Here is a 72,089-nt window from a genome sequence, read left to right as displayed (position 1 = left end):
CAGCAAGTACATTGCATATTAGGAGGATCGCTCAAAACAAAGATAGAGGAAGTTCTGTGTCTTCTACAGGAAGTCTACAAACAAGCCAAAATCGATCTCTGAGGAGGACCAGAAGGCTAGGAATATGTCCATGAGGCCTACAAGCATCCATGTTTCTATCCCTCACCCTTCTCCATCATTTTTTCCATCTCATTGTGCTTCTTTCTTAAAAACTGCGTGTTCTACAGGAAGTCCCTGTAGAAATTAGAGGATTTCTATAGGAAGCTAGAAATGGATTTCAAAAAGGCAGTTTGGCGAACATGATAGCTTCCTCATAGGTTCATAAGTCCTCCTACAATCGTTAAAGCTCTCTCCCATCAATTCTATGCCTGCATCACAGCCCAAGCTCATTTTTCTTACCATGCAAAAAACTGCAGAATGCTTGGAAGCAAAAATACATAGTGCTAAAATTTGTTTTTTCTCTCACATGAAAACCGTGCATCCATTTACAAAACCACTTTACAGGGAGTTGTATAAGGATGATGGCAATATGCCCGAGTAATTTCAGCCAATTCCGGGGCACTGTTTCCAAGAAATCAACCTCCATCACCTTCAGCCATTTTTTCATTTTCTCCATATTCGTGCATCTGTTTCAAAATTTATTTCATGGGGAGATGCGCATGGGTGATAGTAACCTACCCGAGCAGTTTCAACCGATTCTAATGCACGGTTTCCGAGAAATGGATCTCTGTAATCTTCAGCCATTTGCCATTTTTCTCGAAATCTGTGCATCCATTGATCGCAATTTTGCTATGGGAGGTACATAATAATGATAGGAACATGCTTAGAAAGTTTCAGATCGATCCGGTCTATCGTTCGGGAGCAATGGAGAAAACAAGTTTCTATCTTGTGAGAATTCAGCATCAACAGCATGAGGGTGCAAATCTGAACGTTGAAGCCAGCTCCTGCAGTGTCGATCTAGCCAGAGGGTACCTGCACAAGAAAAACGGCCATGAATCAGCAACCAAGCCATCATGCAACCACAGAAACAAATGCAACAGCAAAAAGCACCTCACAGCGGCCACATTCGACTTCCAGGTACGTGACTAAACTCGTTCCTTTGATTGCATGAATGTAATTTGAAAACTGCGTCAACAATGAGATGGTTGTGGTTAAAAAAAATCAGTGGCCAGCCAACTGGCCACCCTCATCCAGTTCAACAGCACTCGGTGGATGAATACGACATGTGTGCTCAGCCATCTCAGGAGGAAATATGGAAACAGGTAGTAGTGACCGTTTAAACTTCAATGTAATTGATGGAAGTGATCACAGGTATAAAACATGAAGTTTCGGGACAACACTACTGTCTGCATGGAGCGAACGCACATTTTTCCACCTCATCCCCTCACCACGAATCACACCGCGATTAAAAAAATTCTCGGCTGAAACCCCCTGCTGTTCATTTGCACTTGCAACTGAAGTATGCGTCCTTTGCTTCCACAAAATGATTAACTAGTCATCCTCCACTGGTTTTTCTACCTGTCTTCGAGATTCTGTTGCGTATCGGGCTCGCTCAGAGGCATAGTAGCGTTCTACAGGAACCGGAGGGGTCTTCCACAGGAAGTACGGCACAACTTTCCGGAGCAGAGAAGCCTGGACTTTTCTTCGTCGAATTTGGAGTTCCGAGAGAGGTAGGCTCAAAAACAGTCTTTCATGCATGGTATATTTCAAAAAAGTGGTGAATTGAACTGTCTTGAATTGGAGGGTTAGAGACAAGTCTACCTGTGAGTCGAAAATAGAAATTTGCCTGTGTGTTGCACAAAATTTCTCAGTTGGTTCTGCGTCAAAATTCTCCTCCACCGTTCCTGTTAAGAAAATTCCTCCTGTAGAAAAGCTAAAGCACTGTGAGGGCTAACCTGTGTATGAAGAATGTGAATTTTACATGGTTGTATGTATGCTGGGGATGAAAATTGAGCTCTCCACTCTGTCTGTGGAAACCTAATTCTTCCTTATATACACGGACAACCGAGTTTTGGGCAGCAAAAGCATTAGAACTAGAGAATTGGTGCAAGTTAAAATATAAACACCTGAGAGATACTGTCTTGAGGTTCAAAGGAGGAAACCATAAAACAGTAGTCCCTCTTTGCTCAGAGCCTAAAAAAAAGCACTCTCACCATGCCAGGGGGGTCTATCAGGAAGGAACCCTTGGATTCCAGGAAATTGCGTGAACATCTTGAGGTGGTGAACCTCTTCACCTATGCCAATTGGATGACCTTTTGTGACAAAATCCAGGGTCATGACGATGAGATAACGGAGGAATTCTTAATGTCCCTGCAACCTAAATCAAAGACACAGATAGAGCAGAGAGGACTGAAAAAGTTCAAACGAAGGAGGGCACAACTAAGGCAACCACACAAAAATTAAATGGAAAGACACATCCAGCCAAGCAGACCGAAACAGTTGAAAACAGTTTCTACAGGAAGCATGAGAACAGTCGACATAGGGCTTTCTACAGGAAGCATGGAAATAGAGCAGCAAAATGAGAAATCACCCGAGATATTGGCTAGAGAGGTAGCATCTATGCTTGTTGCCTTAAGCACATCTCCCAAGCAAAAAGGGAAGCGAAAAAGGGAGACCCCCATGTACTTTAAGGCAAGAAGGAGCACACGGATAAAAGTGGGCAGACCCAAACCATAGTCAAAAGGGCCAATTACTATTGAGGACACCACAACTAAACAAAAGGAGGATTCTCATTCAAATATAACCATCACCTATGAATGAGGAAGCCAAAAACCTTCACTTGGAGAGAGAGAATTCAGATGATGGACTCAAAGACAGCTCTATAGAAAGCTAAGACAGTTCTACAGGAAACTCGAGCTAAGTTAAGAGAGACCGAGCAATTGGAGGAAAAGGTGGCCAAACAATCACAGGAAGAAGGAAAGACAAGGAAACATCTCATGAACAACAAAGAGAGGACAAGCTGCAGGCTGAGGTTGAGGTGCTAACAAAATTGCTGCAAGAAAAGGAGCATAGGCAGTGGGAAGAAGTAGAGAGAAATGCATGGTTTCATGACCGAGAAGAGGACATCACTTCAGAAGCTTGGCATGACAGGGAGGCCACCAGGGCCATCAAAGATGAGGAGATAGATTAGTTTCTCAGAGGATGAGCAACACTTTCAGTAGGGGGTGATGATGAGCCCCAAAAATGGATAATTATATGGGCTCATTCAGCCTCCTAATTCGACTTAATCCACCATTCTCATTAGTTTATTGCATGTTTTTTATTATATTTATGCTAATAGAGTGAATTGGGTTAGTCATTATGCCAACAAGTCTAATGGGTGTTTTGTGCAGTTTTTTGGTCAATTTTGAGACAAAATTAAAGGTTTTAATGAGCACTTGGCAGCCAAATTCGTGGAAGAACAAGGGAGAGGATTTGTAGGAAGGTGTCCCCTTCATTTATGGGCCCTTACCTTAAATTTTCCACAATCAGCTCAGAATTCAAGGGCCACCACATCAATTATCACAAGGGCAGCCGAGCAAGGGCTAGTAAAGGTGCTGTTAACTACAAGTTTTGGCAGCCGAGTTCCTAAAGTTTAGGAGGGCTATTGGGGTCCTCAATTTGTATAAATAAGAGGGCTTAGGGCCTCATTTCAGTTAGTCACTTTTAGGAAAAAGTTAGCTAGTTGGCAGTTCGATTTTAGTCATTTTTTAGTCATTTTTAGGCAGTAGGTTAGCTATGCATTTCAGCACATTTTCAAGCTTTTTCTTGTAGACAGTTTTTGATGTAAGTATTATTTCTTGAGAAATAAAGATGAATCCAGCATTGCAACGGATCTAAACTTTCTCAGGAGGCTGTAGCTCTTGGGGTTTGGGCCCAACCCAAGTGCCCAGTACCTCCTTTGTTTACTTTTATGTGTTTTTGCTGCATTCTTAGAATAAAATCTGCTATTTAGATTTAAATCTTGTTTTGTCATTTAGGTTGCTTTTGATGATTAAAAAGGATTTTCATGTTCAGATTGATTTGATAGGTTAATAACAGAGAAGATCTTCAGAAAAAGGCTATCAAGCACCTCTGATCTCACCTCTCTCTCAGTGGGACCATGAGCTGGGACCAAGGTGTCCTTGCTGCCACCAAAAAAACACTGTCTTTGCTTCATCATGCAGTTATTAGTGTTAGATTCTCATTTGCAGAAGTTGATACCAGTTGTGGTTACATTCTCAAGTTCATGATTGCTTAGTTTGCATAGCTATTTCACATGATTCCGTTGCAAATAAACTGATGTTCATTTTCTTTGCTGTTATTTAGGTCAGATTCGGTTAAAACAACTAGATCTTTGGTTTTCTTAGTCTTTGTTGGTTAGTTTTGAAAAATCACGTGCAGAGCGCCTGTGAAACCTCCTCTCCTACCCTTACCCCATCAATGCAACCTTCTTTATCCTTCAACATAGATTCTTGCCTTACATTTGCCACATTCTCTCGCTTTGCCCTAATTTCTACATTCACGTGCATCATTTCTCCCTCCATCCTCGAACGAATCCAATCGCTCCTTAGCCTCATTCACCAGGTCCTAGACCCCTTAACATCCTTATCCAACCTCCATTTCCACTTTCCCACCGTTTTTCCTCCATCAACCCTCCAAAATCCTCTTTTCGGAACATTCTGTAGAAAATTACAGAACATCCTGTAGAAATTTCAGAACATCCTGTAGAACTCCTGCAGACTTCCTGTATAAGCTCACGAAAGCAGTTTCTTGAGATCTGATCACTGTGAAACTCTCTGGAAGGGTGATAGGGACCCCTTAAGCCCTCTTCTAACCTTCCCAACCTCCTGCAAGCATTTCCTCTCGCCAATCCACCTCTGCACAGTAAAAAATAGTTAAAGCACATGCACAATAATTTTCCCAACTTACTCAAAAATACAAAAAGATGTTTCTTTTCATATTTCACTTCAAAACTAGCTTAGTCACATGCATTTTACCTTTCTAAGAGTCAATGGCATTCCTTTCAGTAGCTTTCATCCTCTTTCTTGCATTAGTAGGGCTAACTGGTAAAATTAGGGTTTGCTAAGGTTTGCATTTCCTTTCAGCTTTTCAGTTTCTTTCTACAAGTAGATTAGCCTCTTTTGAGTTAGCTTCCGTCCATCAGTTAGAAAGCTTCTTCTCAAAGCTCATAGAAGTTGGCTTAAGCTCCTAGCGGATTTGTGCCAGCTGACCAAGTGATAGCTGCGACAAAAGCTAGTACTTGTGCATACAGCACCGTCGCTTCCAAGTTTATTACGAACTACCGAGTTGATAAAAGTACAGAAGGGAGTCCCAGGAGTTGCATCATTATTGCTGCAATACTGGAGCCCACCATATGAGTACGAGTAGTTGTATGTTTTTCTCTTAGTTAGGTGAAAGTCCTTCTCAAGTTCCATGTAAAAGACAAAATCTACACCATCCCATCTAATTTACTTGACTAGTAGACGATGTCATGTATGGGTATGAGTAGTAGTATGTTTTTCTTGTGGTTTTGTGAAAGTCATTCTCAACTTCCATGCAAAAGAAAAAAACCACACTTCCACAACACTTCTTTTTGTCTTTTCTTTTAGTGTTGTATTGTCTTTATGTTATCAACTATGTACGAACTATACCAACTCTTTCGTCTTTCGTTTTAGTGTTGTATTGTCTTTATGTTATCAACTATGTACGAACTATACGAACTCTTTGGTACCTTGATGGTCATTTCGAGCTGGTTGCACAACATTGTGGCCATGTGTAGCAACCCAAAAGAGCATGCTACCATAGAGTTCTCTCGGTGTTAGGTGAACGGTTTGAATCCATAGTGAAATTGACAGTGTTCGGTGAAGGGTTTGAATCCATAGAGAAATTGACGGATTTGGAACCGTCCAACGATGCAAATGCAGAATGTGTAAAAACGGAACAATGGAATGTGTAAAAGAGCAACAAATGATATTTGAAGCATTTGAACACTGTTTTCGAAACCCTCCAAATGGTCAAAATGTGATGTATTAAAAAAATTAGATATATCCTTCAAATGGTGAAGATGTGATGAAATGTAACTTAGATGTGATGCATTAAAAAATGTAGTATATTTTTATGTATAATATGTTAATTTAACTTATCTCAATTCAACTTTTTTATCATAATGGAGTAGTTTTAATCTTCGTACAATTTTTATAAATTAAAGATGATATAAGATTTTTCTAAGCTAGTAACTAAATTTTATTTTCTCTTTTATATGATAAGTTATTAAAAATATTTTGTCTTTCTCAAATTAATAAATTTATAGTTTTTTCTAAGATTATTCACATCATATAGCAAATCAACGTTATTGGTATCTATTCACTTCCTCTTAAATTGTCTCTATGAATGCATGCTCAGATGCCATGCATTAAAAGAATGTAATGTAATACATATATCTATATATATAACTAACTTATCTTAATTTAACTTTTCTATAATATTGGAGAGGTTTTAATCTTTGTAAATTTTTTATAAATGGAAAATGATATAGGATTTTTTTAAGTTATTGGCTAAATTTTATTTTCTATTCCATATCATAAGTTATTAAAAAAATTATTCTTTGTCAAATTAATAGATTTATAATTTTCTCAAGATTATTCACATTACATTTTAAACCGACATTCTTTGTATCTATTCACTTCCTCTTGAATGGTCTCTATGAATGTAAAAAGGCCATCCATATTTTATTGATTATACTAAGTATTTGTCTTTACCATTTTAGCAACATACTTATTTTTTTCCCAATAATAGTAATATCTTCATTTCTACTATTAAAACTAGGTAAATAAACAATATGAAATACAAATCAAAAATAAATATTTGATACCAATGCTCCACCATGAAGGTGACTTATTGTCTCCTCTAGTATCTACTATTCCTTGAATTTCTATTATTCCATTTAATTAAATATTGAAACTGATTTTGACTTTATTTAATTAAATATTCAATTTAATCTTAACCTTGATTATTTTGGGTTTTTTTTCAACATTTTTCAATATTTTTAGTATTTTTGACTTGCAACTGTCCTTCCCTTTCTTGCATGGTTCGAGCTTCACCATCCTTTTCCTCCTCATGAAACTAAAATAAGTGATAAATATTCAATAAATGTCAAGGGCCTCAACTTGTAGGAGTTATTACATATTTTTCTCAAAATCACACATGGACCAATTTTCTTATACTTAGAGTTTTTTTGTGTGTTCCTCTAGTAAACCTGTCGCTCCTAAAATGTTGCATCAATACATCACCTTCTGATAAAACCATTAACTTTTTATACAAATCAACCTTCTCCTTATAGCTAGAATTACTATGTTGTAAGTTTGTAACTTTTCATTGACTCGGTCATGAATGTCATAGATGATTTTTACAAAATTATCTACATCAATGCTCCTCCTATCTTGAATTTTTGTCAACCCAACCAAGTCTTCTTATCATAAACTACTAAAATAGAATTTTACAGTTGGATCTATTCACACAGTTGTTGTACAATTTTCCTAAAATGTAGTTAACTACCTCTACTTGATTATTAATTTGTGGATGATATGTTTGAACTATAGTACAACTTGGAAAACATCTTATTGCAAAGACCCTCCTAAAATGTCCGACAAATGAAGTCTATCCCCTTGAAGTTAAACTCCTAGTAAGCTCATGCAAACTTATAAATTCCTACAAAAACAACAAGCATCACTAAACTTTTCACACAATATGGAATGTCATATTAAAAAATCTATCTAGAACCACTAACACTAAATCATGACCTCTATGTGTCATAAACAACCCAAAAATGATATCTATGCTTATGCCTTCCCATGGATTTTTAGGTATAGGTAAATGAGTATATAACTTATTGTTTTGGCTTCTTCCCTTAGCTAATTAACAAATTATATAGAACTAAAATAAAATTCCTCGCATCTTTGTTGATAATAGGAAAAATTCACCTTTATCCATCGATTCCTCCATTTTATCCACTCCAAAATGTCCCCCTAAACCTACACCATGTAACTCTTGAATGAGGTTTAGTCTCAATTAACTCTGTAGAATACACAATTTTTTTATGCTCGAACAAAAATCCAAATATAGTTTCCTATTCATAGTTCATGGTTCTTTACATGCTTTCCATGACTCTACAAAATTTATGTCATGAAAATACAATCCCTTCGTGTTTTCCAATTTATTAATTTCAACATGCATGATATTTAAAAGAATTACCCTCTAGCTTATTGTATTAGTGGTGTTATTAGTTTTTTTAAACCTGTGTTTTAAAGGAAATGAGTACCTCTTAAATGCTCCACCCATTACAAATTATTATGATTCAACTTACATCGATTTTATATGTATTATGATGTCTAATTATTGGTCAATAAAACAAATTCCTTCTACAAAAAATATTTTCTCCATTTCTTCAAGGATCGAAAAATGACATAGAATTATTGATCATAAACATAATCATTTTTCTTTATATCATTTAACTTCTTAGTAAATGATGTTATTTGACTAGCATCTTGATTCAAGGTTTCCACAATTACTAAACCACTTACATTACAATCTACTTGAAATACATCCCTAAAATGTGGATGTATTAACATTGGCTATTAAATTACCTTCTTCTTCAAAGTTTTAAAAGATATTGATACTGACACTATCCATTGGCAAGCTTAAGGAATGGTGCACAAAACCAACAAAAGTAAAATTTTGTTCAAAACTTGTCAAACCATGGAAAATTCTTACCTCAAATGTGCATCTAGGAATTGGCCAATCCTCAATGGTTTTCTCCTTTTTAGGATCCAACTACAAACCTTCCTTGAAATTATAGAAAATAAGAAGAACACCTCTTCTTGAAAGAAAGTACACTTCTTTAAGTTAATTTTTATTTTGTTTATGTTAAGCCATTCCAACACTTGATTCACATGACCCAAGTATTCTTCCTTAGATTGGCTAAAAATTAAAGTTTTATTAAGATATACAATTGTAAAAATTCTTATAAATGGATTCATGACCTCATTCATCAATATAGTAAAATTATCGTGTGTTATCAATGCATGTGGCTAACCAATGGAGAAAGAGTCCATCATTTGTGTTGATCTTTATCTTCCACTCATCAACTTCCGTTATCTAAATATGATTGTTTTCACTCCTCAAGTCTATGTTTCAAAAGGACGTTTCCCACCTGAAGTAATCCATGAGGTCTTCTATTCTTGATACGTGAAACTGAAACTTGATATAATATTGATAATGGCTCGTGAATTGGTGTAGAATTCATTTACCACTCTCCTTTTTTTCAAAATAACTAGGACAACGTAGAGACTCAAACTTTCTAATATCAACCTGTTGTAGTGGCTACAACCACCCTCCAAAATTTTGGCTCACATGCAAATTTTGGAGCCTACTTTGGATCTTGTGATCGAACATCCTTGGTCGCTTGTTGGTAAGTTGACGATTTTAAGATCCCCTCCTTGATCCTAAGAGTTTTCTACATTCTCTCTTTATGAAACATGTGTCATTTTAGAGCATAGGGTTTGTTGTTTATCATGCAAAGGGAATGTTATCTTGTTTCAAGGGAATTGTGTGCATATGAGTGGTCGTCATCACATAGACATGTTTCACACTCACCTCACGCACTCTTGTCACGAAGGTTGTTGCATCAATAAAAGTATGTCTTATGCATTCTAGATTGTCTACATTGTGTCACTAAGTGTCCATGTGCGATCACAGTCAAGTCCTATCATGTTTACATATGTTTCACTGATCTCACACTTGGCCATTTTCCCGAGAAACATAGCCTCATCCAGCTTCCCTAAACTGTGCGCTTTTCTTCTGAAACCATCAAGATTCCTCCCTTGCTTGCTAAAATCCTACAGTGCGTAGAGACAACAACCTCACTTCCCTGCTGAAACCCTGCAGCCCACAGAGACCCTAGCCAACAGTGCTCTCCAAAAATGCGCATAGCAGTCATGCAGCCAGCACTGCTCTCCATAAATGCATAGAGTAGTCCAGCTGCACTACACTTAGAAATTGCACAGAGGTGTCCTCCGAGGACCCCTGTTCCATAGCAGTGCTTTGAGCATCAAAACTGCGCAGGGTTCTTTTTCACTTATTCGACCAACTGTCGCCATCCGCATCTTGATTTCCATGCCATGCTTCCGACCTCATTCTGGTGATGTTGAAGGTTGTGTTTGAGTTGTGTTCATCATGTATGCATCTATCACACACTCACACGATGTTGTATGCACTGTCACACAAGCGTCATCGCAGTCCTTCAACGATCTATCCCAACTGTCATGCTTGTCGCTCACACCATCAGTCAGTCACACTGAGTATATGTTGTCCTGATGGTTTGAGGTGTCTTGTCGTCGAGTCATGTTGAGTGTGTGTTCCCAAGGCTGTGTATACACAATTTTAGTTTCCCACACACTTAGTGATTTTACTGAAATTTTGATGATCGGATCACCCTCGAACAGCCAGACCTTCACTGAGATGCGTTGTATAGTTTCGTCCCTCAGTGATCATGTACTTCTGCCTAGAATTGCGTAGTGCTTGAGGTTGTTTCCCAGGTAGCCTGCACTGCGTAATGCTAGAATCGACTAGATTGATTGTCACATAAAACAACGCAGAAGTTTCTTAGCAATCCATTTCAATTTGCATTGCCCGCAAGCACATCAACCAAGCCTCTAGTTGGTCAACTAGAGATTTTGACTGGGCAGTGACCTTGGGACTTACTCCCCAAAAAATTTGTGCAAAAGCTGTAAATCTTGCCCGCTCTGCTGACTGAAGAAACTACACAGACATGGTGGACAGACACCCTGTGTCCGTCACTATCTCCCTCAAAAAATTGCACAGTTTTTCCAGCCAGTCACCCAGTCAGACGGCCTATTGCTCACCAAGAAAACTGAGTATTTTTCATGAGCAGTCACCCAGCTGCTCAACATCCCGCTTAGCTCAAAAACTGCACAAAGATGTTCACCAAGCCAACTTACGAGCAATGGTGTAGTTTTTTCCAACAGACTCCCCCAACCCATTGCCACCTCCCCAAAAAAATTGTGTAATTTTTCCAAGGAAGCCTTCTGCAACCCACTGCTAGCTCCTTGGAGAAATTGTAGTTTTGTTGCCAATCCCCCTCTGCTGCCTGCACTACCGCCCTGAAAAAAATTGTGCAGATTTTCCCTCCATCTAAGCCATATCCCACAAAAAATCACTGCAAATCCAGATTGTCCATCTCAGTCTCCTAGTGAGCTCTATGTAATTTTCACCGGAAATTCTTGGAGTCCACATCTCAGCTTGAAATATTCCTTGCATAGTTTCATACCCTTGTCCTCTCTCCCAGTCACCTGCATCCAAAAGTGAACAATAATGCATCATGATAGACTAGGAGATTTATGGATTTGATGTCATCTCGTAATGAGTGATTGCAGATACATGTAAATGGATGAGACATGACGTAATGACGAACGAGATGAACAAGGAGAGAATGTGAGGAGATTCGTTGACGAACAGATGAATGAGGAATGCATGCAAGGAGATTTTTTCACGAATGAACAAACAAGGAATGCATGCAAGGAGATTGTTTCGCGAATGGACGAACAAGGAATGCATGCAAGGATATTTGTTCGCGAATGGACAAACACATGAAGCATGTCAAAGTACAAACGAAGGAGGAACATTTACGTGCAAACATCGAGAAAACACCAAGACCATCGAAGACTTCGCACACCTTGCCATGCAGAGATGAAGCTATGATACACCAAGAGCACATCCATCACTCAGTAGCAATGTAGCTCGCCATGGACACCAACAACAACATGAACATGCTAGCACTGTCATGTCGAGTCGTGTCATGAATCATCTCACCCACATCACTATTGTGGGCCATATTGTTGTAATCAATGTAATGTAACGTGGAAGTCCAAGAGACAGACATGTAAAAATGAAGATTCATGTAAAGTTGAAGAGTCATGTAAGTCAAACAATCATGGGGGAAGTTGAACAACCACAAGGGTAAGTTTCACCCTTGGCTATAAATACCCCTCATTTGTACATGCAAAATACTTTTCACCTTGGCTCCTCCCACAGAGCCTTGAGTGTCTGTAATCTTTTATTTGAGGAGTGAGCAGTGGCTCCAATGCCCCACTTACGGGGTTAGTGATATATGGTGTACCAATTTTTCTTGGAACTTTCGTTTAATTCCGAAGGCTTTTAATAGGCTAGCACGTTTTCACACATGTATTGTAATTTTTTGTAAGACTATTCTTTGGACACTTGTCATGCATGTTGCTTGAACATGTGTTAAGACAGTTGAACTATTTCAATTGTTCTAATACATATGTTTATTAAAATGTGTTGTATAAGTTGTTAACATTGTCTTTCATGTGTGTGATGCCTCGCCGAACACTAGATAGAACCATTCTGATAAACTTGCTATAACGACCGTCTCAATCGCATGGACTACTCCGCTAGGTGTTGTACGTGCTATCCACTCATTGTTTTTTTGTGACTGCCACATTCGTGTGGACTACTCTCACGAAAGCTACACATTTCCTATTGTGTTGTGTGTCTCTGACAGAATTGGGACTCTTCCCTTTCGACTAGACACTCACTTCCACCCTCTCCCTTTGCAGTGAAAGAACCTTGACACAAGTAACACTAAGCACTCACCAGGCATTTGAACCTCACTATTTGGTGGAAAAGAAAACCACTCTCACGTGCTAACAAGCAAGAGCTAAGGAATATCTTTAAGATAATGGCAACCGGGTCATCGTACCGGATGGGACTCCTACACCAAATAATGTGAGGTCTAGTTGGGACTTCATACTGGGGAGATCCCTTGAATGTTGGTGGGTTGAGCACCATCAACACAACCCCTTATTAAGTAATATGTAAAATTGCATATTTCCTTCTTCACTTTTTGCGAGAGTCAAGAATTAAATCAATATAATGTGAAATACTTCTCATGAGAAATATTCCCTTTGGCATATCATAAAAATAATCTTTCAAAATGCATCCAACCATTTTTGAATATCTATTTGCATCTAACTCTTTTACTTATCTTCCTGTACCTTCTTTGGAATTATGTCCAAACAAAATTTATCCTTTCTTTATTCTTCCATAGCTTAATTTATTGAGCACAAGATAACATGATCATTGTTGCTATGATTACGCCTAACATCACTATTTTCCATTGCCATTGTGTCCTCTTCCGCCATTCGCTCCAAGTTACAAATTTTTCCATCATTATTGAATTCATATGTAATTTTGATACCATCATGGCCATCAAATAGCCATAGTCTTCCTAATGATAAATGACATGTTCCCATCTCCACTACATCACATAATACTTTGTCACAAAAATTATTGATCTTGAAACTCAATAAGCATTGCTCTGTTACATGTCGGCTCCTTTGTATCCTTGAAACCAAATATGTGTTTCACAAGGTATGAATTTTAATTTTATCTTACAGATCACCTCCATGGGCACCAAATTTTATGCACCCCCACAATTTATGACCAAATTACAATGTTTGCCTTGAACCTTACTTTAATTTTAAAAGTCATCTTCCTCTATCCATTTTATTTTGTAGCCTATTTTCATTCTTTAATAACACCCTCCTAGACATAAGGTTATCACCCTCTTCATGTTGAAGTACTACAACAATGTTTCCCATAACTCATGCCTCACTTAAATGTATGAAATGAGTCTTAGGCCTCATTCCTTCTTCGTATATTGTGCTTCCCTATGCATTCATATGACTTCTATCATTATACTCCACATTTGTGCCAAGTAATGACATACTTACCCTTTCATGTTCGATATACTCCATGTATGCTAGCCTCTTTGTCTTATTTGGAAATTTGACTACTAGATGATTTAACTCATCTCCCTTCACTAGAATGTCTATTTGTAGCCTTTACTTTCCCTCTACATCTAAGATTCTAATATTCTTTCCTTTAAAATATTGTTCCTTTCCTATTTAATGTTTTCTCTACCTTTAAATAAATATGGTATGCTTCATCCATAGTTCATAAATAATGTGTACTCATCACATATTTAATCGGGAATATCAATACATTCACATGCCTTGGTAATATTTGATACTTTTTTTCATTAACCCTTGATTTAAATGATAGTTTGAAGAAGTATTCGATATACTCCCATACATATGTCGTTTTTTTTCTTCAAATATTATGTTTTTTTGCCCAATTTTATTGGTAGTCAATAGGAGGGAATAATACGTGATTTTAAACACCATTTTATTTTAGGTATTTAACTTCCCCTAGTGCTTTGCCACTTTATATTTATGTACAACATCCCACCAAGGGATCTAAACCTAAATTTTATTAGTTGTTGCAATGAGTTGCACACGAAATATAGTATGCATGATCTAAATGAATTGGAACATGTATGCTTAAATTCTTAGTATGGGGAATTAATGTCATTTGTATCATCAGGGGATGACCTAAAAGGAAAATTGACATCATTGAATTTTAAGTCAAGGGATGCATAATCGAAGGTGAAATGATAAGACTAGAATTGTTGTTAAATGTAAATGACATCATCTAGTTTTAATGATAGAAGGGCCATATCATAGGAATTTCCAACTCAAAACCATGACACTCCAAATAAAAGAATAATATTGAGAATGTGGTATTCCATATTCTAATGGATCCCATTACCAAGTATAGTTGGAGGTTTGATACTCAGGAATATTGTTGTTGTGCTTGTGGAGTCTAGCATTAGATATTATTGATGTATACATAATGCTTGTGAAAAGAACCCTATAAAATCTCTTTATTGTTATTATACTTGTTTCTATTGATGGGGTTACTACAATGTTAATGTTTGGAGTTGCTTTTGCCTCAACCTATGTTATTGTTCTCATTGGAAATGTTATTGTAGTTTTGAAAAATAATATTTGTGTAAGTTATGAAGCACATGGAGGAGAATATTAATAATATAGGAATACTGAAATACCATTTGGAAAGAATTATGCATTCAAGAACTGTAAAATGTGGATCCCAATGCAATAGCCAAGGGATTTGAGCCTCAATATTATTAGTTTCTACAATGAGCTCAACATTGACTATGTACATGGAATTTAGATGTGTGGGGACCTACATGGTTACATTCTAAGCCTAGGTCTCAAAGTCATTTGTACCATTTGGGGAGATGACCTAAACAAATGATTGAAGCCTCATTTAACATGTCATGAGTTTCTAGTTCAAAACCACAACATCAAAAATTAGAGAATACTAGTAAGAATAGATTATTGAGTATTCTAAGAGATCTCGTTACCTAGTATGATTGGAGGTATGATTCTCATAATTAGTGTTGCAATTATTGTGTAGTCTAGCATTTACTTTCACTGATGTACACACATTGCTTGTGAGATTGAGTCTAAAAATCCCTTCTTTGTTAGTATATATGTTGTTGGTGATGAAGTTGTTACAACATTAACCTTTTGAGTTTTTTTCTTTTCCTTAGTGGGAATTATGGTTATCACTAGAAATGGTATTATGCTCTGTAAAAATAACCCTTGTGCTAGTTGTAAATCATATGGAGAAGAATATAAATAGCCTAGGAGCAATGGAACACTAGTTGGAAGGAATTGTGTAGTCATGACAAAGAGAATGGGGGGGCAAACAGAAACATATATGAGATGGAAATGGTGATTTGGAGTGTTACATATAAAATAATTTTTATCATTAGAATAAAGAGGAGGAGTTCGTTGCGGATGTTGATAAATGAGCTAATATGTCGAGATTACAAGGAAACTAAACAAGTTTTTGTATATTGTGGATGAGACAAAACCCATTTGCAAATGTCCCTAAGGAGTGAGATAAAAAAGGAAAGAGAAATCCTTCACTCACCATAAGTGAAAAAGGCAAAGGAATACATTTTAATGATGAAGTATGACAAAAAAGGAAAGATCTAGATAAAGAAATAGAGCATAAATGATACGTGGTGATGAGATGAAATTGTGATTATATTTTGGAAATATCGATGCTAATGAGTGATTATAATGTTTGTGTTGTTATAAATAATATTATATATTTGTTTTCCCTAAGTTTAAGTGTTATAATTGAGCATGTGTTGTAAAGGGTGCATGATCAATTTTACTTGACACCTCAAAGTTTTGGTCCAAGCTAAAAAAATAAATTTATAGGAAAGCTAATTTCCACAGGTGTTTTGCAGGCCCAATTGATTTAATATTACACTCAATAATGTCGTAGCATATGTAATTGTGTAGCATATATCCCTCCTTTTCATAGAGGGGACATGACACCAAGTTATCGAATGAACCACTGGGTAGATATGAGGGTGATATGTGTACTCATATGCTAGCTTGATGCGGAACTGGAAAAATTGAGTCTTTGACTAAGCGTAAAATGTGACACGGATTAATATCAAAACATGAGAAACTGAAGACCAAGTTATGATTAAAACAATGTTGAATTGCACATTACAACCCCAAAGTGGGGATATATTGGGTTAAATATATATGATATGACCCAAGAAGTGGCATATATAGGGTTATATGTACATGTACCTGTAAATGTAAATGTGAATGTAATAGGGTCATCCAAAAATTAAAGAGACCACATGTGTAATGTGTGGATAGGAATATATAGAGATCATATATTCATTATGCAGGGGAGAGATATGATTGGGAGGTAAGAATGTTTTTGGATCTCAAGTTACTCCTATTATTATTTGTATTGGAGTTGTGCTCCATGCTCAAGTTTTTTATCTCTTTGGACCATAACACCTCATCTCTACTAAAAGGTAATGTATTTTCGTAGTATTGAGAAGGCTGTTAAATCTAGCTGATTTGAGAGATGTTATCCAACTAATTAGGGTTGATTTGAGATATATTATCCAACTAATTGGCTCCATATATTAGTGTTTGAATGCTCAATTGGATAATTGTATGATCAATATAGTTTGTCTATCTTGAAAAGATGTTGCTCAAATAACTCATGGTCAACAAAAAAAAGTTTGATGGACCCAAGGAGAATTGAACCTGAAGTGTCAAAACCTTGGTAGAGGGGCTTCAACCACTTGAGCTACCCATCAAAACTAACCTACTTAAGTTCATTATTAATAATAATCCTTGTTTCTCCTATATATGAAATTCAAATTAAAAACAAATACTTGATTTGATACTCATTGTAAGAACCCAAAAACTGTCTCATTCAACTACGTATGAATAAGCATATATTTCCATTGATAGTGCTTAGAGGGATGAATATTATTTACTCAAGGATCTCGTTAAAAACCATGAAAATAAATAAGTTAAAATCTTCAACACTCATGATCCCGAGCTACTTCAACCAGTACTAATAGATCCCACCGGACCTTATGAAAGTGCAATGTTCCGGGAAAATCTCTTCCTTTGTAATGCATGCTATAAATTATATGAACCTGGAAATGATGATCCTGTGTTAATTTTTTTTTTTTTAAATTGGAAGGACTACAATTTTTTGGCAAAAGTATAAAAGAAAAATATGTAAAAATAAATATTCTAATGTCCTTATATGCTCATTTTAAATACATCTACCCATGTAATCTGATATTTAATCGTTCTATATATGTTGCGTCGAGGTGCCAAAGAATCATGGATTACAATGAGTTTAATATGGAAGTCTTTCTTGTGATGTAATAGTGAGATAGAGAGCCCACTAATGCATGCAACGATGGAGGTCATACCCTAGAGAGTATGAGCGGGCTGCCACATACGAAATTAATCGGCCAAATCACGAGATGGAAGACACACTGTACCCTTCTGCCTAGTCGTTAACTTTTAACCACTAGCTTATCCACTGGAACATAAAAATCTGAGGTAAAACTGTGGATGGGATTATGGAAATTGGAAGTGCTTTAAAGACTTGCCTGAGGTTTTATGCTTTGAAGTTATAGGTTCTGTTGAGGATAATGCTTAAACTAAGTTATGTAATTGCTGAAAAATTAGCCAACAAATTTTGTGTTCTGAGTTATTAGAATTAGGGCAACAAAATAATAGATGTAGTCAGTTATCATTCAACAAATTATTAGGGGAAGTAGATTAGTCACATAATGGATAATCAAATTAGAAATATGTAGGTTATATAATAATGTATTCATTGCTCCTATCAAGATATGAGATTCCAATGAGAGTTCAACTCATGGACTGATAATCAGACTTCTCTTGTTTTTGTTCATTAGTTTTGTTTATGTTTTCATATGTATGCTCTTAATAGATTTAACATGTGGTATCAAACCTAGCTTAAGAGAGTTGATTTATATCTAAAGTGTCTGTTGTTGGAAGGAGGTTTCAAAAGTTTGTGAAAGCCATTGGCAAGAGTTTTTCGTAATTTTGTGAAGCCTATGGAGATTCAAGTTATTGGATAGAGTGCTCAGGCGTTAGAAGCAATGGCCAACAATATGAATATTTCTCAGCCACAAATACGAGTGTTTAAAGGTGAGAACTTTGGTTTCTGGAGCATTAAGATGAAAACATTGTTTCTCTCACAAGATTTGTGGGATTTTGTAGAGAATGGATATACAGAACTAGATGCTCAAACACTTGCCTGCTGGACTCAAGACCAAAGAACCCAGGTAAAGGAAAATCGTAAGAAAGATTCAAAGGCTCTCTTCCTAATCCAACAAGCAATGCATGATTCTATTTTTCCAATACTAGTTGGATTAACAAAATCAAAGGAGGCATCGAATGATTTACAGCAAGCATATCAAGGAACTGATAAGGTAAAAATTGTTAAGTTGCAGTACTTAAGAAGATAATTTGAAACTTTTTGCATGCAAAACTCTGAATGTATTCAAGATTTTCTCACTAGAGTTATGGGTATAGTGAATGAAATTAGGTATTATGGAGAATATTGAATAGATCAAAAAATTGTTGCGAATATTTTAAGAAGTTTGCCTGCAAAATTTGATGGGGTTGTTGTTGCTATTGAGGAGTCTAAGGATCTAACTCAGTTGTCTATGAATGATCTAATGGGGTCTCTTCAATCTCATGACCAAAGAATCAATAGATCTTCTAAAAAATCTATTGAGCAAGCTTTTCAAGCAAGAGGAAATATTTTCAAAGGCAAAAGTGGTTACTCTCATGAGGAAAGCTAGAACACTAATGGAAGATGAAGAGGAAGAGGACAAACATACAAAGGAGGCAGAGGTAGAGGAAGATTTTTTTTCTGCATACAACAAAGGAAGAGGTAATGATGGTAGTGATGAAGGTAAAATATTTAATAAATCCCGAGTTAATTGTTGTTATGGTAAAAGATTTGGCAATTATGAAAGAAATTGTTGGAAAAAACAAAAACAACAAGCTAATTTTTCTGTAGAAAAAGAAGAGGTTGGCACTTTATTCTTGGCTTGTGATTCAACTAATAATATCTCCAAAGTTGTGTGGCTTATGGACAGTGGTTGCAGCAATCACATAACAGGAAACAAAGATGGCTTTGTGCAGATAGATGAATCTACAAAATCTGATGTACTATTGGGATATGACAAGCCAGTTGAAGCTAAAGGTAAGGGAACAATTTCTATGAAGACAAAACAAGGAAAAACAAAGCACATTAATGATGTTTTATATGTTCCTAGTCTAGCACATAATTTGTTGAGTGTGGGGCAAATCCTTGAAAAGGGATATTTAATATTTTTCAAGGACAAGCAATGCATAATCTATGATAAATATGAGCACATTAAAATTATTGATAAGACAAATATGCTGCAAAACAAAAATTTTGCTTTCAATCTCCCTTGTGAAGCAAATACAATATTGAATGTTGCTTATGATTATAGTTCCTGGCTATGGCACATAAGGTATGGGCATTTGAATATGAAAGGCTTGAAATTGTTATATAACAAGCAAATGGTCAAAGTGTTACCACTTATTGGTTCTATTTATAAAGTCCGTGAAGGGTGTATTCTTGGTAAGCAACATAGAGATTCATTTCCAGTAGGAAAGTCATGGAGAGAAAGTAAACCATTGGAACTAGTGCATGCACACATATGTGGTCCTATGAAAACTCTCTCTCTCAACAAAAATAAGTATTTCTTTATTTTTGTGGATGATCTTAGTAGAAGAACGTGGGCATATTTCATTAAAGAAAAATCTTATGCATTTGTCATATTTTAACAATTTAAAGCTTTTGTGGAAAAGAAAAGTGGTTATTGTCTAAAAACATTACGCACAGATAGAGGGGGAGAATTCACTTCTAATAAGTTTGATTCTTATTGTAAAATGAATGGAATTCAAAGGTAATTGATAGCTAATTATACTCCCCAATAGAATGGCATCGTTGAACGTAAGAATAGAACAATTGTTGAGATGGCTAGGAGCATGATGAAAGGTAAAAACCTTCCAAACATTTTTTGGGCTGAATCTGTAGCTACATCTGTTTATTTGCTTAATATATGCCCAACAATAAGTGTGCAAAATATTACCCCTTACGAAACATGGTGTGGAAGAAAAACCAATATTTCTCATTTAAGAGTCTTTGGCTGCATTGCCTATGCTCATGTTCCTACTGAAAAGAGAAGACAACTTGATGAAAAAAGTGTGAAATGCATTTTTATTGGATATTATAAGGAAACCAAAGGTTATAGATTGTACAATTCACAAACTGAAAAATTAATTATTAGTCATGATGTGTTATTTTATGAGAAAGAAGAATGGCAGTGGAATCATGATGTGCAACAACAAACTCCAAGTATTGTTGTACAAGAAGATGAATCTTTTGTTTCTACAAATCCATCAAGTAATCAAAATACTTCAGGGGCCACATCCACTCCATCATCTTCTACTACTTCAAGTCATGTTTCAAGTCCAAGTCCTCCTTCGAAAAAGATAAAATATTGAAATGAAATTTATGGTTATACTAATTTTTCTTTGATATATCAGATTGAAACAAAGCCAAGATGTTTTGAAGATGCAGTAAAAGAGTTAGTTTGGTGCAAAGAAATGGATGAAGAGATGATAGCGATTAAAAAGAATGAAACATGGGAGCTTGTGGATCCACCAACTGAAAAGGAATTAATTGGGGTGAAATGGTTGTATAAAACCAAGTATGCAGCTGATGGATCAATACAAAGGCACAAAGCAAGGTTAGTAGCAAAGGGATATGCTCAACAACCACGTATTGACTACAATGAAACATATGTTCATGTTGCAAGATTTGATACAATCAAAACTGTTTTGGCATTGGTAGCACAATATATATGGTTAGATTATCAATTTGATGTTAAATCAGCCTTGCTAAATGGTGGGTTGAAAGAAGATATATATATGTTCACCAGCCTGAAGGATATGAAGAAGCAGGAAATGAACATAAAGCCTACAAACTGAAAAAGGCTCTTTATGGGCTTAAACAAGGTCCAAGAGCATGGTATGGTAGAATTGACACTTGTTTTTTGAAAAAGGGGTTTAATAGAAGTGAAAATGAACACACATTATATATCAAGTCAAATGGTAATGATATAATAATTGTGTGCTTATATGTAGATGACTAGATATACACATCTTCAAGTGATTTGTTAGTGGAAGAGTTTAGGCAGACTGTGATGACTAAATTTGAAATCACTAATTGGGTTTGCTCCATTATTTTCTTGGCATAGAAGTGACACAAATGAATGATGAAATTTTTATTTCAAAAGAAAAATATGTTTCAAATCTTCTTAAAAAATGGAAAATGGGAAATTGTAAACCCATGAACACACCCATGAATACAAATGAAAACTTTTCTGTAGAATATGGAGCTGAAAAGGTAGATGTTCAATCTTATAGGAGTCTGGTAGGAGGTCTTTTGTATTTTACTACCACTAGGCTTGATATTATGCATGTAGTAGGTTTGATTTCCAGATTCATGCAAAGTCCAAGTAAGATTCATTTTGGAGCAGCGAAAATAATTTTGAGGTATCTCCATAGAACAAAAACTTATGGAATTTGGTATACTTCATCAAATTATTTTGGGTTGGTTGGTTATAAAGATAGTGATTGGGCTAGATCTTTTGATCATAGAAAAAGCACTTTAGGTTATGTATTCAGCCTTGGATATTATGGTGTTCAAACAAGCAACCAACTATTTCATTGTCCTTTACAGAGGCAGAGTATATTGCAGCAACAATAACAACATGTGAAGCAATTTGATTGAAGAAAGTATTGTTAGATCTAAAACAAGAACGCAAATATGCCATGACTATTTACTGTGATAACTTGTCTACCATTTCCATAACTAAAAATCTAGTGTTTCATAATTGCACCAAACACATTGATATAAAGTATCATTTCATAAGAGACTATGTGGCAAAAGTAGAAATTCATGAAATAAAGTTTTGTACAACCAATCATCAGCTTGCAGATATATTTACCAAATCACTACTTAAAGGAAAGGTTGAATACATGAGGGATATGCTTGGAATCATCTCATTAAGCATTAAGGGGGAGTGTTGAGGATAATGCTTAAATTAAGTTATGTAATTTATGACAAATTAACCAGCAAATTTTGTGTTCTCAGTTATCAGAATTAGGGCAGCAAATTAATAGATGTAGTCAGTTATCTTTCAACAAATTATTAGGGGCATTTAATAAATAATCAAATTAAAAATATGTAGGCTATATAATAATGTATTCATTTCTCCTATGAAAATAAGAGATTCCAATGAGAGTTCAGCTCATGGATTGATAATCCAGACTTCTCTTGTTTTTGTTCATTAGTTTTATTTATGCTTTCATATATATGTAAATTTAACAAGTTCTAAATTGAAATTTTGCACATTTGTACTCATTCCTTCCATTCTTGATAGCAAGATTTTCCAAAAAAATTACTTCAATTGTCAAAATTACTATGGAGGGTCGGCATAAGTGACGACATACACACAAACACTTTCCATAATTTCCCTTTTTTGACTGCCTAACCGAGCACAAGAGAGTCGAGACTCATCAAAACTTGCAACCAACGCAACATAAAAAAACAACATATATACACGTTTTCCATAATTTCTTCATTTTTTTTTATAGCCTAAACAGGTGAGATGTCAACATCATCACTCGGATTATTCCACCAGGTGCCATGGAAATTCTTATGTAAATTACATCTTATGGGATTTTTCCACCAGGTGCCATGGAAATTCTTATGTAAATTACATCTTATCGATTCGATCATAATATGTTACGTGGGATTATCCCTCCAACTGTCCTTGGAATGCTCATGTAATTATATCTTATCGATTTCAGTTGTAACATATTTTGTGTAATACAACTTCCTTGGCATTATATTCCGCTATTGCTCTGGAACTTATCGAGAGGGAAAGCTTCTAAAATGTTCCTGGGATTATCCGACCATTTTTGAATGAATGAAGGGGAACTTCGGAACAAGAAATTAGCTAATACATCGAACATATCATTTGCGTTACGTTTTCAATTTTCTATAAACCACGTTTTCAATTTTCTATTCACGTGGTATTGCATTTAAAATGTCGCTCGGAATATCCAACAAACCACGCTGGAATTTGTGAGGAAAACCTCCTCGTAGAACACCAATGCGAGAATAACCTTGTCATGTGTACTACCACATTTCAATAATTATGTTTGGAGGGAAGTGAAAGTTCCACATTTTATATTCAATAATTATGTCTGGAGATGGGAAGTGAAAGTTCCACGTTTTATATTTACTTTCACTTTTCATATTGTATATTTGTTATTTAATATAAATGTCTGAATACAAATTTTTATCCATCATCAATAATTATTTTTGAAGATGAGGAGCGAAAGCTTCACATATAATTATTATATATTTATTTATTTATTTTTTACCATTCACAAAGTTTATTTGTTACTTAATATAAATCTCTAAATATTTTTTATTTATTTATTCACATGTATTATAACATTGGAATAATTATCTCTGAAAATAGAGAGTGAAAATTCTACATATAATTATCATACATTTTCTAGTTATTTTTACTTTTCACATTATCTTTTTACTATTCAATATAATTTTCCAAATACATAACATCTGAATAATTATGTTTAAAAATGGAGAGTGAAAATTCCACATATAATTATTATACATTTTCTATCTTTATACTATTCAATGTAAATTTCCAAATAAATATTTTTATCCACCATCAAAATTGAATCTTTTAATTTTTAATTTTATTTAATTTTAGAAGCTTAAAGACATTGTGTTTGTGAATACTTTTTTGAAGATATATATTACGAGTATTCTCAATTCTTATCTATAATAAAATTAGCATTCGATTTATGTTTATTTTATATATTTATATTTTCAAATCTCAAAGTATTTGTTTTGTTATCTTTAAACTTCAAAATCATTATGATATTTACATATTTTATATTTTCAAATTTCAAGTTTATAATAATGATATTTTTTTTGGTATCTTTTTTCTTCCTACTTATTTTCATATCATTTTATATGATTGATATCTATATATATCAGATTAAATATTTATTTAAGATTTAAATATTTTGATGAATGTTAATTTTGAAGAGTAAGCAATCTCATAAATTAGGTTATTTCTCTTTTTTCATGTTCATATATTCCATGTCACTAATAATATCTAACAGATTGGTATATAGTTATTTTATTTCATTGATAATGGTATATGTTTAGCAATTAAAATTTAGTATATGGTTACATGTTTGGTATCTAATATAATTATCATTTATGCATATTAATATGTAATTCGTGTGGTCCAATTACTATAATAGATCATGAAAATAAAACACAATTAGGAATTTAATATAATATTATAACAATTCGCCAATATTGAAAAAGTTTGGTAAATCTCATCATAAAAATAATGCATAGTTTTTCTTTATTTCAAATAAAACTATTTAATGATTATGTTTGAGCTTAACAATTCTATTAACTTTGATGAAATTTTATAACACTGTGTTCTTGATTAAATTTAGATATAAACTTACACAAAACTAACATTGTCAACATGACAAGGCCTAAAATTAGAATTACAATGATGAAAATTATGATTATATTCATTCAATTAATAGCATTATCAAATCCTCATTCTTTTATTCTCTAAAATGATCGTTTTTTTTTTTCTTAATTATATATTTATTTGTTACACTTTACCTTTTGTAAATATATGGAAAATGCTTCTTTTTTTTCCCTTGCCTCATTCCTAACCTAAGGTAAAGGAGACATAGATTTTGTATTTTTAATGCCTGAAACAACATTTATGAAGCTGGGTGAGATTCTTTAAAAAAGTCGGGGAGAAAGAAACATAATTTTTATTATTTTCAAACTTATGCATTAGGGATTATACTCTATATACATGATTTTCATATTTAAGTGAGATTGGAAAATGCTCAAAATGCATCTATAGATTATGTTCATGAAAATATTTGATTTTATGATTATCTAAAATTTTATATTAATTTCTAACATTTCAAAATTTCACATATATATAAATAAAAAATTATCTTTGAAATTATAAAATATGTTTATTAGTATTCTTTATAATAATAATAATAATTTTTTTAGTTCTTATTTGAGGAAAGAAATCAACTTTTTTCTTAGTTTGAGAACTAAAACAAAATTGTCAGTACCATGTTAGTTGACCTGCCTACCTACCCAAGTGTTTATAATATTTATGAAAGCATTAAAGTCTATTATGTTACTGCCCAAGGTTTAAATTTAGATTGGAAAGATAATAACCATTCTGCTCAACCAACTAATAATCTAAATTTATTTATTTAATCATTTCTTAAATTTAGCCAATAATATTTTATTTAAAATATATATTTTTAACTCTTCCAATAAAATTCCAAAGTTCGTTATTACTCATTTATTTTATGGCTTTAAAGTCCCAATAAACTATCTAATAAGCTTTGTTTACTTTTATTTCAATTGATAGAGAAGATAAAATCTCAGGATCAATGACTCTTTCCATTTAACTGTTTTGCCAACTTTTCATAATGAATGAGATAAATGAAAATATACCTTAACCTTACACACGAGATTAAATAAAATCTCAGCATCAGTCACTCTTTTCAATTGACTGTTTTGCTTAACTTTTCATAAAGAATGAGTTAAATGAAAATGTACCCTAAACTTACACGCGAGATTAAAAGTGATTTGTCAAATCAAAATGAATTGTCCCGCAACAAATTTTTTCTTTTATTTTATTTTAATCGATAACGTGGACACGATCTAAATATTAATCATGGCTAAGTGTCACTCATCATCGCTTGTGGAACTCTATAAATTCTGTCAGTGCTCTTCTCCACCCAAAAATATTGCATTTTAATTCGTTGATTCACTCGATAAACATATTTCTGAATCATCATCTAGCATCACCCATGGCTATTACCTGCGGGAATCTGCCACCAACGTTTGAATATAAGATAACCATTCTGAGTATTGATGGAGGAGGCGTCATTGGGATTATCCCTGCAACTATCCTACAATTCCTCGAGGAAACACTTCAGGTATTGTTTATTCTAATCTATTACACCACTAATAACAAAGGATATTGTATATTAATTGTGCAAAACTGAGTTATGGCCAATTTATTACAGGAGCTTGACCCTATACTAGCAGTACTCTTCCAACCACACTATAGCGAGGTGCAGCACTACCAACCATTTTCTTTTCACTAATGCTTACAATTGTAGAGTACGCATAACATTCCATACTTAGTTTATTTTTTGTTACCAAGTATTATCTTTGTCCTTTATACAGTGAAAGCCCATAAAATTCACATAAACAACATTATACAAGAGAAATGCACAACAGTATAAAGGGAGGGGCAACTCCCTGCAATATGAGTTTGCCCAAATCAATATATATAATCTTTTTTTATAAGTACAAGTTAAATCTTGGGAAACCCCAAATTTACTCTTAGCCAATTTTCCAATTTTTAGCAAACTCGGTTGCCTAGCTCATCAGCACCTCTGCACAGTCGCCACACGACTCAGAAACCCTTCGTTCACCTCGTCGCACGATCATGTTGTTTTCCCAACCTGGGTGTGCTTCGTTGTAACCAAGTCGCCACACACGGGCGCCTCCACACGAGTCACACCTCTGTTTACAACTCCAACACTTCACCGTTTCCACCATTTCGTCGTGCACGGCGTGCCCTCGCCCGGCCGCCTGTCCACACGTCGACCCGTTCACCCAAACTCGTTCAGCCGAACAACTTCACCCGGGTCACCACACGACTTCACCCGGGTTGCTTGACGACCTCACCTGGTTCGCTTGAATGACTTCACCCGGGTCGCCCAACGACCTCACCCGGCTCGCCCGAACGACCTCACCCGGGTCGCCCGACGGCCTCGCCGGGTTCACCCGAACGACCTCACCCAAGTTTTCTACGCAACGACCTTGCACGAGTTTTCTGCATGAGTTTCCTGCACGAGTTTTCTGCACGAGTTTCCTGCATGAGTTTCCTGCACGAGTTTCTAGTTTGCCCGAAGTGCGGGGACATCTCCCTGCACCCTTCGCACTTCTCAACCTGCTCCTAACTCGCACTTCAACCTCAGCTCGTTGTCCGAATGATCGAATGATCGAATGATGGTTTGCCTCCATAAACCGTCCACTAATATATATGAGTGGGTGGCAGGTTGTGTCACCTAGCCGACCCATGCCCAACGCCCAAGCCAACTCGTTCACAATGTGTTGTCTCGCCTAGGAGGAGGGTCGGCCCGCCCAACTCGTGGGACCGCCCCCTCAACTCGCCCAACACCTTATAAACTCATCCTTGGCTCGTTCACTTCGCATTTTTCACATGCTCCTCGCACGCACTTCGCACGGTGAAGGTGACCCAGACCACAGGTCCTTACATCCTCCCCCACTTGAAGTCATTGTCGTCCTCGACAATATCTCATCCCAACAACCATCTATTACCAAGATATCCATACCAAGGCATATACTCCATCGGTATGTCATACATCGGAAATCATCTCAATCCATGATCATCAACCACCCTATCACAATCTCCACATGTTGCTCCCCCTCGTGGAAGGCTGACCCCTCCATCTCAAGCTACATGCTTTCTGCAACATATCGTGTCGACCTCATCATGTGTCGTCCTCATGTGAACTACTGCCATGATACTCCAACACAATGCTAACACATCTTTGTACACGCTGCAGCCTCCCCATGTTTGAACTAGTCGGGTGATCAGTCCAATTGTCATGCTCAAACCATGAGAATGTACGTCCTCATGCCACCATCGGTCGTTTCTCAGAACATCCTGTCACATCATCAACTCGATCAAGAATCCATCCCCATACAAGTAAGCCATGCTCAGGTCCATGAAGTAGTCCTCATCTCATCTGCAACGTGCTGTCCATGATGTTTGGTGTCAATGTGCTGCATGAAATCAGTGGCATCCATCCAAACATCATCATCCATCTACAAAACATCCATCTCCTCAAGATGAAGAGAACATCTCCTGACTCCCGATGTGCCACATCCAGGTCCATGAAGAAACCTCCATCATATCTGTGTGTGCCATCCCTCAAGTCTTCTATAGAAACAAGTATACACCTGTCTCATCTATCCATGTGCTGCCCATGATCATAGATCAATCAGCTCCCATGTGTCAAAAGTGGTTAAATCTCGGCTCAACCCATGCGCAAGTGTTGCCACCAAGGCTTCATCATCGTTGCAACTTCATCACCCCAAAGTGTCTCATATCAATCCTCTACATCAAGTCACTCTTCCAAGCTACACCCATACATGTACTCAAAAGTATGCCTCTCATCTTGCATCAAAGTCTCTGACTTCAGCTCCTCAATGCATCAAATCCTCCAAGTCCACCATATATGAAGTCTCCAAAAGTCACAACAATCTCATGTCATTATGAGCTCCATGTCTCCAACCTGATGTCCATGACTAAGTTGCCCATGTGTCCAACTAAGTAGACCCATCACAACAATCGGTCATCCCCATCCAAGTCTACAATCTTTGGTCTAGTGAACTCAGTCACCCAATCATATCATTATCACATGAGTCTCTCCACCATGGCTCCCCCACTAAAGGTTCCACCAAGACTTGCTCTTGGTTTTGGCCATGAGAAGTCCACCCAAGTATCATCAAACTCAAGTGTGTGCCCTCCTTTAATTTGACGATGAGTCACGCCGAGCACTTAGCCAATTCTCCATATGGCTAAAGCATGACCCATTCCTCCGCAATGATCATCATGTTCCTCCCTTGTCACGGGCCTTTTTACCTTCTACCATAAGGTCACAAACAACCCCAACAAGTCCTGCAACAGTCAACAATCCTTGCTTCTCCATACAAGGTCTCATCGTAGTCATCCATGGTAAGATCCTCCCTAGCATCGGCAAACTGATTTTGCTTTTTCCTACATACGGTTCATCTACCAAATGCTCAAGTGAAACACAAGTATTAATAATACTTACATCATTATCATCATGAGGCTCTTCCATGTGAGTATCATCATTCAACCATGTTTGCGAATTGCACGGTCCTGATCCAACTTGATCATCCTCTAGTTCGTCCTCCATCATTGTCACATCTGCAACATCCTCAACTATCATGGCTTCTTCTTTCTTATCATCGCATTTTGCAGCTTTCTCCTTATGAGTCAAAGCTATGGAATGCTGCTTCTCAAGAGTTAGCCATTTCCACCTTTCTCGAATCAAGTTCTGCCTTATCTTCAATTCCTTGAGTTCTGCATCAAACATGTCCACTTTCTTTGCATTTCGATAGGCTTCATCCCTATTCCCCTCAGAAATCCCTTCCTTGACCAAAGCACGAAGAGCATCCTTTGCTTTGAACAAGCCTTTGCCCCATTCTGAAAAACTATGTTCAACCTTACTTGATTCTTCAAGTAGACTTCCTTCAAATACCTTGAAGGTTGCAAAACCCATTTCCTACAAGATAGACATCCTTCTTGACTCTTCACCTTTCCCCTGAACCACCCTAATATTCCACCTGTCACCTGCAAAACTTGAACTTCCTTTCAAGTCTTCGGTCTTTGTAGAATCAAATCCTTGATTCAGTCCACCAAGATTCCTGCAAAACTTGGACCAGCTTTGATACCACATGTCACAAAGTGGCAATGGGATCAGCTCCTTCAGGAAATCGGATGAGCTTCCTGATCATCAGCTCTGATACCACCTGTCATGCCCCTACACTGGCGGTACTCTTCCAACCGCACTATAGCGAGGTGCAACACTACCAACCATTTTCTTTTCACCAATACTTACGATTGTAGACTACACCTAACATTCCATACTTAGTTTATTTTTCGTTACCAAGTATTATCTTTGTCTTTTATACAGTGAAAGCCCATAACATTCACATAAACAACATTATACAAGAGAAATGCACAACAGTATAGAGGGAGGGGCAACTCCCTGCAATATGAGTCTACCCGAATCAGTATATATAATCTTCTTTTATAAGTACAAGTTAAATATTGGGAAACCCCAAATTTACACTTAGCCAATTTTCCAATTTTCGGCAAACTTGGTTGCCCAGCTTGTCGCCGCCTCTGCACGGTCACCACATGAATCACCAACCCTTCGTTCACCTCGTCGCATGATCGTGTTGTTTGCCCAACTTGGGCGCTCTTTGTCGTAACCAAGTCGCCGCACACGGGCGCCTCCACATGAGTCACACCTCTGTTCACAACTCCAACACTTCACCGTTTCCACCGTTTCATCGTGCATGGCGCAGCCTCACCCGGCCGCCCATTCGCACGTCAACCCGTTCACCCATTCACCCAAACTTGTTCACCCGAACAACTTCACTCGGGACAGCACACGACTTCACCCAGGTCTCCTGACAACCTCACCCAGTTCGCCTGAACGACTTCACCCGGGTCGCCCGACGACCTCACCCAGCTCGCCGAAACGACTTCACCCAGGTTGCTTGACGACCTCGCCCTGTTCGCCTGAATGACCTCAACCGAGTTTTCTGCCTGACGACCTCGCCCTAGTTTTCTGCCTGAGTTTCCTGCACGAGTTTGCCCGAAGTGCGGGCACATATCCCTGCACCCTTCGCACTTCTCAACCTGCTCCTAACTTGCACTCCAACCTTAGCTCGTTGTCCGAATGATCGAATTATTGAATGATGGTTTGCATCCACAAACCTTCCACTAATCTATACGGGTGGGTGGTAGGTTGTGTCACCCGGTCGACCCACACCCAACGCCCAAGCCGACTCGTTCACAATGTGTTGTCTTGCCCAAGAGGAGGGTCGGCCCGCCCAACTCGTGGGACCACCCCCTCAACTCACCCAACACCTTATAAACTCGTCCTTGGCTCATTCACTTCGCATTTTTCACATGCTCCTCGCACGCACTTCGCATGGTGAAGGTGACTCAGATCACAAGTCCTTAAATTGACGGTCCGGACGTTCGTATAGCTGATTATTTCGATGTTATCACAGGAACGAGCACTGGAGGGTTGGTGACTTCCATTTTATCTGCTCCAAATAAAGACAATCATCGACTATTTGTTGCAAAGGATATTACTAATTTTTATTTAGAGCACTTACCTCTTATTTTTCCACCGACGAAGTGAGTCTAGTAGTTTATTTTTTTATTATATTTTATGTAATCAACTAAACAACAACTATGATGTTTATGATGTTAATGGGTTGAATTTAACTGTTCAATTGATCAAATTTTAAAATCATTTCAAAATTTGCAATTTAGCTGAATATGACCTCAAAATTTGCAATTTAGATGAAGATGACCTATTCATGTATGAGTGAAACAGAAAATGAGTTATTGATAACCGATCTAGCAATTAATTTTACTATTGTATTTTCTATGACAACAACTATATTCATATAAGTTGAAATTAACTTGCTGTGGATTTTCTGAATAACTCAAAATCTGATTAAGTGGAATAAAGTCAATTGTTTCTTCTAGATCTTGTAAATTAAATTCCAAAATATTTTTGAAATATGCAGTTGGGATATGTGAAAAAATTTTAAATTGTTATTGACAAGAGGAGGATATGTTATTGGCAGTGAGTGTGTTTTTCTTTTCATGTCAATCAAATTTCAAAATATTTTCGAAATCTGCAGTTAATATATGTGAGCAAGTTATAAATAAGTAATTGACAATCAATATGAGATATGAGATTTCATGTCAATTAAATTTCATAATATTTTCGAAATCTGCAGTTAAGATATGCGAGAAAATTATAAATGAGTTATTGATAATCAATATCAGATATGAAAGAGAATCAATTTGAAATTGAGTTATTAACCATTAGTGTGAAATATACGAATCAATAATAACTTGATTTTGGGTTTCAGAAATATTTTTAAATCTAAAATAGAAAAACCAAGTTAACTGAATTGTTCGAGTTTCTTCTGTGAATAGAATTCGAAAATATTCTTGAAATTTGCCATTAAAATAAAAATAGCATATATCGTGTTAAATAAAAATACCATGTTAATCTGTAAGTGAAATTAGAAATGAGTTATCGGCAATGATATAATCTGTGAGTGAAATTGAAAATGGGTTATTGGCAGTGATATCGTGACATTGCCACAGGATATGACAGGGCCAAAATATTCTAGGGATTATCTGCACAACCTCATGAAAGATATTTTCAAAATATACGTTTACACAAGATGCTGATGAACGTGGTGATTCCCACATTTGACATCAAAGTAGAGGAACCTATAATATTCTCAACTTTTGTGGTAAGATTTTATGATAATATAAATCTACGAAGCGTTCTTTAAAAAGAAGAAGACTTCCAATTTGAGTTATAGCTACTAAATCTGTTTCAGGCCAAACAAAATGAGTTGTACAAAGCATTTTTTTACGATGTCTACATTGGAACGTCAACAACCCCAACATATCTTCCTGCTCACTACTTCGAGACACAAAATTCCACCGGCCAGACCTGAAGTTTCAATCTCATAGACGGGGGAGTTGTAGCTAACAATCCAGTAAGGTTCCTTTTAAATATTTTTCATCGCTATCTGTTAATTGGTGACATGATGATATATATGACTAAAACCGAAATTTTGGATGCCACCAGTGCCTTTGGTATCAAAAGTTCTATAATGCAGTCTTCTCTAAAATTGTGTTGCAGACATTACTTGCGATTAAGCAGGTGACTAAACAAGCTCTTATGGAAAATCCAAATTTTCTGTTCCTACCCACCAAAACTCAGGGGAAGTTGAGTTATAAATAGATTTATATCTTTATAAGTTGTATTAGCTTGTATGGATATATTTTTTCATGTCATTGAACTTCTATTAGATTATAAATTTTGGCAATATTTTAGAATTTGATAAATAAAAAGATATTGAACGGTCTAAGTTCATCACTATTATTCTAGAATATTTCTATAATCTATAATCTATACAAAGATAAGTAGATAAAGATAACTATAACAGAATAGACTGTGTTTTAAACAGGACCCTGGCAAGTAGATAAAGATAACTATAACAGAACAAACTGTGTTTTAAAGATAACTAGTACTTGTCGGATGCAAAATTTAATTCCACATGCAAAGAGTACCCATGTTTCATACTTTTGATGGACCGTACTACAGGCAAAATGAGAAATACATGAAAAAACGTGATTGCAATAACCTTTTTCATGTATTTCTCATCATTTCCCTAATAAAATCACACTTTCCTATGGTTGACATCATTTACCTAGGAAAAGTGGGAACCCCCATGTAAAACCCTTTTCATACAAAAAACCCACAAAAAATCCTTTTCCTAAGTATAACGCTGAGTGCAAAAATGTTTAATTTACCCTTGTACTAAGGAAAAACCCACTCTGCCATTGCAATTTCATATTAATTTCTAATATTATTATACAAATTCCCCAAAATACCCATTATCCCGTATTAAATTAATTCCCTATATAAAGTACCCCCGACCCTTAGTTTTCATAAAAACTATATAAACTACCCCTAATCCTGATATAACTTCACTTAATTTACGTAACCCGGTAAAACTTAAGGTAATCCCGCATCGACCTCACCCGACTCCATAATTCCTCATTAAGCCCGACCTGATCACATAACCTAGGATTAGTCCCTAAACTAATCTCGAACCGCCATAATTAAATCCCTGGGCCCCCCATCAAACTCCCATCATTTCCCCTATGCAATTTTTCCTCTCGACTACCGTGGATGATCCCTCCCCCACATCCAATGGCATACAACCATATCGACTGCACCCGATGGCTGAAAAATAACCACCCGATGAAGTGGTTTTTCTCCCAGCCCCCGATGCTACGTGTTAGATGATGCATGGCATCGGGTGACCCCTCCCGAAAACTGCCCGCACCACAAAAGCGGTGCAACAACCCTCCAAAACCATTTGCCCCGTTCAACCGAAAAGCTGTCAACTATTCGTTTGAAAGTGAAACCCGCCAAAATTAATCATTTTCTCTATAAAAGGCTGCGAAGCCCTCTTTCGCCCTTTTTCTGTGCATTCTCTTTGTAAGCTGTGTAAACCATTGCTACCACTGTAAACGTCGAAATTACCCATAGACTTCCAATTCCACTCTAGAAGACGTTGTAGACAGCCCAACCAACCTTTTCAGAACCGTACCAAGACCACACCAACCACTGCAGTTGCCGTGAAACACCATTTTCAGAACCAATTCATCCAATTCCATGTATTTCACCACGAATTACCTCTTACCTCATAACTATTTATATCTCCTAATTGAGTTCTTCTTCTATCAACATTCAATAAGAGTCCTGATGATGGATCCCTGTTGGGATTTGAAACATTGACAGAAAAATGGTTTTTACTGTGGGTTCTCCAGATACTAAATTAGGAAATTTAAAAACCTTTAGCCTGTGTAGTGTTTCATGGTTGAAAATTGAAGTAAGAATACTGTTAATTTTCTAAATTGTTCACCTAAACCCTCTGAAAAGTCTCAAAACCTCTGATAAACCCCCCAGAGCATAATTCAAATCCACAAGAACTGAATTATGGCTACCCCTGTCTCTATGGACGTTAGACCCATTACCACTCCACACTTAGACCTGAACCACCTTCCCCTGACTGACAGGGATTTCCAAATCAAAGACACAACTACAATAGAGCTCCTGCTTAAAATCCATTTCTTAAGAAAATATAGATACTTGAACCATACAGACGATATTGGCCTCTGGGAGTCTAATTTACCCAGATACCAGCTGCCCCAAGTTCATATCTTTCCAGAAATTGTTCATATGTGTTATGCATGCTACATCCCCAGCCATAGAGCCATAATGTCTCATGAACAGAAGGTTTTATTCACTATCACAGTTGAGTATATTAATGAAATGTTGCAGTTCCAACTAGGTCCAAACCTAACCCCAGTCTAAATAGGAGACCTGTTGGACCAGTATCCCAAGCTAAGCCCATCAAGATTGGCCCAGTTGTTTCAAACATTCAGTAGAGACGAAAAGCATATCCCTAAGGACCCCCCTCCATATGTATCAGCTATTTCATCTCAATGGGGTGACAACATTGTAACCATGATATCCTATGTTTTGGGTTACTCTACCAATGAATACATTAATGAACTTATTCTTGCCTTCATGTCCATTTATACCCTAGGGTAGCCTCCTCCAATCACATATGACTTTGCCAATTTCATAGCTGATAGAATGCATGAGCAGTTCACAAGAATAGGCAATGAGAGAGTATTAAAATACTCCTCTATATTGTACCATCTATTTTTATATTTTCAGTCTGATAAGTTCCCTTTTACTCTCCAGATGCTTGACACCAGCGGTCAGCCCAGATCTGTCATTTTTTGGACCCTACTTTTCCATGAGCATAGATCACCTTATACATACTCTAACTTCATAGGTTCTTTTGTGTATCCAATCATGACTATGCTCACTGGAAATCCTCCACCTAGGATAAGTCCAGAGATAAAAAGAATCATCTAGCTTTCCAAGCAAACCAAAGTGGGAGATTGGTACATTTACCAAAATCACACAAAAATTAGAGTAGATGGTTGCCTGCTTGCACCATATAAGTTGCCAAGATACCTCCCCATGAGGTTGTTTGCCTTAGAATATTACAGACAGATCATCAATGCAGATGAGGTCAACTTTGTCAATGCCAATAAGAAGGCCAATTTCAAAATCAAAGATCAGTTAGGTCCCTTTATATGTAATTCCAGAGTGGCAGGGAAAGAGGTAGACCTAATCCTACAAAGCCTGAAATTCTAAAGGAGTTTTGTATGGAGATATGACCCTTTAGAATTCATTACCAGGAAAAGGCAAAAGGTCAAGCTAGGACCTTTTATCCACCACCCCATACCAGAGATAGAGGCATATGCAAATCAAACTGAATGGGTGGAAAATACCTTAGTAGACAGTGACAGCATAAGGGTAGATGTAGAAAATGCTCTGATTGATTGGGAAAAGCAGCTTGATTAGAGCTCTTTTCTACAGGTATTAGAAGAGCAAGAAAGAGCCATGAGCACTCCTCGAGTCATGCAAACTCCTCAGCATGAGGAGAAAAATAAAAAACAAAACAGAGAGGGAACTTCCACTTCAGGAGTGGACACCTCTAATTCGCAACAGGAAGCAAGTCACATCAAGAGGCAAAGCCTTAATTTTGCCTCTGAACAAGAATACACAAAGGATCAGCACAGGTTACCAACATAGAGGTAGATAGAAGCAGGCCCACAACTCCATCTAAAGACATACAAGAGCCTTCCACATCACAGACTCAGATGTTGGAAAGGCAGCTTAGTGTGGAAGTGTCTTCCTTCAGTAGGCCTGCTGACAAAGACCAAGACATAAAAGACAGGTATAAGGAAATCAAAATGAGAAATGAGAGACTTAAAGCCCAAACATATGCTCAATACCTAAAGCTCACTCCCACAAATCAAACAAGGCTAATGTCAGCCTTTGACATCAAGGAAGGAAAGCTATAGATGTCCTTTATCAAACCTATAACACAACAACCCAAGACATCATCAAATTACAGGAGGGTTGACTTTGAAGTGTTGGCAAGGGATATTCATCCCATAGACCAAATAGAACTGCACAAACAGGCTGGAGAGATGATATACTCCACCCTAACAGGTAAAGCCATAGCTACCCATCAGCTACAAAATTCAGTAAACAACATCTCAGGACAGTTTCAGTTGGAGAATACCTCCTCACAGGCCAAGGATACCGGTATTAAGTCCTTGGAAGACTTAATTATTGAATTGGGACACGATCCAAATGATATTAAAGCTACTAAGCAGCTGATAAAGAAGAAGAACAATGATATTGCTGCACTGAAGAAGTAATTGAAAACTCCCTAGCTACAACATCCTCAAACACTTGATGTCATAGAGAACCAAACCAAACATGAAGAGTTGATGGACTTGGTCCTAAAGCTCAATGATCAACTAAAGGAAACAAAGAAAGAATTGGATAATTTAATCCAAGTGAAACAAACTAACATTGCCACAACTTCTTCAAATGTCATCCCTACAGTCTCCACAACAGTCCCTTCTACACTGGTAGCTTCACTAGCACCTACAGCTCCACCTGCTACAGCACTGCCAGTCACAACAAAGTCTACCTCAATATTAGGTACATCAGGAGAAAAAGTAGCAAAAGTACTTAAAGTCGTGGAAGAGATGTCAATTTAGGCTACATAAATGAATAGACTGAAGGAAAAGGTGGCAAGTTTGGAAAATGATTACAAACTTGCCCAAATTATGCAAAAAGAAGAAACTCAGAAGGCCAATAGAATGAGTGAAAGTGTCAAAGCCTTGGAGAAAGACTTGACATTAGAGAGACCCCTTGGGCAAGCCAAGGAACTATTATGGTCCAATATCATTGACTCCGTCAAGGATATTTGGCCATCTATTTATGTCGTTTTTGAATAGACATAGCTAATAAAGATAGCTACAATAGCTATTCAGAAAGTCAAGGAGGAATTGGGTGACATTCCATAGGATGCCAATAGCCTCATCCATTTCATTAACAGAAAAAACAGATATGAGCTTCAGGAGCTAAATATAGAAGCCATAACGAAAACTATTTTGGAAATAAGAAAGGTTCTTTCCAAGAGGAACCTAATTCTAAACTTGGAGGAAAAGTAAAAAAATGCAGGTGGCCATTGATAGATTCATGGCCAAATTCCAAATTTTGAGGGAAAAAGGATTGCCCAGTCCATTGGTCATTAATGACAAGCTTATGACACAGCAGGACTATGAAAATAGACTAAGACAGTTGGCTAAGGAACAAACTAGCACTTCATCTATAAAAGCACTACCAACAGGCAAAGTTTTGTATAACACCTTCAAGAACTTGTTTTTTATCCAGCATGAGATTAAACACTTATTCATCACTAAACCCAATTTCTCCAAGTATACCGAAGCTGATGAGATATACCGAAGGATGATGAATGTCAAATCACCTGACGCAGAATGGTGGGAAAGCATGACTGATTTACTGTGAGAAGTTTACAGTATAAAGTTGCTGCATAGTAAAAATAGAGCAGCCAGGTAAATAGATGAAAACAGGATAGCAGGGTCAAAGAGTATCAGGATCAAAGAGTATCAGGTAAAAGGTAAAAATTTAAGAAGATTCTAGTGTAAGAAACCACAACTGCAAGCCAGCATAAAGGGCTACAAATCCAACCATAAAAGCCAATAGTACCACAATAAAGGGGACATCATGAAACAGTTCAATAGCTGTATCTATCTTCTTGCAAGAAGATATTTGTATTTCCTAGAATCAATCTCAAGTTATTTTGAGATATTTTGTAATAGTTTTTGTATAAATACTTTCACCATTCAAAGTATGTAGGGTGGATTCTTAGACATTTCTATAGACCTTTTTGATCAAAGACTGTAAGATATTGTATCACTATTTGGTCCAGCAAGTTGGATTAATGAATAAAGACAAGACATTTCACTAGATTCATGTGTAGAGCGAAGTGCAGACAAGTATTTTCTCTTGTGTTGTTATTTTTCTTTAAAAGTTTTCCACAAACTTTAATGTATCTAAAATCTGAATGCTATAATGTGGAATGATATCTCAGAATTTGCTTCATTGCACTCTGTTTTAACTATTATGCATTTTAATGTTTTCTACTAATTATCTAAGTTAAGGAATTCTTGATTTCTCCTTAGTTTAGGTAGTCTCCTTGTAATCTATAGCAAAGGATTCTTAGTTTCCCTTTGTTCATGATTATTCTTTGTTCCTCATTTTAATCCCGATCTGAGAATTCTTAAGTGCTCTCTCACCCTGGTTAAGATCATTTCACCCATTTGGCCTGAAGACTTGCACTTTACTCTGCTTGCTTGCCCTTTGAACACTCCCTTTAGTGAGTTAATTCCAGTTCTACTGCCCTCCTTTGACTCCATATACCAATGGTCCAAAGACATCAATCTATCCATCTATTTTAAGGATTCCACCATCCAACCATTCAATACAAATCAAAACCACCCGAACCTTCAGAACTAGCCTAAAATCCCAACAAACAAAGCTAAATCATATAGAGAGAGCCCTCTCTAAGTCATAGGTTGGCTAGAGCCTATACCTAAAAGATTGGTTTGTGGTTACCTCAGTTCTTTCCTTCTTCTGAAAACTTATAAGGAAAAGTTTTGAGTGATAACATAGTGGTGACCATACTGGGTTCTTCGAATCCTCAGTCTTAATAAAGCTTTAAGAAAATCCTAAATTTTTATTTTAAGCCTCTTAAAGTCATTTGTTAGAAGTTCTTTCAAAAAAAATCTCACAAAAACAATTAAAAAGTTTGAAATTCTGGCTTCCAGGAAGACTCATTTTACTAGGGCTAATCCAGACCCAAATCCTTCCCCAGTATTTGGTAATCCCAACTTGACTTCAAGAAAACCCAAAAAGAAGAAAGTTCAATTAATCAAACACATGTAGTTAAAGCTAATTCATGCCTTGATGAATGGTTATTTCTAGAAGAACTTCCATTTGATGAGTCATTTGATCTTCCATTATTTGGAACAAAATCTGAAGGTGCACTCAATGAAACTGTTCTGGATCTAGAATTCATTAGAGACCTCTACATTCAACAGGCCAACAAATCCATTGATGAGTACATTCTGAAATCTCCACAAACATTTGTTAACACTTCCACAGCCCCTGAGCTTTCTGAACAATCTTCCATTACTTTAAGTTCACCATTGTTCCCTTCAACTTCATCAATAATACCTTCCGAAGTCCATTCTTCACTGCCATTTGTACCTACTCTTCCTCACCAACCTATCATCTCCCATTCACCACCTACTAGTCTTAGTTCTTCATCCACTCTTCATCCACATCTTAACCGCTCCCAGCCTACGACCATGGAAAACAGATATGCTCCTCTTGTTTTACCTACCCCATTTGGTGCTAGGCCAGCAGACTACCAGAGCAAAATCATTCAATTTAATGGCACAAGACATTACACTGAACAACACCATGTCAATAAGATGACAGATTACTTTGAGCTACATGAAATTGATATTGGGGATGTTCAAATCAGATTATTTGCTCAGACTTTAGCCGGTGATGTTAGGAAATGGTTTAGAGCATTTCCTTATAATAGTATTGATAGCTTAGAAGCATTCCATCAGCGATTTTTGAACAGATGGGAAAAGAAAAAAAATACCCTACAAATCCTTTCAGAATATGAAAATATTAGAAGGGGACCTAATGAAACTATTCAAGATTACTGCACCAGATTCAACAGTATATATAACGCCATCCTAGTTAATATTAGACCACCACCTGACTTGGCATTAATAAATCTCCTTGATGATTTTGAAACAAATATGGCATTCCAACTTAGGGAAAGAAACCCCCCAACATTATAAGAAATGCAAAGTGTAACTGTAAGTGTTGAAGGTAATTTGTTAGCTAAAAGAGCTAGAGTTAGAAATGAAAAGAGAGGAACTGCTAAAGATGAAGCTTCACCATCTGACATCAAAATAGATAGTTTAGCCAAAAGTATGGAAAGACTAATGGATAGAATAGATAACATAGAAAGGAAACCCCAATGGGATAACCAACAAGCACCTCCAGTTAGAAACCCGAACTTTAGAAAAAACCAAAATCAAAACATTGGGAAAAATGGACCGAATCAGAACATTAGGCCTCCTTTTCAAGAAAATTATGCAGAAACATCCCAACCTGAAGACCTAGAACAAGATACACAAATCAATTTAATGGGATTAGATGATGAGGATACTATTTTTCTAACCCAAGATGAGCAGGAATTGCATATGCTGCAGCAATTGCAAATCTAGTCTGGAGAGTCATTTGATTACAAACAGGGATATGATTCTGCCATCTTTGAAGTGCATAAATAGTATAACCTAAGAAGCAGAAAGAATGCTGATGTCCCTGACCAAACCAAGAAAATAGTGCAAAATCAACCTAAGAAAATAAAAGAAGCCCCTGTTTCAAAGATCCTCCAAATTCTCCCTAGGCAGAACCCAAATCCTTCTGGTCCCACCATTGTAGATATAACCTCTGATCAACCTTCTGCTAATCAACCATCCACCTCAATTCCACCTAAGGAACCAGTAGATAAAACTCAAAACACCAGATCCGAAAATCCACATAAGGAGATCCCCAATAAAGGAAAGGAAGACAAGTCTACTCAGATCCCTGTTTCAAAAATCCAAAATCTTCAAACAGAAAAAGTTTCTTCACCATTTAATCTGGGAGCAGAGATAGCAAAACTTCAAATTTCAATTCCTTTAACAGAACTAATCAAGAATCAAACTTACAAATCATAGATAAACCAGACCTTAAACATTGCTGAAAATGAGGATTATGTTAACCTGTTTGATGACCAACAAGAACACATATTTGGTCTAGATGTTAATGGAAAACCACTAGAAGGAGGAGTACCACCGTTCTACATTAGCCTTAGTATCCCTGACAAAATTCTACACAATGCAATGTTGGATTCTGGGGCCTCCAACAACTTAATGCCCAAATCAGTGATGGAGAAATTAAACCTAGACATTACAAGGCCTTATAAAGACTTATTCTCATTTGATTCCAGTCAAGTAAAGTGTCTAGGATTGATTAAAGATTTGTATGTTACTTTAGTCCAATATCCTGCCAAAAGCATCCTTATGGATATTGTAGTTGCTGACTTCCCACCAAAGTATGGCATGCTGTTATCCAGATCACGGGGAGCCAAACTTCAGGGATCTTTACAACTAGATATGTCATATGCAACAATTTCTGTTTTTGGACAACCTAAGAAACTATATCGAGAAACCTTAATGAAATACATGGTAAGTAGCCAGGATTGGCCTCAAAACTTTCCCATCTACTCCATACACTCAAGACATTGATTCTTTTATTCTATATAATGCTGATCAAACACAAGAAACTATCTTAGACAGTTTTAATACAGAACCAAAAGAAATTGCAGTTTCTACACAAATTGAAACTAACCAAACTTCAAAATTTTTCAATGAACAAAGTGGCCAAATTGCTGTAGGTGATGAAAATTTTGTTGCACCAGATAGTGAAAACTATGAGCATGAGATATTATGGCATCTTGAATTTTATGGGTTAGTCAATAAGTTTGGAGCAGGAGAAGGAGTGTCGATATATAATTTGGAGAATAATCACTCAGAAGGCCATGCATACAGACTGGATTTTAAATCTACCAATAATATGGCAGAGTATGAGGCATTAGTTTTAGGTCTTAAGCTAGTTAGGAATCTAGGAGCTAAAAGAGTTTCTGTTATGGGATACTGTGAAATAATTATAAAACAAATAGATGTTGTATATATGACAAAGGACCCTAGGTTAAGTTGTTATATAGGAACTATTGTAGAAATACTTAATACTTTCATAGAAACAAAGCTTACAGTAATCCCCAGAAAACAAAATATGCAAGCCCATAGTTTAGCAATGTTTGCCAGCACTTGCAAATTACCCTTCTAACCTAACCGTCAGTACACTGCTGAAGTTAGGCATAGACCTGTAATTCTAGACAATTTGAAGAATTGGCAAGTATTTTCTAATGATAAATAGATAAATAACTTTTTAATTTCAGAAGAAGAGTTTGTAAATAACAATATAGATACTGATACATCCATAGATCCTGACCGTAAGGATGAGTTAGAAATAAATGAGATAGAAGGTGAAGAAATAGATAGATTTAACCCTACTAAATTTACTAGATCAGATGTAGATAACCTAGAACAAGTTGAGATTGATGAAATAATCAGTAAAGAAACCGAAGTAATTAATCTCAAAGATAATTTTTTACCAAAGGGACTAACCCCTCTGGAAGATTTATTTGATTCAAATGATGTTCCTAGGAAACCTAAAATCAAACCAATAAGGTCTGATATAGAGGAATGTGATATAGGCACCAACGAAAATCCTAAACTGATCAAACTTTCAAAATCATTACCTCCCACTAAAAAAGTAAAATACATTGAGTTGTTGAAATAATTTCAAGATGTTTTTGCATGTAGTTATGAGGACTTCAAATCCTATGACACCAACATCATCTAGCACAAAATCCCTATTAAAGAAAATCAAAAGCCTTTCAAACAAAAACTTAGAAGGATCAATCCTGTCTTATTACCTTCAATTGAAAAAGAAATTCAGAGGATGTATGATGCCAAAATAATTGCACCAATCAGGTTTTTTGATTGGGTCTCAAACTCAGTGCCAACTAGGAAGAAAACTGGTGAGATCAAACTCTATGTGGATCTCAGAAACCTCAATAAAGTGTCACTAAAAGACAATTACCCTCTCCCCAAAATGGATCACATTTTACAAAGGGTATTTGGAACAACCCGAATCTCATTGTTGGATGGGTTTTTTGGTTACAATCAAATTTTGGTTCATCCAGATGACCAACCTAAGACTTCCTTCACTACTCCTTGGGGCACATTTATGTATGTGAAAATTCCTTTTGGGCTAATGAATGCAGGAGCCACTTTCCAGAGGGCTATGGATATAGCCTTTGCAAAATAAATTCATGATTTCCTTGTGATATACCTAGATGACATTACTGTTTTTTCAAAATCTGACAATCAACATTTGGATCATCTAAGACAAGTTTTTATTAAATGCAGGAAATTTGGAATCTCCTTAAACCCCAAGAAGTCTTTGTTTGGGTTAGAAGAAGGAAAGTTGTTAGGTCACATAATCTCAAAAGATGGCATAAGAATAGACCCTGCGAGAATAGAAGCCATCTTGCAAATACAACACCCAAGGAACATTAGAGAATTACAAGCTTTTTTTAGGAAAAATTAACTTTCTTAGAAGATTTATATCTAATCTAGCAGAATTAATTAGATCACTTAACAATATGTTGAAAAAAGATTTGACCATAAAATGGACTGTTGAGGCTAAAAAATCCTTTGAAGACATTAAACTGGCCTTAACTAAAACACCTGTGTTAATTAGTCCTAAATTTGATAGAGATTTCATCTTGTTTTCTTTTGCTTCTGAGCACACAATAGTTGCAGTTCTATTGTAGAAAAATGACCAGGGCTATGAATAACCTATTGCTTTCTTTAGAAAAGCCCTGAGAGATGCCCCCTTAAAATACAATATAATGGAAAAATAAGCATTGGCTTTTGTCAAAGACATTAAGGGTTTCAGGGTATACATTTTATATTCTCATATAGTGGCCTACGTTCTGAATTCAGTAGTCAAAGACATCCTAACTCAGGAAGGTCCAGATGGAAAGAGGGGAAAGTGGATTGCTACTATTTTAGAGTATGATATAGAAATCAAACCTACTAAGTTAATCAAAGGCCAAGGTTTAGCCAAGCTCATGGCTGAATCAAACTGTCAAGCCTTCGATATAAACTTTATTGCAGAAATAGATGATGGAGAGGAGATGGTGACTCCACTAATCAACTAGGCCTTTATTGAATCAACTTGGTATGCTGATATTATTTATGTTTTACAGAACTTACAAGCTCCTCCCAAATTATAAAGAACTAAAAGTAGGTTTTTAAAGATGAAATCCTTGAAATTTTGTATATTAGACAATGCTTTGTTTTGGAGAGATCATGAAGGTATTCTTCTTAATTGCTTATTAAAAGATGAATCTGACAAGGTGTTGCAAGAGTTTCATGCAAGTGACTGTGGAGGACACCTTTACTGGAATACCACTGCAGATAAAATCCTTAAAGCTAGTTTCTACTAGCCTACCTTGTTTTCTGATGTTAAGAAATATGTGACCTCCTGTAACAAATGTCAAATTTTTGAGGGAAAGAAAAAGCTTTTATCTTTACCCCTCAAGCCAATCTCTACTGAAATGCCTTTTCAATAATGGGGTTTAGACTTCATTAATGAAATTCACCCACCCTCCTCTGCCCAACAGAAATGGATCCTCACAACCATAGACTATTTCACAAAATGGATAGAGGCCATACCTTCAAGGAAAGCCACATATGCTATTATCATAACCTTCCTTGAAACCAATATTCTATCAAGATTTGGATATCCAACTAAGCTCATTACTGATAATGCAGCAACCTTTAAATCCAAAAGAATGATAGATTTCTGTAATAAGTATCATATCACCCTGGGCCATTCTACAACTTATTACCCTCAAGGAAATGAGTTGGCAGAATCCTCAAACAAAAGGCTGGTAAACATCATCAAGAAGTTACTAGAGGACAATAAGAAAATTTGGAATAAGAAGCTAGTCAATGCCTTATGGGCAGATAGATTGACTACTAAGAAATCAATTGGTACCTCTCCCTATCAACTAGTTTATGGGATGGAAGCTGTCTTTCCATCCTCTTTGGGAGTACCAGTAATGAAGATACTTCAAGAATTGCAGGTTGAACCCAATAGTATCCAAAGAAGAATCAACCAAACAATTCACCTGCAACAAACCAGAGAAGAGGTCTACATTAGGTCTCAAGTTGTGAAGGAAAGGGTTAAAAAGGCTTTTGATAAAAGAACCAAGGCTGAAGATTTCCACCTTGGTGACAAGGTGCTCAAGTGGGATTCAAGGAGGGAAGACAAAGGTAAACATGGGAAATTTGATTTCCTATGGAAAGGCCCATATGTAATTCATGCTTTCAGAGGTAATAATGCTTTCTTCCTGAGAGAAATGGATGGTACTTAAGCAGAAGGTGGGCTAGTGAATGGTCGAATGCTAAAACATTACTTTGAGCCTAGTTACTAGTTGTCATTTTCCATTTGTACATATTCTATTTTCAAAAGTTTAGTTTGGATTGGATGGTGATATTTGAAGTTTAAACCCGAAGAGAAGGCCCTAAGATTTAAAATATCTACTATCATAAGTATCAATAATGCAGAGGCATAGAGGAAAATTTTGCAAGGTAACATCAACAACAATTCAGGGGCTACTGATCTTGAAAGTTCTTGACATTTCACTAGAAAATACCATCCCCAAGTGGAGCCACTGCTAGGTTCTTATACCAATAGGAATCATAATTTTGAATGACTAAGGTTAAGCCTTCTAATATTGTACATACATTTTCTTTCTGCAAATGTTTTCCATATTAAAAAATTAAAAAATGTAAAGAGGGTATGTCCTAAAATAATAAACAAAGGACAAGAAGAATAAGAAAAGGTCCAAAAAATGAAAATATATGAACCCCCCCAAGAAAAAAGACCATGAAAGTGAGCAAGTCAAAATTCCACTACTATCTACTTTATGCATAATAAATGATTGTGTGCAGCTTGTTACTCATGCCACAATCCATGGTAATCAAACTGTTTAATCTTAATTATACCATGCTTTGAATTTTATGTTTATAGTTAGAGAATAAAATCTGACCAAACAATTTATTCTTGGCAGATCATTAGATAGGTAGAGTAAATAAAAGGAGCTCATCATTTTAATCTGAGCCCTTGGATGATATAAGATTAGAACTAGATAGTTTCCTTTGTAAAAGAAAAGGATTTGATAAGGGTTTGCTAGCCTAAATGCACCCAAATAGAATGAAGAAAAAATGGTAGGATGAGTAAATGGGTAAGTAGTAGAAAGGTTGCAGAAGTATCATGTGATTACACAAAAACACAAATGTCAAGTGATTACTCATGTTTAAATTCATCTTTCAAATGAGCATAAGCAGTAAACAAATCAAAGACAATGTTTCACAATATGGTTTATTTAACATCCCCTCATTCATTTCACCCCTTTACTATACTAATTTCCCATAAACAAGTTCTAGTGCTCAAATCCTACAAGTCAAAGGGGCTCAAAGCATTTCTCTGAATTTTGGAGGGACCAGACCCTTAGCTTGATGACTTATAGGCACAAGTACTAGAACCCCCTTCATAAAAAAATTCATCTCCCTTCATTTCCCCTCATTTCCCTAATAAAATCACACTTTCCTATGGTTGACATCATTTACCTAGGAAGAGTGGGAACCCCCATGTAATACCCTTTTCATACAAAAAACCCACAAAAAAGCCTTTTCCAAAGTATAAAGTTGAGTGCGCAAATGTTTAATTTACCCTTGTATTAAGGAAAAACCCACTCTGTCATTGCAATTTCATATTAATTTCTAATATTATTATACAAGTTCCCAAAAATCCACATTATCCCATATTAAATTAATTCCCTATATAAAGTACCCCCGACCCTTAGTTTTCATAAAAAATATATAAACTGCCCCTAATCCCGATATAACTTCACTTAATTTACCTAACCCTGGTAAAACTGAAGTTAATCCCGCATCGGCCTCACCCGACTCCCTAATCCCTATTAATCCCAGGCTGATCACATAACCCAGGATTAGTCCCTAAACTAATCCCAAACCGCCATAATTAATCCCTAGCCCCCCCATCAAACTCCCTTCATTTCCCCCGCGCAACTTTGCCTCCACTCTACTATTGATCATCCCTCCCCCACATCCAACGGTGCACAACCATATTGGGCGCGCTCGATGGAGGAACAATAACCACCCAATAAAGTGGTTTTTCTCCCAGCCCCCGATACTACGTGTCAGATGATGTATGGCATTGGGTGACCCCTCCTGAAAACCACCTGCACCACAAAAGCGGTGCGACAACCCTCCAAAACCATTTCCCCCATTCAACCGAAAAACCATAACTGTTCATCCGAAAGTGAAACCTGCCAAAATTAATCATTTTCTCTATAAAAGGCTGCGAAGCCCTCTTCCGCCCTTTTTCCATGCATTCTCTTTGTAATCTGTGTAAACCATTGCTACCATTGTAAACATCGAAATTACCCACAGACTTCCAACTTCGCTCCAGAAGACGCTACAGACAGCCCAACCAACCTTTTCAGAACTATACCAGGACCACACCAACCACTGCAGCTACAGTGAAACATCATTTTAGGAACAAATTCATGCAATTCCAGGTATTTCACCACGAATTACCTCTTACCCATACAAATTTCAAAACCTTTAGCCTGTGCAGTGTTTTAAGGTTGAAAATTGAAGTAAGAATACTGCCAATTTTATAAACTCCTCACCTAAACCCTCTGAAAAGTTTCAAAACCTCTGATAAAACCCCCCAGAGCATAATTCAAATCCACAAGAACTGAATTATGGCTTCCCCAATCTCTATGGATGTTAGACCCATTACCACTACACACATAGACTGGGACCACCTTCCCCTGGCTGATAGGGATTTCCAAATCAAAGACGCAACTGCAATAGAGCTCCTGCTTAAAATCCATTGCTTAAGTAAAGATAGATACCTGAACCATACAGATAATATTGGCCTCTGGGAGTCCAATTTACCCAGATACCAGTTCCCCCAAGTTCATATCTTTCCAAAATTATTCATATGTGCTATGCATGCTACGTCCCCAACCATAGAGCCATAATGTCTCATGACCAGAAGGTTCTATTCACTATCACAACTGAGTCCATTAATGAAATGTTGTAGTTCCAACTAGGGTCAAACCTAACCCCACTCTCAATTAGAGACCTGTTGGACTAGTATCCCAAGCTAAGTCCATCAAGATTGGCCCAGTTGTTTCAAACCTTCATTAGAGAGGAAAAGCATATCCCTAAGGACTCCCCTCCATATGTATCAAATATTTTCTCTCAATGGGGCCAGAACATTGTAACCATGATATCCTATGTTTTTGGGTTACTCTAGCAGTGAATACATTGATGAACTTATTCTTGCCTTCATGTCCATTTATACCTTAGGGCAGCCTCCTGCAATCACATATGACTTTACCAATTTCATAGCTGATAGAATGCATGAACAGTTAACAAGAATGGGCAATGAGAGAGTATTAAAATACTCCTCTGTATTGTACCATCTATTTTTATATTTCTGATATGTTTCCTTTTACTCTCCAAAAGCTTGACACTAGGGGCCAGCCCAAATCTGTCATTTTTTGGACCCCACTTTTCCATGAGTATAGATCACCTTATACATACTCTGACTTCATAGGTTCTTTTGTGTATCCAATCATGACTATGCTCACTAGAAATCCTCCACCTAGGATAAGTCCAGAGATAAGAAGAGTCCTCCAGCTTTCCAAGCAAACCAAATTGGGAGATTGGTACCTTTACCAAAACCACACAAAAATTAGAATATATGGTTCCCTGCTTGCACCATACAAGTTGCCAACATACTTCCCCATGAGGTTGTTTGCCTTAGAATATTATAGACAGATCATCAATGTAGATGAGGTCAACTTTGTCAATGCCAAGAAGAAGGCCAATTTCAAAATCAAAGATCAGTTAGGTCCCTTCATATGTAATTCTAGAGAGGCAGGGAAAGAGGTAGACCTAATCCTACAAAGCCTGAAATTCCAAAGGAGTTTTGTATGGAGATATGACCCTTTAGAATTCATTACCAAGAAAAGGCAAAAGGTCAAGCTAGGAAATTTTATCCACCACCCCATACCAGAGATAGAGGCATATGCAAATCAAACAGAATGGGTGGAAAATACCTTAGTAGATAGTGACAGCACAAGGGTAGATGTAGAAAATGCTCTGATTGATTTGGAAAAGCAGCTTGATGAGAGCTCTTTTCTGCAGGTACCAAAAGAGCAAGAAAGAGCCATGAGCACCCCTCCAGTCACATAGACTCCTCGGAATGACGAGAAAAATCCAAAAAGAAACAGAGAGGGAGCTTCCAGTTCAGGAATGGACACTAATTTGCAATAGGAAGCAAATCACAGCAAGAGGCAAAGGCTTAATTCAACGTCTGAATAGGAATACACAAAAGGATCAACACAGGTTACCAACATAGAGGTAGATAGAAGTAGGCCCACAACTTCATCTGAAGACATACAAGAGCCTTCCACATCACAGACTCAGATGTTGGAAAGGCAGCTTAGTGTGGAAGTGTGTTCCTTTAGTAGGCCTGTCGAAAAAGACGAGGACATAAAGGATAGGTATAAGGAAATAAAAATGAGAAATGAGAGACTTAAAGCCCAAACATATGCTCAATACCTAAAGCTCACTCCCACAAATCAAAGAAGGCTAATGTCAGCCTTTGACATCTAGGAAGGAAAGCTACATATGTCCTTTATCAAACCTACAACACAGCAGCCCAAGACATCATCAGATTACAGGAGGGTTGACTTTGAAGTGTTGGCAGCGGATATTCATTCCATAGACCAAATAGAACTACACAAATAGGTTGGAGAGATGATATACTCCACCCTAACAGGTAAAGCCATAGCTGCCCATCAGCTACAAAATTCAATAAACAACATCTGAACACGGTTTCAGTTGGAGAAGGCCTCCTCACAGGCCAAGGATATGAGGATTAAGTCCTTGGAAGACTTAATTATTGAATTGGGACACAATCCGAAGGATATTAAAGCTATTGAGTAGCTGATAAAGAAGAAGAACGATGATATTGTTGCACTGAAGAAGCAATTGAAAATTTCCCAACTGCAACATCCTCAAACACTTGAAGTCATAGAAAACCAAACCAAACATGAAGAGTTGATGGACTTGGTCCTAAATCTCAATGATCAGCTAAAGGAAACAGAGAAAGAAAAAAGTACATAAGGTACCAAAGTACCCTTTAGAAGTGTTGCTTTGAAAGGCAATGAAGGTAAGTAAAAAAAACAAAAAATCAATGAAGATAAGTAAAAACAAAAAAAGCAGTGAAGGTAAAAACAATGAAGGTAAGTCAGACACCCATATAAAGCTAGACAAGTCAGTGGCACCAATGGTAGGCAGGATGGATAAGCGCATAAATAGATGATCGGCAAAGGGACAACCACTACGAAGACTAGGAGGCTGGGAGATCATGCCTGGTAGCCCCTATTGGCCCACTACAGACAGTGGTAATCTATTGCTCCAGTAAGTTTCCTTGCTCCCTAACCAAATGATGGACAACCTCTAATGCAGCAGTGAGGTTGAGAGTCGTGTCTGCCCCTCAGGTCCACTTGTCCGTAACAACTGGTGGTATCATTCACTTGAGGCAAGTAGAGAATCACCTTGGCTCCCTAACGTCATCCGTGAATCTGTTGGTGTCCTATGCCTAATGATGGACAGCCTTAGCAGTGAGGTTGAAAGTCATGTCTGCCCCCTCAGGCCCACTCGTCCGTATAACTGGTGGTACCATTCTGGTGAGGCAAGGCAATCCCCTGGCTCCCTAACATATGCCTAACCTGTGATGGGACACCCCATAAATGGAAGTCACACCCAATATATGGGCTGGGAGAATAGTGCCTGGTAGCCCCTGTTGACCCACTCGTTCATCACCAGACAGGTGGTAATATTTTGTCCTCCAGTAAGGTTGCCTTGCTCCCTAACCTAACCACATTTGTTAAGCTTGTTTGTCTGTAGTGCCTGAGCTTGTTTGTCTGTTGAGGATGGATATCTATGAAAGAGGATGGATTCCTACAAGGCATGGTGTTCCTGGGTTTGTCGCCATCTCAGGAATGAAATTGACCATACTCGTATGCAGCTCACTCCGTGCAGGCAATATTGAGCTTGAAGAAACACCAACCTGTAAGCCATTGGGTGCAAAGAATAGTACGTCACACCTTTAAAAAGGGCCTCAACACCCCTATGCCTTGTCCTGGAATCACTAAGGCACTGAGTCGATGTGGGGCTATCATTAATGAGGGGACTCTCCCTTAGCTCATCATGAATACAGTGGGCTAGGTGCCCGGGTTAGCCAAACAGGGCTTTGTGCCTTAGCCGAGCATTGAAGTTGGAAAATTGTACCCACCCTACGATCTTTTGGACAACCAAAATATTCAAGTTGGTTTACTAGCTTTATTTGGGTGTCTGACCTATATTAGGTGTGACTTAAATATTTATTTGGTACCGATTATGTAAAGTAGGTACACCTATCCTTGCTCTTATATTGGGTGTGACTTCCATCTCTATTTGATTTAAGTTGGAGAATTATTAAGCTTAGGTACCGATTATGTAAGGGAGGTACACCCATCCTTGCACTTATATTGGGTGTGACTTCCATCTCTATGTACCCACCATACGCTCTATTTTGACCAAAAATAGAACCCTGCTGGTGGATCTCTGAGCAGAACGAGAACCCCAAGAATAGAGAAAGGGGGTGGGGGACGGGGAACGCAAGTTCTATTGGATGGAGGATTGGGAGGTGGAATAAAAATGGCGAGGTGGGGGCCTCGGATACTAGGGGTGGGGGTGGGATTTCGGAGTCTCTGTGCGAGCCGTATGCGGTGAGAGTCGCACGTACGGTTACGGGGGGGGGTTAACATCTATACGTATAGTGTGGTGGCCTACCCCATTTGTTCCATGATCTATGGGTCTACTGGAGTTACCCACTTCGATCAATTAGCCGAGATTTTGACCGGATATGAAATCACTTTGTTCGGTGCTCGATCTGGTGGTATTTTTTTGGGGATTCTCTTTATCGCTGTAGGATCTTTATTCAAGATAACTGCAGTTCCTTTTCGGGCGGCTGTAGGACGGCCGCCTATGGGTGGTACCGCTGCCGACAGATTTCGGCCAATCCTACTGGCTGGAAAGAGGGCTGGCTTATCCGAGAGCGCGTGAGACTCATCACTACCTCGTAAGGGCGTTGAGACCATAGCATGTTACACGAAAGCGTCGCTTTATCCCTCCCTCCATAGTGTTGTCACACAGCCGCCCGCCTAGAAGAGCCGCTCGCTCCATAGTGTTGTCACACAAGATAAGCACGCCGCCTGCTGGCCGGGCGAATCGAAGTTCTCTCCCGGTCAACCGTCCACCCAGTTAAGTGCAAACACAGTGGAATCACGCTTAGCGAACGCTCGCTGCTGGCTGGTGTGCCTCCTGCCCGTCGACGAGGAAAGAGCGACAAGGTTCAGATTCGAAATGATTACTGCTTGCAGCATGGGAGCTGATTACCCAACAACTCTCTGGGAACAATGGAAAAAAGGATATCCCGATAACGGAAACCATAGGGGCTGTATCGGCGAGATCCAACGGTGAACAACTAGATTCCCCAGAAGAAAACCCCGGCTGGAAGTCTGAGGACCTTTAGTACCCCCGAAAACACCTCCCCAGCAGCCAGCGCTTCGCGCCAAGCAAGACCGCGTCCCTTCATCCATTCAATAGGGCCTTTTCATTCCAATTCATTCCAATACGTATGGGGCCAAGCGAAAGTGGAGAGGGGTAGGTGCTTGTGGGGGAGGCTGCCCCTCGGCTCGGGAGGGAAGGGAAAGGTATAACCTCGAATATGATCAATTCCTCTCTCGGTGGTCGAGCCCTCTCCTTTTAGTCGAGAGTTCGTTACCTCACCCTGCCGGGGGCTTCCTCTCCTTATCAGTTGAGCCCTATCCTTTTAGTCGAGAGTTCGTTACCTCACCCTATCGGGGGCTTCCTCTCCTTATCAGTCGAGCCCTCTCCTTTTAGTTGAGAGTTCGTTACCTCACCCTGTCGGGGGCTTCCTCTCCTTATCAGTCGAGCCCTCTCCTTTTAGTCGAGAGTTCGTTGCCTCACCTTTCCAGGGGCATCCTCTCTCGTTGGTCGAGTCATGCCTTCCTCTCCCATTAGTCGAGCAACTCAAGTTCCTCTCCCTAACAGTCGAGCCCCTCACCCATCGGAATGAGTGAGTGACTCTGTCGATGGCGGCCTTAATAGTCGAGCATGCTTACGCACCCTACCGGTCCTTGATGCTTATTGGGTGGGGGGCATTGGTTGAGCCTGCTTGCGCATCCTTTCCTTCCTTATTGATTTTCCATTTCAGAAGAAAGGAGGTGGCCTGCGGTGTTATCTGAAGGGCGAAGGGAAAACGCTCCCCGAGGGAGGGATTACGAGGATATATCCCCGTTCTTTACCCACCCCCCCCGCTGGATATCCTTATTTATCCAGGGCTGGCTGAAGACCCTGAAGGCCTTCGGCCTCCCTCCGCTCTGCGAAGTGCTGAAGCTTTCTCTTTATATTATAAGGTGCGAAGCCGCTTGTCCCTCCGGGGGCAAGGAATAATTGCTCACCTGACAACGGAGGGTGAGGAAGAATCCCATATCGGCCGGCCCGGGAAAGCGCTGGCAACAACGGAAGGGAGGGGTCCATGTAGCTGCTGCGCCCATACTGACTGAGCAGCAGGTTTGGCATCTACTACGGCCACTTCAAACGCGTAAAACCGCCTGCTCTGCTAGACAGCGTGTGGAATGGCTGAGAGCGGACCTTTTGGATATATAATCCGAGAGAGTAGAGTTACGGAGCCGTATGATGGAAAACAACTTTCACGTTCGGTCCAGGGAGCACTTTTCTCGTAGATAATTTCTCGTTCTCCCTCGTGTGGCAAACTTCTGCTTGCTTGCTGAGCGAACACGAGTTAACAACTCGCTGGGCCCTAAACCCCCTCTTCTCCCGAGCCCCGAAGAAAACCCCCCTCCCCCTTGGACTCCATATCTCTCTCGACTCTATATATGTGGGCACCTGATATCTATGAGGGTTCACCCACCCTGGTTGCAGCATTCTTCTCTATCGCACCTAAAATCTCTATTTTTGCGAATATGTTACGTGTTTCTATCCATAGTTTCTATGGAACTACATTGCAACAAATCTTCTTTCTCCGCAGCATTGCTCCTATGATCCTAGGAGCACTGGCCGCCATGGCCCAGACGAAAGTCAAAAGACCAAAAAAGTACAAAAGGTACTGAAGTACCCTTTAGAAGTGTTTCTTTGAAAGGCAATGAAGGTAAGTAAAAAAAAAACAAAAAAGCAATGAAGGTAAGTAAAAACAAAAAGGCAATGAAGGTAAAAATAATGAAGGCAAGTCAGACACCCAAATAAAGCTAGACAAGTCAGTGGCACCAATGGTAGGCAGGATGGATAAGCGCATAAATAAATGATCGGCAAAGGGACAACCACTACCAACACTAGGAGGCTGGGAGGTCATGCCTGGTAGCCCCTATTGGCCCACTATATCCAGTGGTAACCTATTGCTCCAGTAAGCTGCCTTGCTCCCTAACCAAATGATGGACAACCTCTAATGCAGCAGTGAGGTTGAGAGTCATGTCTGCCCCTCAAGTCCACTCGTCCGTAACAACTGGTGGTACCATTTGCTTGAGGTAAGACTTCCATCTCTATGTACCCACCTTATGCTCTATTTTGACCAAAAATAGAACCTATCCTTTTTTAGTATCCCATTTTTTTCTATTTTTGGTCAAAATAGAGCATAGAGTGGGTACATAGAGATGGAAGTCACACCCAATATAAGTGCAAGGATGGGTGTACCTCCCTTACATAATCGGTACCTAAGCTTAATAATTTTCCAACTTGAACCAAATAGAGATGGAAGTCACACGCAATATAAGTGCAAGGATAGGTGTACCTACTTTACATAATCGGTACCAAATAAATATGGAAGTCACACCCAATATAGGTCAGACACCCAAATAAAGCTAGTCAACCAACTTGAATATTGCGGTTGTCCAAAAGATCGTAGGGTGGGTACAATTTTCACCATCTCAAGAATGAAATTGACCATACTCGTATGCAACTCACTCCATGCAGGCAATATTGAGCTTGAAGCAACACTGAGCCATAAGCCATTGCGTGCAAAGAATAGTACATCACACCTTTAAAAAGGGCCTCAACACCCCTATGCCTTGTCCTGGAATCGCTAAGGCACTGAGTCGATGTGGGGCTATCATTAATGAGGGGACTCTCCCTTAGCTCATTATGAATACAGTGGGCTAGGTGCCCGGGTTAGCCAAATAGGGCTTTGTGCCTTAGTCGAGTGTTGAAGTTGGAAAATTGTACCCACCCTACGATCTTTTGGACAACCGCAATATTCATTTGGTTTACTAGCTTTATTTGGGTGTCTGACCTATATTGGGTGTGATTTCCATATTTATTTGGTACCGATTATGTAAAGTAGGTACACCTATCCTTGCACTTATATTGGGTGTGACTTCCATCTCTATTTGGTTTAAGTTGGAGAATTATTAAGCTTAGGTACTGATTATGTAAGGGAGGTACACCCATCCTTGCACTTATATCGGGTGTGACTTCCATGTCTATCTACCCACCCTACGCTCTATTTTGACCAAAAATAGAAAAAATGGCATACTATAAAAGGATAGGTTCTATTTTTGGTCAATTTCATTCCAAGTGAAACAAACTGACATTGCCAAAACTTCTTCAAATGTCATCACTATAATCTCCACAACAGTCCCTTCTACACTGGCAGCTTCACTAGCACCTACAGCTCCACCTGCTACAGCACTACCAGTCACAACAGAGTCTACATCAACAGCAGGTACATCAGGAGAAAAAGCAGCATTATTAGTTAAACCCATGGAAGAGATGTCAATTCGGGCTACAAAAATGAATAGACTGAAGGAAAAGGTGTCAAGTTTGGAAACTAATTACAAACTTTCCCAAATTATGCAAAAAGAAGAAACTTAGAAGGCCAACTGAATGAGTGAAAGGGTCAAAGCCTTAGAGAAAGACTTGATATTAGAGAAACCCCTTGGGCAAGCCAAGGAACTATTATGGGCCAATATCATTAACTCCGTCAAGAATATTTGGCCATCTATTCAGGTTATTTTTGAACAAACAGAACTAATAAAGATAGCTACAGTGGATATTCAGAAAGTCGAGGAGGAATTGGGTGACATGATAGAGGATGCCAATAGACTCATCCATTTCCTTAACAAAAAAACAGATATGAGCTTCAGGAGCTAAATATAGAAGACAAAACGTAAACTATTTTGGAAATAAGAAAGGTTCTTCCCAAGAGGAACCTAATTCTAAACTTGGAGGAAAAGTGCAAAAACATGCAGGTGGCCATTGATAGATTCATGGCCAAATTCCATATTTTGAGGGAAAAAGGATTGCCCAGTCCATTGGTCATTAATGACAAGCTTATGACACAACAGGACTATGACAATAGAGTAAGGTAGTTGGCTAAGGAACAAATTAGCACTTCATCTATAAAAGCACTACCAACAGGCAAAGTTTTGTATAACACATTTGAGAATTTGTTTTTTCTCCAGCATGAGATTAAACACTTATTCATCACTCAGCCCAACTTTGCCAAGTATACCGAAGCTGATGAGATATACCGAAGGATGATGAATGTCAAATCACCTAAGGCAGAATGGTGGGGAAGCATGACTGATTTACTGTGAGAAATTTATAGTAAAATGTTACTGCACAGTAAAAATAGAGCAGCCAGGTAAATAGATGAAAATAGGACAACAGGGTCAAAGAGTATCAGGTGAAAGGTAAAAATTGAAGAAGATTCCAGCGTAAGAGACCACAACTGCAAGCCAACATAAAGGGCTACAAATCCAACCATAAAAGCCAGCAGTACCACAATAAAAGGGACAACATGAAATAGTTCAATAGATATCTCTATCTTCTTGTAAGAAGATATTTGTATTTCGTAGAATAAATCTGAAGTTTGTTTTGAGATATTTTGTAATAGTTTTTGTATAAATACTTCACCATTCGAAGTATGTAGGGTGGATTCTTAGACATTTCTATAGACCTTTTTGATCAAAGATTGTAAGCTATTGTATCATTGTTTGGACCAGCAAGCTGGATTAATGAATAAAGACAAGATATTTCACTAGATTCATGTGTAGAGCGAAGTGCAGAAAAGTATTTTCTCTTGTGTTGTTATTTTTATTTAAAAGTTTTCCACAATCTTTAATGTATCTGAAATCTGAATGCTATAATATGGAATGATATCTTAGAATTTGCTTCATTGCACTTTGTTTTAACTATTATGCATTTTAATGTTTTCTGCTAATTATCTAAGTTAAGGAATTCTTGATTGCTCCTTAGTTTAGGTAGTCTCCCTGTAATCTATAGAAAAGGATTCTTAGTTGCCCTTTGTTCATGATTATCCTCTATTCCTCATTTTAATCCCGGTCTGAGAATTCTTAAGTGCTCTCTCACCCTAGTTAAGATCATTTCACCCATTTGGCCCAAAGACCTGCACTTTACTCTACTAGCTTTCCCTTTGAACACTGCCTTTAATGAGTTAATTCCAGCTTTGCTACCCTCCTTTGACTCCATAGCCCAATGGTCCAAAGACATCAATCTATCCATCTATTTTAAGGATTCCACCATCCAAACATTCAATATAAATCAAAACCCCCTAAACCTTTAGAACTAGCCTAAAATCCTAGTAAAGAAAGATAAATCATATATAGAGAGCCCTCTCTGAGTCATAGGTTAGCTAGGGCCTAAACTTAAAAGATTGGTTTATGGTTACCTCGGTTCTTTCCTTCTTCCGAAAACTTCTAGGGAAAAGTTCTGAGTGATAAGACTTCCCACCACCACAACAATGTGCAATGGTGCTGACTAATAATGAGAGGCACCCAACCTCCTTTTTAGTAAAAGAAGAAATCTATCGCTGTCCACCACGGACCTGAAAATCTAATGGAAGTACCGCATGAGGCCCGACATATCTTTGAGTGTATGCAAGCTAAATCCTACTTGAAACACCATGGGGGACAAAATGGAACTGGGAAAAATCCTCCCCTCTCATGGATAGGCTAATGATATAGTATATGTCCTCCTCAATGGGCCTATACCACAACTCAGGACCAACACGAAAAGCCTGCTCATGGACATTCCATCAACAGATCAGATGCATCAATAAGACAGAGTGCGCCTTCAGGTATGTACCCTCCTCATACTACTTGAGTGGGCCTACATTCCTCAAGGGTGCTCGGGTTGCCGCAGTAATAGGGTGAGGATATAAATCCCTCTCCCTCTCTCTGGACTACCACGTGTCAAACACTATTACATGGGTCTTCCTGTTGCTCCTGCTCTTACTGTTGCTCCCTCTACTGACGTCTCTGGTACATGATTGACATACACATTAAATCAGCCTCATACACAAAATACATTTTTTATTTATTAAATGAAACATGTATTTATAACTATGGAAACATAAATTTCAATTAAAAAAAAAAACCGGTGTGCTCAAACAAAGTCATGCACTGGAGCTGGTGTGCTTTCGACTATAACCACATCAGCAATGGTGCACACATAAATATGACACACCACGGGTGTTTTAGAAATTTAAATTTTCATAGCGGTGTGACATACTTTTGTGCTAGTGTACACATATACCCTGTTGGCACTGGTATGGTACGTTTAGGTTATCAAACACATCGATCTATACGAATATTTTAAAATATTTATTTACAGTGTGTTTGGTAAATATCACTACACCAAGAGTGGTAAATCAATGTACAATCTCTCACATTTTCCTGATGCATTTATATTTACAAAACACACTGCCACAATAGTTATGTGTTATGTTCAAGCACCGAAACCGAGTTTACCCTATAAACTTACAGGGCACACCGCCCTTGGTGCGAGCCAGACATATCAAGTGCACTATGCGTTGATTTTGTTTTTTGAAAAAAGAATGAGAAATTCAACCTAATTTGCAATTCTAATTTGCGAAAAACTTAGATTAGAAAGAAACATAGATGTTACCTAGAAATTTTGCTGTTGGGGAGGCATTGTGGACACGTAATGGAGAAAAAAAAAATTACACCATTTGAAAAATTGGAAACTCAAACAGTGAGCACGATACAGAAAGGTGGTGAGCAAAAGAAGCACCGACGTCGGGGCACTTGCACATGGAAAGAGTGGCACCGATGCTTCAAAGCTCTCCCGCATTGTAGGTGGTAAAAATGAAAATTACGACCGAGAGGGTTTTCTTTATTTAACCCTCTTTCGGTGCATTTTATGAAGCGCACTGGGGCCGGATATTTCCAAAAGTACCATGTTTTTTTAAAATTTAAAATTATCATGGTGCTTTATGAAGACGCCACAGGGCTTTACGTTACTGGAAACACACCAGTGTTATGGTTTTACAATAACACCGATCTTGTTTTAGAAATTAAAAATTTTCTATCAGTACACTTTATAAGATGCCATAGAGAATTGTTATACATTTTCCACACTTGGACGTCATTGTCAAATAACACCGATACATTTTAATATATGAAGCAGTTCAATGCTAGCGAATACTCAAGAACCGATGCGTTTCAGTATTTAATGCACCATGGTTTTTTATTTTTCAAAAAAAAATATCAACGGTGCGCCATGTTTTATGCATCTTTGGTGCGTGTATGGATGGTAAAGAACTAGAGCGATTGAATAATTTAGATGCACCATCATAAAAAAATTCACTAAAACATCTACCCACCCACCTCCGCTAGTGACCTCTGCTACAAACAAATTTTTAGGGTATTTTTATAGGAGCCTCCACAAAAATCTCCGCTAGTAGGTCTTTCCCTTATAGTGATTGGCAGATTGTAGCAATCACCTTTCTATCTATATTATTCCATTCTTCATTAGTCATAGATGAGGGTTTCTTTGCTATACCCTCAATCAGAAAATGTCGATCTTTTAAAATCAATATATCCTCCATCTATGATTTTTATAGGGAAAAATTAGACCCTGCTCAACTTCTCCATGTCAGTTAATGCTGCTATCTCTATTCTCAATAAAATTCATAACTCAAAAATAAATACTCCACTTACAATATAATGATTTAATTAATAGATATTTAAAAATAAAGTGAAAAAATGAACCTCCTTTAATAAAAAATTATTAATTTTCACATATAACAAACTAATGACGACCTTCCTTATTTTTTTAAAAATTATGAAATGGAAATAAAAAAACTATATAAAAACACTCCAATCTTTATGGATACCAATATTTGGTGTATGGTACGTTATGCCTTTGAGAACCCAATCATAAGAATTATTTAACAAAAAATCGGAACATTAAAAGTCTTTTTCCATAAGCATTCTAACACCTAATTTGTCGTAGTGTTCTATGATAGTGGATAGAAGACTTTTTATTTCCACATGTTCTCATGGGTTCTGTTTAACCTTCTCATTTTCCATAGACAACAGATTGTGTGCGTTACTCATCGAAATCCCCTTCCGAAGCGCAAAATTCTCCAGAACCTGCTCTTCAACAAATTCCTTGGCACTCTGCATCAACTCCCTCTTCTTATGGGTGAACAATATGGCCATGAGACTCACACAGTGTCCACGACCACGGGGTCATCAGTGCACATCGCGAGCTTTATAGGCTACGCTAAGGGGAATGCGAGAGGCATGGTGGTGACGGCGAGAGTAGAAGTATAGGGTGACTTAGCTCTGATACTAGTTGATGGGAATCAGAAGAGCAAAATTATTTTAGAAACAACACGGGCAGAAGAAAAACCGGAGATTCAGAGACAATATCATTTAAATTTAGAGAGACAGATTTTAGAAACACTAAGACATTAAAAATGGAGAACAAAAATTCATAGGATTTACATTACATTACAAGTAAGCGTTTCCTTGCTTGAATTGCTCAGACTGAGGCAAAATATCTATTTATAGATGATGAATTCTCTTCATGTGTTTTTCATGACTGCATAGTGAAACTGGAAGTCAATGGATGGTGAATTGTCGACCTCTGTCAGCGTGGTAGGTTTTGGCGATGATTATCAGCATCGACATTGGCGTCTTCATTTAGCTTCACATCTAATAGAGACGACATACATACACGCTTTCCATATATATATATATATACACTTTAATTACCTAAAGTAGTGAGATGGCAAAGTTGTCACTCAGATCATCCCACAAACGTCCCAGAAATTATTGCGTAAATTATTGAATCGACCATAATATAATATGGGCGATTATCCCACCAACTGTCCTGGAATTATTACATCGTATAGATTTCAGTCATAAATATATTATGGGGAATTATCTCACCGACCATCATAGAGAGCTTAATTATACATTATCGATTTCAGTTGTAACTTATTCTGTGTAATACAACTTCCTTGGAATTATATTCTCCTATTTCCCTGGAACTTATTTAGAGGGGAAGCTCCTAAAATGTTCCTTGGATTATCTCACCATTTTCAATGAATGAAGGGGGAACTTCTAAACAGTAAATTAGCCAATACATTGGACATATCATTTGCGTTAAGATTTAGATTTGCCATATTTCTTATTCACATGTCACAGCATGCTAAAATGTCCCTCGAAATATCCAACCAACTACGCTGATGTCCCTCGAAATATCCATCCAACTACGCTGATATTTGTCAAGAGGAAAACTTCTTGTTGAACCAAGGTTCATTCTACAACCCTGGGTGAAGACAATGTGTAAATATGTTTATCCATCTTAAAATAAAAATAAAATATTCTCTAAATAAAAAAGAAAAAGCAATTTCAACTATAATAAAAGAAGAAAAAAATATGCCATGCATATTTGATTAGTTATCCATATGACCTGATATAATTCCATGTAAAGTAATTAGAAGTAAAAAAAAGAAAAATATGTCAGTGAGATGTTTAAACCTTATAGTTTTCAAAAATATTTTAACACATGATATCAATTTCATAAATATGTATATATAGAAAAAAAAATGTTAAAAGAAAATATTTTAACGTTGTATAAAATAAAATATCCAATGCGAGTTATGCATAAAATACTTTAATATGAATTGATAAGACTTATACTTAAAAATATATTAATAACAAAAAAATCAATTTAATGTACACTTATAAAATAACTCAATACACATGTTATGCAATCTCTATAACATTCAAAAATACAATCTAAACAATAAAAAATTACACATTATTTTTTGCACTCTAAAATAACTTTGCACCTAAAGAAATTTGATCCCTCTCGGTTCATGTTAGATCCATGCTTTACATGGATCTATGCTCCGTGATTTAGATGGATCTATGCCGATAAAACAATAATGCAAGAATAACCTTATCATGTGTTCTACAATCTCAATAATCAATTTAGATCTATATTAATCCTAGATCTATCAAGCGTCCTAAAGGATAAAATTTCTGGAGGTGTAAACCTCTTTTTTGAATGCAAAACGCGTGGAAATGTTTGCACCTTAGGGGATTTGATCCCTTTGGGCGTTTGATAGATCTAGATTAAGATGAATCCATGCTAGTATATATGTAATTTACACTATAATAAAACAATTAAATATAAAAAAAGTTCCGTTGTTTCCCTATTCACCAAGGTCCTTGTCCCCGAAGCTCTTCACCTGATCTTCCAATTAGTTGACCATGAAACCCTTAGTGTAATCCAAATTTTCCTTAACTCAACATTCTTCTCTTTTAAAGGTACCATCTATGTGCAGACAAAACAAACAACAATGGGCTCCCCCCTGTCTCCTGTAGTGGCTAACATCTTTATGAAACACTTTGAATCTAGAGCTCTCAACTCTTGGAATCTCAAACCCAAATGATCGTTCTGGTTTGTTGATGACACCTTTGTTGTTTGGAAATATGGATGCCACACCCTTGATGCCTTTCAGTCCCATCTCAACAGCATCTCCCCATTTATGTAGTTCACTACGGAAATTGAATCCAATAAATACCTCCCTTTCTTAGATGTGCTTGTTACTCGCCTCCCCAATGGCTCCCTCTCTCATCAAGTCTATAAAAAAAAGATCCATACTAACCATTATATCCATTCCCGTTCTCATCACCACCCATCCCAAAATTCTGGTGTTCTCAAAACCCTCTTCTCGAGAGCTTTAAATATCTTTGCCCCCTAATCTCTCTCAGCTGGAAAACCCCATCCAGTTAGGGCTTTCAAAGCTAATGGCTATTCCTCTACTTATATATCCAAGGCACTCTAGTTTGTTGCTCACCCTAAACCCAGAAAGTCAGACCCCTCTCCCTCTTGTGGCCAAGCCACCCTCCCTTACATTAAAGGGACCACTGATCTTATTGCAAATATTTTGGCTAAGAAAAGCATAAAACTATGTTCGAACCCCACAAAACCCTCAAACAATTGTTACGTTCACCCAAAGACTTATAAGATCCAATCCCAGGATCAGGGGTTTATAAAATCCCATGTTCTTTCGGTAAGTCTTATATTGGTCAAACTGATTGACCGTTCAAATCTTGCCTAAAGAAACATATTGCTGAAACCAACCATAATTGTCTGTCAAAGTCTGTCATCGTAGAGCACTTATATAGGTCCAATCACTTAATTTGTTTCAATCAATAAAAAATTATTGTTTCTGCCCCTTTTTACCACTCTCGTATTATACGATAAGTCCTCGAAATAGAAAAAAATCCTGAGAATTTTAATAGGGAAGATGGTTACAAGCTCAACCAATCCTGGAAACCTGTCATCTACCATCTCACCCATGACTCTTGACTTGGCCCTGATCTCTACCCCCCTTCCACTGTACCTCATTTTTTTTCTTCTCTCTTTTCCCTCCCTCTTGTTGGCCAGGTTAATTAATTGGCGTTCTCTTTATCTCTTGAATAAATTTCTATTCATCTTCAAAGTGTCGCTTACCTCTCAGCCTCACAAAATTTATTATTACCTCTCTTCCTTAATTCTTAGCCTCTTTAATTTCCCAGCTCTATTTTCTATCCATCATCCATAAAATAAGAATTTCTTTATTGATCCATTAACCTCCATTCATCATAATAATCCTTAATTTAATCATCATATAATTTTTATATGGCATTAATTTATCTAGGTTCCATTTTTAAAAATTATTCTTGTAATTTCAATTCTTTAATTAATTTTAAATAACTATATCTTATTAATTCCTTTTTAACATAATTCTCCTAGTCATTCGTATTAAAATCTTGTTCCTTAATTAATAAAACTCCATCATTATTTAATTTATATGAATGAAGAAACCAGTCAAATTTTTTCAATAGAATTTCCATTTTCGAAAATTATTTATATAAATTTATTTGTTTTATTCTTTAATTTTAATTATTTATTGAATGTTAACTATGTATTAATTGTTAATCTACTATCCTTAATTTAAAATTGGTTTCAACTATCCCCTCCTTCCTCCTTTAGTCAAAATTCTAATTTCCTTATCCTTCTTGTTCAACTCTTGGCCCATAATTAACCAATCTCAATCATTATGTGACTAATCAAATATTATTTCTAATATTTTCTCTACCTCTTAACCGTTAATCAACAAATACATAATCGAGATAGGTTCCTATATAAAGGGGTTCCAGCACTCGTTTACTCTTAAGGCTCTCTTTGGTCTTTCATGATAGATGGAGTTCCCATCCAAAACATTGGACATATCACTTATATAACACAGTGCCCTTCCGGAAATCTATAACAATATGAATCACTATGGAAGTCTTCGATCACTCATAAAAAAACATATTTATACTACATTATAATGCAAAAAATTTGTAGTATATTTAATTATCATACTATAATACAAAAAAATTATATCATAATAATTAATATTATATTTTTATAATATAATTGTAATAATATACATATATATAATTTTATAGTATATTTGAGTCTCATATTATAATAAAAGAAAGTAATATCATAATAATTAATATTATATATTTATAATATAGCTGTAATAATAAATAAAAATTTATATATATATATATATATATTACACCATAATAAATAATGTGGTATTTATTATATAGAATATATTAAGTTGATGCCTATGGCATATATCAACCACATTTATTAATGTGGTTGATATACGCCATAGGCGTCAACTTAATATATGCTATACTATAAATCTAACATGCTAAATTAGTGTATTAATATCATTAATAAAATAATATTAATATATTAAATAATAAATTAATATTAGTATTAAAATTGTTAATATATTAATAATATATTAAATATTGTTATTAATATTGTTAATATTTATATTTATTAATATAAATATTGTTTGATTATAAGTTATATTGATTATTCTTATATAGAAATATTAAAAACTCTATGAATAACATTATACCATATGAATATGAATACTTATATTAATAAACCTAAGGGATCGATATTATAAATCCAGGGAAATAATAAACCCAAGGGATTTACACTAAAAACTCAAGGGATTATAAACCCAATGAAATAATATTAAACCCAAGGGATCAATATTATAAACTCAAGGTATATAAACCCTAAGATAAATATTATAAACCCATGGTTGAACATGGTTGATTTTCATATTGAGACAATCTTTGTCACAATGCGATGTTGGACCATGGTTGACCATGATTGATTTTGATACAGAGACAATCTTTGTAACAATGCGATGTAGGACAATGGTTGATTTTCATATTGAGAAAATGTTTATAACAATGTGACGTTGGACCATGGTTGACAATGATTATAAACATAAAGATTAATATTAAATACAAATATTAATATTATAAACACTTTGAGTAATCTTATACCCTAGGAATATGAATTGTTAGATTAATAAACTGAAGGGATTGATATTAAAAAACCCAAGGGAATAAGAAAATCTTATGAATAATATTATAGCCTAGGAATATGAACCCTTAGATTGATAAACCCAAGGGATTAGTTCTAAAATCCCAAGGTACTATAAATCTAAGGGAATAATACTAAACCCGAGGGATTAATATTATAAACCCAAGGTATATAAACCCTAAGATAAATATTATAAACCAAAGGAAACAATAAACCCAACGGATTAATACTAAAATCCCAAGGGAATAATATTAAACCCAAGGGATAAATATTATAAACCCAAGTTACATAGACCTAAATATAAATATTATAAACCCTAAAATAAACATCATTGACCATGGTTTACCACGAGTAATTTTCATATTGAGACAACCTTTGTCACAATGTGACATTGGACAATGGTTGGCCATGGTTAATTTTCATATTGAGACAATATTTGTCACAATGTGACATTGGACCATGGTTGTCAGAACATGACGTTAGACCAAGGGATTGATTAACTGAACAGAGATGGACCCTTAGATTGATAAACCCAAGGGATTGATACTATAAACCCAAGGGATTAATTTTAAAACCTAAATGTATTATAAACCTAAGGGAATAATATTAAACCCAAGGGATTAATATTATAAACCCAAGGTATATAAACCTTAAGATAAATAATATAAACCCAAGGGATTGAGACTAAAAACCCAAGGGATTATAAACTCAAGGGAATAATATTAAACCCAAGGGATAAATATTATAAACCCAAGGTATATAAACCCTAAGATAAATATTATAAACCCTTAAATAAACATGGTTGACCATGGTTGAGCACGGTTGATTTTCATATTGACACAATCTTTGTCACAATGTGACGTTGGACTATGGTTGACCATGATTGATTTTCATATTGAGACAACCTTTGGCACAATGCGACATTGAACAATGGTTGGCCATGGTTGACCATGGTTGATTTTCATATTGAGACAATGTTTGTCACAATGTGACATTGGACCATGGTTGACCATGGATGACCATGGTTGTCACAATGTGACATTGGACCAAGAAACAATCTTTGTCACAATGTCACCATGGTTGACCATGATTGACCATGGTTGATTCTCATATTGAGACAATCTTTGACACAATGTGACATTGGAACATGGTTGACCATGGTTGATTTTCATATAGAGACAATCCTTGTCACAATGCAACATTGGTTGCTTTTCATATTGAGAAAATATTTGTCACAATGTGACGTTGGACCATGGTTGACCATGATTGATAAACCCAAGGGATTGATATTATAAACCCAAGGGATTAATTCTAAAACCCCAAGGTATTATAAACACAAGGGAATAATATTAAACCCAAGGAAATAAGAAACACAATGGATTAATACTAAAAATATAAGGGATTATAAACCCAAGGGAATAATATTAAGGGATAAATATTATAAACCCAAAGTATAAACCCGAAGATAAATATTATAAACCCTAAAATAAACATGGTTGACCATAGTTTATTTTCATATTGACACAATCTTTGTCACAAAGTGACACTGAATGATGGTTGACCATGGTTGACCATGGTTGATTTTCATATTGATACAATATTTGTCACAATATGACGTTGAACCATGGTTTACCATAGTTGACCATGGTTTTTGAAATGTGATGTCAGACCATGATAATATATTTATCACAATATGACTGTGATTATTAACAATGGTTGATCTGAAATTGGATTAGGTGATTTCTTCCTCTTTTCCAAAATAAAATAAAACAAAACTTAAGACTGTGTCAACACTTTGCAAGGTTAAAATGGGCCTTGAGACAATAGGTTTTACAATGACTCTTCAAATCTTGAATCAATATTCATATGTAACTTAACATAATGAACATAACAACACATAATCCATGTAGACATAAATAAGAACAATACAAAAGGTTCGTTGATGGAGTTCACCCCTCTTAGGCTACATCTCATGGCATATCAACATAACTAGACCACTCATATATTTAGTATCAATGAAGTACATAAACATTTGTTGCAGATAAATATGTGGCTATTACCCCTACAAGTTAATTTTCTCCTGCAAAGAACTCTCACAACAACAACAACTCAAAACATCTCTTACAAAGATGAAACACTTTAACTGAAATGAGCTAAAAACATCATGTGAACCCTTCAATTCCAGATTGAAGCACATAATCAAAACTTCATGTTAAGGGAACTTGAACTTGAGTTGAACCCTTCCGGTTACAAATATTGTAGTAGCCTTCTTGAAGTGAGAATACCCCTACAAGGTCTTCTCCCTGCCCAAATACCTCCCAAAACTACTTTCAAACCCTGACTGATCCATATACCTTTAGTATCAAACCTGCAAAAAGAATATGTAAATGTGCTCAAATAAGAAATTAGAGGTTTTGAATGGATTTAGAACATCCAGAAACCCCTAAGCAACCTCTTTCTGAGATCCATTTGGATAACAACTCCAAAAGTAATGAGCTTCCAATCTCTCTCATGAACTTAACTGTTAACCATCCTACAAATTCGCCCTTCTAGCTAACTAACCTTCAAATCTGCCCCAAAAATTTCTAATAGAACGAAAGTTTTTCCCTCTGCAGGTGCATTCTGTTTGACCTTTAAAGTAGCATCTAACACCTTGAGACCGAAAAACTAGGCCATATGGATGCATGGGGCCGAAGGCTGGGCCTTAATGCTCGCCCCCACCAGTTAGGCCCCTTAAAACATGGGCAAGTGGTTACATGGGCGACGCAGGGCCAAGGGATGGGTTAACCACCTACCCTTCCTGCTGAGACCCTTATCTTCTACATCAGGGTAACATCTGACCTAGGGTTGGCTACCACATATCAGTGACTCCACCGAGTTCCTTAATCTCCACATTGTGGTCACATTGAGTCCATTAGACGTGGGGCTAGGCCTTGCCTTAGCGCCTTTTTCCTAGCGCGCCTCAAAGCCTCCATCGAAGTTTATAGGCTATGGGAAAGACCACCCCCTTCGACTATTGGCACTAGGGTCTTTTGTGGTCCGGTGGGCTGCGTTGTTGTGGTGTCGAGTCCTTCGGCCAGTGCTAATCCTTAGCCCTTGGCTTCCTCGCTTGCGGTCTCGTGGGACACATATGCACACACCATATAACTTAAATATTTATTTAGCACTATAGTTCACAAGTAACATAATGTGACTATAGTGATAGGTCATTGGACTCGTGGCTTGGAGGTCTTGCGTTCGATTCCTATGCGGGGTAGTTTTTCCCATAACAAATTTTAGTCCACTATGGGGAGGCCACGTGACTCCCAGTCATTGGTCCACAAAAAACACCAATCAAAACACAAGAAATTTGAACCAATCACACTCGGACACTTGTCAACCTGCCATTGGCCCAATATGTACAGTTACCCTACCCAGTCAACGTACAACGAGCACAATCAGCGTGCCTTTAAAATTTTTGCCTTTTTGGGAAAATGATCAGAAAACGATATCGAGAGCATTTGATATTGGTTTTGAGCGATTCAAGTTGCATTTGATTTAGATTAAAGAGATCTTCATTTTGGCACTAGTTTCAAGAAGTTTTGGGCACTTTCATTTTTGAGCTTAAAATAGATCACATAATCACACCTCCACACTAGGAACTTTTGGACTCGAAAAAGTTTACTTCCCTAGTCAATATGAAGAGGCTGGAACTTAAAAACACCCAAAAACTCAATCCAAAATACCAATTTTTCAATTGGTTCCCTTTAAGCCCCAATCAAGGCACTTCACTTATCATCCTCCTTATCATCCTTCTTGTTAAGAATTGAGCCATAATTCTTATCTCTCTTGCAGGAACAAAATATTGATGAGTGGAATCTGAACATTTTCTGTACCCTCATATTTGCATGACTCCAAAAACACTTCATCTTGAAGGCTAAACTGTTGAAGACAAACTTGACCCCATCTAGGAATTCAGAAGCAAAATAAACTTTTTTTAACGTCTTCAACCTGATCTTGTACATGAGAAGTGCACTGCTACAAAATTTTCCATGATATGATTGACCTTGCCTACAATACATAGTCATCTTATACAATGTTAAGAACAAATATTCAATTCAAACAAGTTTCAAATTGAATACTTGTGTTAGTGAACATATGATAATTTGTACACAACCTTGAACGATAATCTTGTACATTCACAAAAGTCCTTGAACATGTGGACTTATAACGAGGAAATACATACACCAATGAAAAAAATCTACTTGTTGAACATAGTGATAATAATGTTCACTTTACAAAAGTACCTAAACAGGTAATGACAACAAGTATTTTACAAAATTTTACAAAACAATTTTACAATAAGTGTACCTTAACTTTGCCTCTCCTATGCCTGTGGGTTCTCTTCTTGCACCATCTTGTCTTGAAGGTCAATTAGGATTGTGGAGAGTCCTCTTTGCCACATTTTGTTGCCCTTGCATTATGAAACATAATCTCTTTACCTTTCTTTGAATGAAGTTCCAAATGCAACTTCCAACATCGTTTAGTGTCATGTCCATGCACATTGCAATGAGCACAAAAAAACTTCTTCTTGTTTGTTAACATAGAAGTTCTCTCTTGCGAAAGAAAGTCATTATGCTTGATGCCCAAATTTTGATTTATTCATTTAACCATTATCATACATTGCTCACATAAAACCACACAATGGTCAAAAGCATCACAAAATGTACAAGGGTATTGATTCCACAAGTATTCAAAATTTCCATGCACTGGAAACCACTCTCGAGAGTTATACATGTCTTTAGAGTTGTAGCTTTGACGGTCATCACAAGGTGGGGACATCTCATGCTTAGATGTTTGATGTACCTCAAGTTGTTTTGAGCATTCTCCAAACTCGTTTTGACCGTATCCCAATCCCATATATTTCGGTCTCTCCTAAACCTTAATTGGATTGGTAATACCTTGGTCATTTATGTCGAGGCCTCCACCTTCATATCCCATGTTGGAAAGCAACTTCATACCTATGCCCTTGGTATGTTGCTCGAACGCTGCAAAAGAGTTGTTATGCATATAAACGGAAGGAGTGGAACTTGAGATGCTAATTACCTCCTTAAATTTTTCATTCATCCTTTTAGCTTTTGATGATGACGATTATGGCCAACTTGTAGATGACTCTAGCCACCCACACTTGTCCACTATCATATGGTGTGCTTCTTGAATATGTTTGCAAAATGCACATGCAACATCTTCCACATATGGTCCAAAACCATTATTTGAACCATGACCACATACTGGCCTCATTCTAGAGGTTTCCCTTACTGATGCATGAGTTGAAATTTCTACAACCTGTTCATCAATAACTTGCTGCAATACAAAGCGCATGTGTCTCTTCTCCTCTTCAACTATCTCGAACATCCTTCTCAATTTTATGTTCTCCATCCAAATAGCCAAATTCTGCTCCTCTAGCTCTTGAAGACTCTTTTTGCTAACCATTCTT

Source organism: Pinus tabuliformis, chromosome 8 (genome assembly GCF_031772625.1).
Source record: "Pinus tabuliformis cultivar Carrire ecotype Pingquan chromosome 8, CPIR1, whole genome shotgun sequence".
Lineage (NCBI taxonomy): Eukaryota > Viridiplantae > Streptophyta > Pinopsida > Pinales > Pinaceae > Pinus > Pinus tabuliformis.
The sequence above is the reverse complement of the archived record's forward strand: the minus strand, read 5'-3'. Positions refer to the sequence as shown.